The sequence below is a fragment of the Euphorbia lathyris genome, chromosome 1 (genome assembly GCF_963576675.1).
Source record: "Euphorbia lathyris chromosome 1, ddEupLath1.1, whole genome shotgun sequence".
NCBI classification, from domain to species: Eukaryota; Viridiplantae; Streptophyta; class Magnoliopsida; order Malpighiales; family Euphorbiaceae; genus Euphorbia; species Euphorbia lathyris.
Window position 1 is genome coordinate 3,212,180 of NC_088910.1, and position 72,089 is coordinate 3,284,268.

A 72,089-nucleotide genomic window follows, 5' to 3' on the forward strand; every position below is an offset into this window, starting at 1 on the left:
TGTTAGAAATTGTCACTCCATATTGTTTCTGTTGAAAAGGTTATATAGTGTTGATTGTGTTGTAATCGTGTCACTTAATAGTGTAATTGATGTTTTCATATCGTGCCTGTACGCCTGTTGTATGTAATTTTACTGTTTCTTTTGAAAAGGTTACAATAATCCTGTCAACTTAATATGATGGTTGATTTTTTCATATCATCGTGTTCGCCTGTTATACGTAGTTTTACTGTTTCTTTTGAAAAGGTTATATAGTGATGATTGTGTTGTAATTGTATCAACTTACTTAATAGTGTAATTGATGTTTTCGTATTGCCTATTATAAGTAGGTTTACGGTGTCCGTTGAAAAGGTTAAATAATGTTGATTATGCCATAATCCTAACTTAATAGGGTAGTTGATGTTTTGATATCGTCTTCGCGTAGTGTTTTCACTACTTGTGTTGATTCGGTTATATTATATAATGTTGATTGTGCCATAATCGTGTCAACTTAAGAGGATAATTGTTGTTTTCGTATCTTGTTCGCGTGTATGTTGTGTATTCGTGTCATTGTATATCTTGATCGTTTCGTGTATGTCGTGTGAATCCTTCCTTGTTATGTTGTGTTTATTAAAGTGAAAGATGTATTTCGATAGTTGTTGATAGTTAAGGGACTGATTAAGTAATTTGTCAAGAAATAGAGTTACCAAAATTAACACGTGTAAGAAGCGGGAATTTAATCTGGTGGCTAATGATTTTCCATGTCATCTTTGATTACATTGTATAAATAGGATGTAAAGCATTATTGTTTTCAATAATAAGATGAATCTGGTAATATCGTCATATCATCTTAAAGAAACACAATAAACGAAATTAACATGTATAAGAAGGGGGAATGTTATTCCGGGATGTTAATCCGGTTGTTAGAGAGTTATTTAGGATATTATGCATTATTGATTTCGGTAAGTTAAATTCGGTAATATATTCATAGCTTCTTGTAAGAAGGGAGAATGTTATTTCAGTTGTTAAGTAACACGTGTAAGAAGTGGGATGTTAATCCGGTTGTTAGAGAGTTACTTAGCATTTTGTACATTATTGATTTCGGTAAGCTGAATTCGGTAATATATTCATAGCTTCTTGATAGTTAAGGGACTGATTATGTAATTTGTCAAGAAACATAGATTACATAAGTAACACGTGTAAGAAGCGGGAATGTTAATCCGGTTGTTAGAGAGTTAATAAGATGAATTTGATATTATCTTATCTTCAAAGCTTCTTAAGCTTTTTGAAGTATCCTAATTGTGTAATTAGGATTCCTAATTATTGTTGATAGTTACTAATTATGTTATTCGTCAAGAAACATAATTAACGGAACTAATATGTGTAGGAAGCGGGAATGTTAACCCGTTTGTTAGCGAATTAGTTAGAGTTTTGCCATGCCATCTTTACATTGATTAAAATGTATAAATAAGATGTAACACATTATTCATAATTTCGGTAAGATGAATTTGGTAATATCTTTTTAGCTTTTTAAGCTGCTTTAAGAATCGTAGATCATAGCTATTAATTAGTTCGACATTATAGTATAGTAACAACGTAAATAACTTAAATAAAACTCTAGTACATAACGTGAATGTGCTGAGTATATAAAGTACGTCCATATTTGTTAGACGGAATTGACCTTTTTATTCGAATTCTGAACAGGGAATTCGGAAATTGCGTGGAAAATGTGTATGTCCGCTGGCCGGAAATAAGGAATAAAAAATGGAAGATTCGGGCATTGTTCGGGAATGTCCTGTTTACAAAATCCTATATTCCCGCCGTAATTTTAAACGGGGAAAATGAAGTTAAGTTTTGGATTGATCGGAAGCCGCTTTGGTGCAAGAGGTTCATTCCTGAGAGGAAGAGCAGCAATAGTGACTAAATGATAATTTATATTTTCATTTGTTGGGATATTTTATGATTTGAGTTTTAATACTTTAATTAATTATTTTATGTAAACTTTTATATATATGTGATGTTTAAACAGCTATTTTTGCATAATTTATTACCATCTAGATGGTAAAGATATAATGAGGGGCGGGATGGAGATCCTGGCCGTCGCTTCCTCCGGCCATTGAAACTAATCTTGTTATGGATGGTTTTGGTCTCGGGTTTCTGATAAATTAAAATTTATGGTGGTTAAGTAATCCGTTGAGTTTATATTTAATTACAAAATTCGATTTGATGTTAATGAGTTCTAAAAGAGACCTGTTGAAATCGAATCTAGAATAACTGCAAGAGAAAAAATTTCAAGTTTAATGAAGGCTTAATACATCATTTGCTCCCTGAACTTGTCCAAAGAACTTGATTGGCCTCATGAACTTTCAAAGTGTTCCGATAGCTCCCTGAACTTGCATAAAATGTTCAGTTAGCCTCTTAAACTTGAGTAAAAGTTTAGGAGGCTATCGGGATACTTTAAAAGTTCATGGGGTCAATCAAACTTTTTGAACAAATTTAGGAAGCAAATGATGTATTAACAATTTATTATTAAGCAGTTTCTCTCATCTCACTAATGGTAAATATAACAACAATTAATAATTTTAATGATTAAATAATAAATAAAGAGTGAATATAAAAAGTATTGTTGGAGATGATATGTTTTAGTCACTCTTAAATCACTGAGAGTCAATTATTTATATATATATTTTTTAACTTTCAACCTTAAATATATTTTTCATAACACTTCTAATAAGTATAGTAGCAGATCGAAGATTTTTTTTTTAATTAAAAGCGAGGAAGATGGGAAGACAACGGAGGACATCCCAACGAGGTTGGCACCCCCCCTGGCCGCCCACCCTCCCCCCGGATATTATTAAAAGAAGAAACCAAGAAAAAGTAGATACAATAAGTTCAGAAGGTTAGCGAAACCGATATAAAGATCTACCACTAAAGTTATCTTGAATGAAGCTAGCGCAGAAATGTGGCGGGGTATCCCACCAATTTGCAACGGAGCTGTAACGTCCGAAGCTTGCCAGAGCATCGGCTACCTGGTTCCCCTCACGGAAGATGTGGGAGAACACCACCTGCATCTCTCGTACCTCGTTAGACACTCTACCAATGAAAGACGGAGTTCCCACGGGATCTGAACCAACCACGACAGTGAGCATGTTTGATTGCAGTAATCGCTGCTTCGAGCTCTGCCATATGGGCAAATCGAAGCTCGCTCGTGGAGGCAAAACAGCCGAGTACCTGGCCGCGATTGTTTCGGAAGACACCCCCGCAGCCTGCAGTACCAGAATTCAACATTACCGATGCGTCTGTATTAGCCTTGATCCATCCCTCCAGTGGATTTTGCCAACTGACCTGAATAAGGCGAGGAGCACGTGAGAGACGCGGTGTCAGGGAAAGGTTCCGCAGTATTGAATTCTCAACTAGAGAGTTCCAAATGCTGCCTCTGCTAATTTTTTCCGCCCCTCTAATCTGCGACCAAATAAGACGAAGTGCGACGTGGATATTTGGCGTTATGTCCTCGAACCAGTTTGCGTTTCGCGCTCGCCAGAGCACCCAAATCCCGTGCACGATTGAACTGTACCAAAGTGCCTGAATTTGTGAACTGAAGCGCATCTCCAGCGTCTTCATGACCAAATCCCGTAGTGATTGTGCTTGCGGCATGTGTCTACCAAATAGAGAGGAGATGCTGTTCCAGATTTATTTAGCAAAATTATAGTTCACCAGCAAGTGATCGATTGTCTCCATGTGTAAATGGCAAAAACAGCACATGGACACTATAGGTAAACCTCTAGTCTGTAACAGATCATGAGTTGGGATTCTACCCTTGCACGCACGCCATCAAATAAAAGAGTGGGAGGGGGGATGTAGGGTTGCCAGACACGGTGAATTAAGTTAGGAGCTTGAGGAGGAGATAGCCATTTATAAAAGAGTCGTACCGTGAAACAACCATCTGTAGCCAGTCGCCAGAGACAGATATCCGCCTCCTCAGAGGTACCCTTGGTCGCTTCAATTACTGCTGCCACTGTCGTTGGTAGATCAGGCAGTTCTGCCCATGAGTTACCAAGTCGATAGTCCTGTACCCATCCTCTTATCTTTCTGATCTCAGCCAATGGTATGTCTAGCCGATCCGCTACACTAGGTACGACCCATTCGGAAGTCCAGAAGTGTAAGTTCGATTGACTTCCAATTAACCACTTATAATGTTTCCTCAGAATCCAATATGCCTCCTTCAGAGAGCCCCAGATTGATGACGGGCAGATTACAAGTCTGTGCAGGCTTGATAGTCCAATGAATTGGGACCTAAGCACTCTAAAACATAGCGAATTCAAAGAGACTAAACCCCATGCAAGTTTGCCAAATAAAGCCAAATTCCACTTGGATAACTGTTTGATGCCTAGGCCCCCCTCGCTGATCAATTTTGTGCAGTCCACCCATGGTACAGTGATAGCTTTCCTGCCCGTCACCGACTCGGACAAGATAAAATTCTTCATTGAACGTGTTAGCCTTTTGAGCAGGCTCGCTGGCCATTTATAGACAATAAACGAGTGAGTAACCGTGCTAGTGATTACAGACTTGACGAGCGTCAGGTGACCCGCCATGGACAGAGCATTTCCCTTCCAACTGGCAAATCGGGTTGTGATTTTTTCTGTAATTCCTCTAAGATGTGCAGCCCTAGGAGTTCCCACAAACAGAGGCACTACGAGGTAGTTGAAGGGTAACATGCCCAGCTTTATATCGGTTATTTCAGCCAAGGTTGCTCGTCTACGGGGAGTTATATGACTCCCAAAGAAAAGCTCAGATTTGTCCCAGTTGACGATCTGACCCAAAATAGAGTCGTAAAGTGCAAACGTGGATGCCAAGACCCGAACATTGGAGATTGATGCCTTAAAGAATAGCAGGACGTCATCTGCGTAAAAAAGATGTGTGGGCATAAAACAGGTCTTTGAGTACTTAGCAGGTTGCAGGCTCCCATTATCCACTAACCTGGTTAGTAGTCTGCTTAAGAAATCCTCGGCAATGCTGAAAAGGATAGGCGACAATGGGTCCCCTTGACGCACGCCTTTTGTGCATGGGAAATAACCATGCGCCCCTTTCCCTGTCAATACAGAGATTCTGGCGGATGATAGAATGTGAAGAATCCATGTTCTGAATTGGGAAGAGAACTCGAATGCCTGAAGAACTGCAAGCAGGAAATCCCAATTGAGGGTGTCAAATGCCTTTCTGATATCTATCTTCATGCTCATAGTACCCCTAAAACATTTTTTTTGCAAGAGATTAACTCCTTCAGACGCCAAAGCGATGCAATGGTGTATACTACGCCTTGGTATGAAACCAAATTGATTGAGAGAGACAATGTTGCCAGCTACTTGCGATAATCTGTCTGCCAGAATCTTTGAGATAATCTTGAAGCTAAAATTACTCATCACAATTGGTCGGTATTGCTCAATTCTAATTGCACTATCAACTTTAGGGAGCAAGGCCATCAGGCTTGAGTTAATACCCGGGCTAATTGAACTCGTGCTGAAGAACCATTTCACCATGTGGAAGAATTGCCGGGTGAACCCATCTGGACCTGGCGCACTACTAGAATTCAAACCCATTACTGCATCCCTGACTTCCGCAACCGATGGGCATCTGACCAGCTCGGCATTTTCGTCTGATGTGACCAGATTTGGGATTACCTCAGCGACATTGGATAAATCAAGAGTCTCCCTAGGACCACTAGAGAATAGGGCCGAGTAGTAATCAACGATATGTTCTGATATCCTGTCGTTGTCAGTAAGAGTGTCATCCCCTACCTGCAAGGCAGTGATTCCGCTAGAAGCTTTGCGTTGTGCAGCCATGCGGTAAAAAAAATTGCTATTTCGGTCTCCTGAAGATAACCAACTGACATGGCTCTTCTCTTTAAGGTAAGTTTCCTTCTGAGAGAGATGAAAATCAAGGCGTGAGTATGCCTCGAGTTCCTAGGAATGAAGATCACAATTCATACTAGAAGATGAGATGACAGATTGGATGTCTCGTAGGTGCTGCTCACTACTCGCAATATTGACATCCAAATGACCGAAGACCTCTGTATTCCATTTCCGCAAAACTGGACGAAGTCCCCTAAGCTTATGACCAACCAATTGCATCGGGCCCAAAGGTGGATGAATTCCATTCCAGTGATTGCTAACAACCTCCCGCAGACCCGGGTGCGAGGTCCACATGGCCTAAAAGTGGAACCAAGAGACACTTCCCAAGTCTCTATAAAATCTAAATAGGAGAGGGTGGTGATCGGATTGATGCCGTGTAAGAGTCACGCAATTATACTTCCAAAAATCAGCAAAACCCCCAGAAACAAGTACTCTGTCTAGCCGACTATCCACACGGGTGTGTGAAAGTCTCCCATTAGACCAGGTGTAAAATTATGAAAATCTTGACATGGACGACGAGCCGGAGGCCAGCCAGTCTTTTCATGAGTGCCAAGGACTGCATTGAAGTCCCTGACTAACATCCAATTCCCTGGACTAGTGATATACAGATTATTGATTTCATCGTATAAAGTTTGGCGCCTATTGGCCCAAACACTGCCATAGACAAAGCATAGATGCTGAATCTCTCCCTTCATATGACAATTTATTAAGATGAACTGATCATGACATGCAGCAATAGAAATTAACGTCGTCAACCGAATAGAGCAGAATAACCAAAGGGTTTTCCTGTCATGTTGATCCGCAGTAACAAAAACCATATCGAGCGTATCCCAGAACCTATTCCTTATGGAATTGAGATCGACCATCGGCTCTGCCAGACAGATAAAGTCTGGTTTATAAGTAGAACACATATTATAGACATACCTTTGGGTCTCCAAGTTCAGGATTGCCCGACAGTTCCAATAGAGCACAGTCATTTAAAACGTGCAGGTGGTTTGGAGGCTCGTTTAGGACGAGTTGAGTGTTCTGCTTTCTTTTGCTTGGGCGCTCCACCTTTAGGTGGCTTTATTGATGCGATTTCCGCAAGTGCACGGTATACGCTTGTAGTAATAAAATATATCGATCCCACAAGGAACGTTTTTTAACAAAAACTTATTTTGAATCGGTTAAATTTACTTTTAAGGTTTATAATATGGAAAATCGTTTAATTGGATTTGGTTTTGAAATTGCTAGAATAAGAATTAGATTAGAGTATAACAAATGTTAGAAATCACTTCTGATTTAAGGATAAGTTTACAAAACAGAAACGTTTAGTTCTTTTAGAAAAGTAAACAAATGTATTCGTTTGCATTAAGCAAAGAAAACAACTTTAAACTTTGTATAAATTATAACAATGAAATAAACGTCGATTCCTCTAATTTTAGGGCTTTGAACTGCAGTCAATCTTCCTACGGTCGGGTTAGATTGCTATCAATTTGCCTAAGTGTTCAACAAAGTTTCCTTGTAAAGATTTTGAATTCAACTACGTTTTAATGAAAACACCAGAACTCACTTCGGATCATTTACCAAAGTGCTACATAAAAATCTATCGAATAGAATGAACTTTATTAGATGAAATATGAATTTGATACAAGTTTACAGAGAACAAGAAGCATGGAAACTTTCGACGACTTGCAAGTGAACGAGTTGTCAATCCTTTCCTTGGGTTTCATTAGAGTTTGTCAGACTCCAGGGCGGATCCTCTAGTAAATCTTCTCGCTGTAACTTCGTAATAGAGATACGGTCGGCTACTACCAAAATGTAAACTAATATGAACAAATCTAAACGCTACTGTGTTTGTAATTATTTAATAAACAATGTGTGTACATCATATTGCTTTTTACAGAATCGAACTTCTAATCTCTGACTCATTTCTGAGTCAGAGTTTCTGCATAACTCATACACTAATCTTAAAATCTAACTCTCTCATCATTATTTCAACTCTCAATCAACTCTTTATTTATAGATGTTGAAGAATCGTGATTGAAGTGTCGTGTCCGTTGTGAAGGGTCGTATTCTCTGTGAAGAGACGTTTCTTTCCACCCGAACGAACATGTTTCTTGGAATTTAAACATGTGTATGTTGTGCTGCAAAGGCTGCTGACCTTACCGAGAATAATTAATTCTCGGCCGAGAATGGGGAAGTGAAATTTCAGCCTTCGGACGGAAGGAAGGAGGTGACTGGCGACGCGTGTCGCGACCGAGAATTTGGGATTCTCGGTCGCGGCCCACAATTCTCTACCGAGAATTTTGGATTCTCTACCGAGAATTTGGAATATTCTCCCATTTCTGACTTCGTTCTTGTCTTCCTTGTATCGGTGTGCTGATTTCTTTGTCTTTTGGCTCCTAACTTAGGGTTTTTCCTTCGTTTTTGACCTCTTTTTGTTCTATTTGGATTTGACCAAATATTTAGGTACCTTACAAGAAAGAAACATATTCGGAAATAAAAGTATTCTAAACAGATATAAACAGTACGAATTCGTAGCAAAACTGATGTAAATACTAATGATATTTTAGGTATATTTTGGGCTTAACAAATCTCCACACTTAATCTTTTGCTAGTCCCGAGCAAAATTTCACTGAATTTATTCTTTAACTAATCTCTTTATGAAAATAAAACATATATCTCTGTATTTACTTTTTAATTTAGTTAAGCCGAAAAGACTAACTTCGCATGGCAAATTTATACGCAAAATATCAAACTAACTTAGTATAATTGGCGATATATCATTCGTCTTGTATTTTCAATTTTGAATTGAAGCATTCGGGACGATATAAGCACGCATGTTATTTAGTCTCTCGTCTCAAGGCATTTCAAAGCACAAAATTTCCTTTCCCAAACCTAAACTAATATATGAGATATATTAAATTTAAATAAGTACTTAATTTTAATTTATTTGCTTAGTTACGCCCGAGATAAGGGTGGTCTTGATCGTAACTTTATATGCTTTTTATTTGCTTTGTGTTCGCTTAAGAGGTACCGACCATGCCATGGGCGGACGCAATCATTACTTTAAACTTAAACACACTTATTATTATTTTTAAACGTTCCTTCCATACCTCGATTGTGATAAGGTTGGTCTCAATCGTGGCCAAAAGTAAACGGTACTTAATTTTCTTCCCTTTCATACCTCGATTGTGATAAGGTTGGTCGCAATTGTGGCAAAAAGTTAAGAATTCAACTAACTTGATTAATTAATATGAATTTAAAATTGAAATTGTAACTTGGGAAAAAGAAAGATAGCACATTCATCCTATATTGACTTAAAATTCAACATGTATTATGGCTAAAGTTTCCTTAAAAACTTCAATTGGTGTTAATGTAAGACGAAATCAAACCGAGCTAAAATTGTTACTTCAATTTAATGCCTATAAACCTAATTGAAAATTTAAAATAAGATTTATTGTATCATGAATTTCATGATATAAAATAGAGATTAAAATAAATAATTTTTTTACTTAAATACATTCACTCGAGACAATTTTTACTTAAAATAGTATCGCAGATTTATGAAAATTTTGAAAAATAATGCTGCTCGTATAGAAATATTATTTTCTATTGATAATGATAACCTAAAAATAATCATAAGTTAAAATATTTTAAACATATGAAAATGTTAAGTTAATAAAAAATAGTGTTAAATACATTGTGTTGCAATATATGTTGCATTTGCATAAAACAAGTGTTGCATTTATAAATTATTCTTATTCGTTACATAAAAATTATTCGTTGCATTTATTCGTACGAAAAATAAAATGATATATGCAATATCTCCTCCCACACTTAAATTGGACCATGTCCTCATTGGTGCAAAAATTGATAAAACAAGAAAAATTGGACGAAATAAATCATACGAAAAGAAAATAGATAAATATGAAATGGATTTTATCCAACATAAATAGAATTTGAAATTTTACCAAACGTAAGCAAAAATAACATAAGAGAAAAATGAGTTGAGAAAGGATAAGATAAAACCTATTCTTGGGAAGGTGAACCCGGTGGAGAAGGCGTAGGCACGACGCCTCGACGATGGAAAAATTATAACAACCGGCGTCGGGTATAAACAAAAATTTATGTTTTTTATGTTTCCAACTCAGTAATCCTCAAACGCATCTTTAGATTGTTCTCAACAATATCAGCTAACCGCAAATCCGTTGACGGTTGTGTGCATTCATTGGGTTCAAAATTTGTTGCAATTTAACTTGATTATCAAGATTGTGCTCATCACCAACATGTCTTTCTGCTTGTGTGTAGGCATCAATATGCTCCTCCTCCTCACCATTATCAGCATCATGATCATCATGCATATCGTCATCCTCACCAAAATGTGTTTGCTCATTACCATCCTCTTTAATACTAGTATAATGTGAACTTGAAGTACCAACATCGAACTTGCAAAACTAACCAACATTGGCTAACCACTAAAGGAATGTGTAAAAGTTGTGGCAGAATCCAACATCGGAAAATAATTAGGAGTAAGTGATTGAAAACCAGTCCAAAATACTCGTAGCATCCAAAACAAGACCCGTAATCAAAGTACGCATAGCAACGTGCTTATTGGTTGAGATGGAAGCATAATCCTATCTACTACGAAATCCTTGAAGATGTAATCCAAAATTAACAAACAAAACCAAACTTCAAATCCTGATCTTATAAATTTATCTAATCTAGGCAAAATATGTCCAAACCGGATTGGTTTGAAAATTGATGGCTAAACAATAAATTATTTTGTATGATATCCAAACCAAATACTCATCTCGTCATCCCCAACTTCATAAATTGGAACCGAATTCCTAAATGTAATCCGCTCATTCCTTTTTAGCATGGGAAAGAGTAATCGTCTTATGTCTAGGCATTTGGAGGGTTAGGATATGGAGGTTGTGGTTGGGAAAGAAGTATATTGGGTAGGTAAAAATTTGGTAAAAGTAAAGGTGATATAGTGTGGAATTAATTGTACTGGGAAGAGGTTGGATTGTGTAATTGGGGTAAGATAGGAGGTGATGTTAGGTTTGTGTAAGTGATAGGTATATATAGGTATGAATATAGGTGTTAGGAATTAATGTAGAAATAGGAAAAGGTTGCAAAATTGGATAAATTTGTGCCTATACCCGTCCTACAGGGCGCGTATCACAACCGAGATTCCAGATTCTCGGTCGCGACACATCATTTTCAGAGAGAAAATCTCACTGAAAATTACATGTTTCCGCTGAAGTTACCGAGAATTATCAATTCTCAGCCGAGAATCTGCACCTGGCAGCGACAAAATGCTCGTAAAAACTCCGTTTGTGCAATTTTTGTGAGTTAATATGTCTTATAATTAAGTAAACGTATACCTGAAACTTAAAAACACAAATTAAAACATTAAATGCAAGGAAAACCAAAGGTTTATCCTTAGTAAATTGGAGTAATGAAACAAATAAATGCCTTAAACAGAGTTAATGTAGAATCAATGTTCATTAATTCACATAAGTTGAATGAATAAGCATTTGAATCGAAATTAATCTTCTAAGAGGTAAAAATAAATGTACATTAACAGAAGTCCAATTAGTCACCAATTCATGGTAAAACTTAAACATTAAAACTTAAGCAGATTAATTAAATTTCATACAGATTCGTATAAAAAATTGTATGTTTTATTTTAATAAGTTCATACTGATATATGCAATAATCAACACGATATAAGTTCATAATTTCATAATTAAAATTAAACTCAATGATTGCATGAAAAATTAATTATCATGTTCAATAGTTATTAATGATTATAATTTATTAGCATTAAAGATATATATGTACCGATTCATTTGCTAATAGTGTATAAATTTTAACAGACATAAACCAGAACATAAGATTAAAGTATGAAATGAATTTGAATTCTTATTGCAAGAACACATATTTACATAAATCAACAAAGAACATATATACAAGGAAAATAAAAAACAAACCTATATATAGAAACAAACAAATAGATTAAAAGTAATCAAAACAAATTATTAATCACTTATTCATATTAAATCTGAAACATTGAAACTTATGCAGATTAATGAAATGATATACAGAGTCATTTTAACATTTTATACACATTTATGTTTGAAGTTTATACTGGTACATTTTAACATATAAATAGATTCATTCAAATAATTTGCATAGTTAACATATACTAATAAAAAATAACCAGAGAATCAAAGTTGATATGTTATCAAAATTGAAAAACATATGTATAGAACAAAACTTAGAATTATCAAATAAAATGAATGTTCATGAACTTGTTCAATAATTATTAATGATTATACCGTATTAGTATGTAAGATATATGAAAAGTCAGATGTTCAGAAACATTTCTGAAATGAATACAGATTCATTAAAAATAATTACAGATTCATTGTAAAAAAAGTTATACTGTTCCATTTAAACTTAGATTCAGATGTATTTGTATAACTTGTATGGTTATCGTATATTTAAGCAAAAAGAATCAAGAATCAAACTTGATAGTTTTATTAAAAATAGAAGACATATACAAGTTACAGAAAGAACAAACACAAAAACAAACCTATATACAAACTATATACAATAAATAGTTTTATAATATCTTCGTTCTTCATCATGTGTGTGAATGGGAAACGGTGCACCGTAGCATTCTGATAAATCAGGACGCTTGTTGCGTGCAGCAGTAATCTTCTTGGAAGATTTATGCTTGGAAGTCATGGTTTTGAGAAAAGGAAAAAGTCTCTGGAACCTTTTTTTTTTTGGAAAGGTTTGAGAAGAATATCAGATTTTGTCTGAAAGAGATGAAAAGTATGGAAATCTGATATTCTCTAATTATTTATAATGATGTTAGGATGAATTAATGTGTCTGTTGGTGGCGAAAATGTGCAAATTCACACCATTTGAACATGAAGAATCTTAACTTTTGTAAAATATTCAGCAATGGTGCAAGAACTGAAGGAGAAAAGAAAGAATAATGGTCTGATACCGCCCGTGTCGCGACCGTGAATGGCGATTCTCGGTCGCGACAAGTCATTTTCAGAGAGAAAATCTCTCTGAAAATTTCTTGATTTCGCTGAAGTTACCGAGAATTATCAATTCTCGGCCGAGAATTTCAATTCTCGGTAAGTTTAGAAATTTTTTTTTCTTCCTTTCCCTTCAAATTTTCAAAACATCACTGTAGAGATTTTAATAATCTCTATACAAACAGAAACTTAAATTTTGTGTGATTTTAATTCAATTGAGATTTTTTTTTAAATCTAAAGACACTTTCCTCATTAATTACATATATTTAAGATTCATAGCATATTTTCAATATCGTTCAATGAAATTTTTATTTCTAAACTAAAGACTAATGTATAAACTAAACTAAAATGAAATGTAAGAATTTAAAATATGAAAAATTAAAAAACTGAAAAAAATGTGATAATCCTTAAGAATTCTCAGAGAGAATCAAAATCATGGACATAATCAATTACTTAGACCGGTTTTAAATAATGGTCATGTCCATTTAACTTACATGGGAATAATTTCAAGCAGGAATAAAAGAAAGTAGAAATGTACCCCCAACTTGAAATTATTATTATATTTTTTTTCTCTTTTTTTAGCCTTTTTTTAAGCGCTTTCTTTTTTAGCGTTTTCTCAATTTAAGGATCTAATGATTTCGGTTGAATGCCCGAACTTCTGGTTCTGGCCTCGAACAAAAAACTACGCACATGAACCGAAATTTTCAAAACTATATTAAAAGTATACAATTCCTTCCTGGCGGATAAGATAATTTCATCCTACTTGTTCATCTGTCTGAGAAGATTTTCCATGGTGATTTCTTAGAGAGATAGATGTAGGTGTTTTAAGGATGTGATAAATAGGGAAATTATTTGGGTTTAGTGTAGGAATTGAATAAATTTCTTAATAAAGAGATATGATGTTTTGGTGAAGGACTAAATGTATAGAAAAGAGGTAAAAGTGTTTGGGAAGAGGTAAATTTTCTGGAAAAATCATCTGTCACGTCTGACATCCTGTTTCATAAAATTTTCTTTTGCTTCTGATGTATCTGCATGCTTAATTTCTTTTCTGTGGGCTCCTTCTATGAATTTCATTGATAATCAAATCTCCACGTTATCTTTGAAAAAAACTTGAATTTTTTATTTGCAAACATCTAATTGCAAACATTAAATAACAACGAGGATTTAGTCCTAGTGACCATCCTCAATAAATAAAATAAAACTAGAAAATAAATAAATAAATATATTATAAACCAAGGTTCGAAATAAAACATGAAAAACATAAATTTTTGTTAAAAAATTTGGCGTTCCCCGACAACGGCGCCAAAAACTTGTTGATGCGATTTCCGCAAGTGCACGGTATACGCTTGTAGTAATAAAAGATATGGATCCCACAGGGAACACTTTTTAACAAAAACTTATTTTGAATCGGTTAAATTTACTTTTAAGGTTTATAATATGGAAAATCGTTTAATTGGATTTGGTTTTGAAATTGCTAGAATAAGAATTAGATTAGAGTATAACAAATGTTGGAAATCACTTCTGATTTAAGGATAAATTTACAAAACAGAAACGTTTAGTTCTTTTAGAAAAGTAAACAAATGTATTCGTTTGCATTAAGCAAAGAAAACAACTTTAAACTTTGTATAAATTATAACAATGAAATAAACGTCGATTCCTCTAATTTTAGGGCTTTGAACTGCAGTCAATCCTCCTACGGTCGGGTTAGATTGCTACCTTAACCAAATTGATACTCTACTGATGATATCAATTTGCCTAAGTGTTCAACAAAGTTTCCTTGTAAAGATTTTGAATTCAACTACATTTTAATGAAAACACCATAACTCACTTCGGATCATTTACCAAAGTGCTACATAAAAATCTATCGAATAGAATGAACTTTATTAGATGAAATATGAATTTGATACAAGTTTACAGAGAACAAAAAGCATGGAAACTTTCGACGATTTGCAAGTGAACGGATTGTCAATCCTTTCCTTGGGTTTCGTTAGAGTTTGTCAGACTCCGGGGCGGATCCTCTACTAAATCTTCTCGCTATAACTTCGTAATAGAGATACGGTCGGCTACTACCAAAATGTAAACTAATATGAACAAATCTAAATACTACTGTGTTTGTAATTATTTAATAAACAATGTGTGTACATCATATTGCTTTTTACAGAATCGAACTTCTAATCTCTGACTCATTTCTGAGTCAGAGTTTTTGCATAACTCATACACTAATCTTAAAATCTAACTCTCTTATCATTATTTCAACTCTCAATTAACTCTTTTATTATAGATGTTGAAGACTCGTGATTGGAGTGTCGTGTCCGTTGTGAAGGGTCGTATCCTCTGTGAAGAAACGTTTCTATCCACCTGAACGAACGCGTTTCTTGGAATTTAAACATGTGTATGTTGTGCTGCAAAGGCTGCTGACCTTACTGAGAATAATTAATTCTCGGCCGAGAATGGGGAAGTGAAATTTCAGCCTTCGGACGAAAGGAAGGAGGTGACTGGCGACGCGTGTCGTGACCAAGAATTTTGGATTCTCGGTCGCGGCCCACAATTCTCTACCGAGAATTTTGGATTCTCTACCGAGAATTTGGAATATTCTCCCATTTCTGACTTCGTTCTTGTCTTCCTTGTATCGGTGTGCTGATTTCTTCGTCTTTTGGCTCCTAACTTAAGGTTTTTGCTTCGTTTTTGACCTCTTTTTGTTCCTATTTGGATTTTACCAAATATTTAGGTACCTTACAAGAAAGAAACATATTCAGAAATAAAAGTATTCTAAACAGATATAAACAGTACGAATTCGTAGCAAAACTGATGTAAATACTAATGATATTTTAGGTATATTTTGGGCTTAACAAATCTCCAAACTTAATCTTTTGCTAGTCCCGAGCAAAATTTCACTGAATTTATTCTTTAACTAATCTCTTTATGAAAATAAAACATATATCTCTGTATTTACTTTTTAATTTAGTTAAGCCGAAAAGACTAACTTCGCATGGCAAATTTATACGCAAAATATCAAACTAACTTAGTATAATAGGCGATATATCATTCGTCTTGTATTTTCAATTTTGAATTGAAGCATTCGGGACGATATAAGCACGCATGTTATTCAGTCTCTCGTCTCAAGGCATTTCAAAGCACAAAATTCCTTTCCCAAACCTAAACTAATATATGAGATATATTAAATTTAAATAAGTACTTAATTTTAATTTATTTGCTTAGTGACGCCCGAGATAAGGGTGGTATTGATCGTAACTTTATATGCTTTTTATTTGCTTTGTGTTGGCTTAAGAGGTACCGACCATGCCATGGGTGGACGCAATCGTTACTTTAAACTTAAACACGCTTATTATTTTTTTAAACGTTCCTTCCATACCTCGATTGTGATAAGGTTGGTCTCAATCGTGGCCATAAGTAAACGATACTTAATTTTCTTCCCTTTCATACCTCGATTGTGATAAGGTTGGTCGCAATCGTGGCCAAAAGTTAAGAATTCAACTAACTTGATTAATTAATGTGAATTTAAAATTGAAATTGTAACTTGGGAAAAAGAAAGATAGCACATTCATCCTATATTTACTTAAAATTCAACATGTATTATGGCTAAAGTTTCCTTGAGCTAAAATTGTTAGTTCAATTTAATGCCTATAAACCTAATTGAAAATTTAAAATAAGATTTATTGTATCATGAATTTCATGATATAAAATAGAGATTAAAATAAAGAATTTTTTTACTTAAATACATTCACTCGAGACAATTTTTACTTAAAATTGTATCGGAGATTTATGAAAATTTTGAAAAATAATGCTGCTCGTATAGAAATATTATTTTCTATTGATAATGATAACCTAAAAATAATCATAAGTTAAAATATTTTAAACATATGAAAATGTTAAGTTAATAAAAATAGTGTTAAATACATTGTGTTGCAATATATGTTGTATTTGCATAAAACAAGTGTTGCATTTATAAATTATTCTTATTCGTTGCATAAAAATTATTCGTTGCATTTATTCGTACAAAAAATAAAATGATATCTGCAATATCTCCTCCCACACTTAAATTGCACCATGTCCTCATTGGTGCAAAAATTGATATAACACGAAAAATTGGACGAAATAAATCATACGAAAAGAAAATAGATAAATATGAAATGGATTTTATCCAACATAAATAGAATTTGAAATTTTACCAAACGTAAGCAAAAATAACATAAGAGAAAAATGAGTTGAGAAAGGATAAGATAAAACCTATTCTTGGGAAGGTGAACCCGGTGGAGAAGGCGTAGGCACGACGCCTCGACGATGGAAAAATTATAACAACCGGCGTCGGGTATAAACAAAAATTTATGTTTTTTATGTTTCCAACTCAGTAATCCTCAAACGCATCTTTAGATTGTTCTCAACAATATCAGCTAACCGCAAATCCGTTGACGGTTGTGTGCATTTATTGGGTTCAAAATTTGTTGCAATTTAACTTGATTATCAAGATTGTGCTCATCACCAACATGTCTTTCTGCTTGTGTGTAGGCATCAACATGCTCCTCCTCCTCACCATTATCAGCATCATGATCATCATGCATATCGTCATCCTCACCAAAATGTGTTTGCTCATTACCATCCTCTTTAATACTAGTATAATGTGAACTTGAAGTACCAATATCGAACTTGCAAAACTAACCAACATTTGCTAACCACTAAAGGAATGTGTAAAAGTTGTGGCAGAATCCAACATCGGAAAATAATTAGGAGTAAGTGATTGAAAACTAGTCCAAAATACTCGTAGCATCCAAAACAAGACCCGTAATCAAATTACGCATAGCAACGTGCTTATTGGTTGAGATGGAAGCATGGTTAAAAATTATCAAAAAGTAGTCCAATCCTATCTACTACGAAATCCTTGAAGATGTAATCCAAAATTAACAAACAAAGCCAGACTTCGAATCCTGATCTTATAAATTTATTTAATCTAGGCAAAATATGTCCAAACCGGATTGGTTTGAAAATTGATGGCTAAACAATAAATTATTTTGTATGATATCCAAACCAAATACTCATCTCGTCATCCCCAACTTCATAAATTGGAACCGAATTCCTAAATGTAATCCGCTCATTCCTTTTTAGCATGGGAAAGAGTAATCGTCTTATGTCTAGGCATTTGGAGGGTTAGGATATAGAGGTTGTGGTCGGGAAAGAAGTATATTGGGTAGGTAAAAATTTGGTAAAAGTAAAGGTGATATGATGTGGAATTAATTGTACTGGGAAGAGGTTGGATTGTGTAATTGGGGTAAGATAGGAGGTGATGTTAGGTTTGTGTAAGTGATAGGTATATATAGGTATGAATATAGGTGTTAGGAATTAATGTAGAAATAGGAAAAGGTTGCAAAATTGGATAAATTTGTGCCTATACCCGTCCTACAGGGCGCGTATCACGACCGAGATTCCAGATTCTCGGTCGCGACACATCATTTTCAGAGAGAAAATCTCACTGAAAATTACATGTTTCCGCTGAAGTTACCGAGAATTATCAATTCTCGACCAAGAATCTGTACCTGGCAGCGACAAAATGCGCGTAAAAACTCCGTTTGTGCAATTTTTGTGAGTTAATATGTCTTATAATTAAGTAAACGTATACCTGAAACTTAAAAACACAAATTAAAACATTAAATGCAAGGAAAACCAAAGGTTTATCCTTAGTAAATTGGAGTAATGAAACAAATAAATGCCTTAAACAGAGTTAATGTAGAATCAATGTTCATTAATTCACATAAGTTGAATGAATAAGCATTTGAATCGAAATTAATCTTCTAAGAGGTAAAAATAAATGTACATTAACAGAAGTCCAATTAGTCACCAATTCATGGTAAAACTTAAACATTAAAACTTAAGCAGATTAATTAAATTTCATACAGATTCGTATAAAAAATTGTATGTTTTATTTTAATAAGTTCATACTGATATATGCAATAATCAACACGATATAAGTTCATAATTTCATAATTAAAATTAAACTCAATGATTGCATGAAAAATTAATTATCATGTTCAATAGTTATTAATGATTATAATTTATTAGCATTAAAGATATATATGTACCGATTCATTTGCTAATAGTGTATAAATTTTAACAGACATACACCAGAACATAAGATTAAAGTATGAAATGAATTTGAATTCTTATTGCAAGAACACATATTTACATAAATCAACAAAGAACATATATACAAGGAAAATAAAAAACAAACCTATATACAGAAACAAACAAATAGATTAAAAGTAATCAAAACAAATTATTAATCACTTATTCATATTAAATCTGAAACATTGAAACTTATGCAGATTAATGAAATGATATACAGAGTCATTTTAACATTATATACACATTTATGTTTGAAGTTTATACTGGTACATTTTAACATATAAATAGATTCATTCAAATAATTTGCATAGTTAACATATACTAATAAAAAATAACCAGAGAATCAAAGTTGATATGTTATCAAAATTGAAAAACATATGTATAGAACAAAACTTAGAATTATCAAATAAAATGAATGTTCATGAACTTGTTCAATAATTATTAATGATTATACCGTATTAGTATGTAAGATATATGAAAAGTCAGATGTTCAGAAACATTTCTGAAATGAATACAGATTCATTAAAAATAATTACAGATTCATTGTAAAAAAAGTTATACTGTTCCATTTAAACTTAGATTCAGATGTATTTGTATAACTTGTATGGTTATCGTATATTTAAGCAAAAAGAATCAAGAATCAAACTTGATAGTTTTATTAAAAATAGAAGACATATACACAAGTTACAGAAAGAACAAACACAAAAACAAACATATATACAAACTATATACAACAAATAGTTTTATAATATCTTCGTTCTTCATCATGTGTGTGAATGGGAAACGGTGCACCGTAGCATTCTGATAAATCAGGACGCTTGTTGCGTGCAGCAGTAATCTTCTTAGAAGATTTCTGCTTGGAAGTCATGGTTTTGAGAAAAGGAAAAAGTCTCTGGAACCTTTTTTTTTGAAAGGTTTGAGAAGAATATCAGATTTTGTCTGAAAGAGATGAAAAGTATGGAAATCTGATCTTCTCTAATTATTTATAATGATGTTAGGATGAATTAATATGTCTGTTGGTGGTGAAAATGTGCAAATTCACACCATTTGAACATGAAGAATCTTAACTTTTGTGAAATATTCAGCAATGGTGCATGAACTGAAGGAGAAAAGAAAGAATAATGGTCTGATACCGCCCGTGTCGCGACCGTGAATGGCGATTCTCGGTCGCGACAAGTCATTTTCAGAGAGAAAATCTCTCTGAAAATTTCTTGATTTCGCTGAAGTTACCGAGAAATTCAATTCTCGGTAAGTTTAGAAATTTTTTTTTCTTCCTTTCCCTTGAAATTTTGGAATCCTGAATTCTCAACTGAGAATTCATATTCTCAGTAAGTTCAGAAATTTTCAAAACATCACTGTAGAGATTTTAATAATCTCTATACAAACAGAAACTCAAATTTTGTGTGATTTTAATTCAATTGAGATTTTTTTTTAAATCTAAAGACACTTTCCTCATTAATTACAAATATTTAAGATTCATAGCATATTTTCAATATCGTTCAATGAAATTTTTATTTCTAAACTAATTATTACTTCTAAACTAAAGACTAATGTATAAACTAAACTAAAATGAAATGTAAGAATTTAAAATATGAAAAATTAAAAAACTAAAAAAAATGTGATAATCCTTAAGAATTCTCAAGGAGAATCAAAATCATGGACATAATCAATTACTTAGACCGGTTTTAAATAATGGTCATGTCCATTTAACTTACTTGGGAATAATTTCAAGCAGGAATAAAAGAAAGTAGAAATGTACCCCCAACTTGAAATTATTATTATATTTTTTTTCTCTTTTTTAGCCTTTTTTTAAGCGCTTTCTTTTTTAGCGTTTTCTCAATTTAAGGATCTAATGATTTCGGTTGAATGCCCGAACTTCTGGTTCTGGCCTCGAACAAAAAACTACGCACATGAACCGAAATTTTCAAAACTATATTAAAAGTATACAATTCCTTCCTGGCGGATAAGATAATTTCATCCTACTTGTTCATCTGTCTGAGAAGATTTTCCATGGTGATTTCTTAGAGAGATAGATGTAGGTGTTTTAAGGATGTGATAAATAGGGAAATTATTTGGGTTTAGTGTAGGAATTGAATAAATTTCTTAACAAAGAGATATGATGTTTTGGTGAAGGAATAAATGTATAGAAAAGAGGTAAAAGTGTTTGGGAAGAGGTAAATTTTCTGGAAAAATCATCTGTCACGTTTGACATCCTGTTTCATAAAATTTTCTTTTGCTTCTGATGTATCTGCATGCTTAATTTCTTTTCTGTGGGCTCCTTCTATGAATTTCATTGATAATCAAATCTCCACGTTATCTTTGAAAAAAACTTGAATTTTTTATTTGCAAACATCTAATTGCAAACATTAAATAACAACGAGGATTTAGTCCTAGTGACCATCCTCAATAAATAAAATAAAACTAGAAAATAAATAAATAAATATATTATAAACCAAGGTTCGAAATAAAACATGAAAAACATAAATTTTTGTTAAAAATTTTGGCGTTCCCCGACAACGGCGCCAAAAACTTGTTGATGCGATTTCCGCAAGTGCACGGTATACGCTTGTAGTAATAAAAGATATGGATCCCACAGGGAATGCTTTTTAACAAAAACTTATTTTGAATCGGTTAAATTTACTTTTAAGGTTTATAATATGGAAAATCGTTTAATTGGATTTGGTTTTGAAATTGCTAGAATAAGAATTAGATTAGAGTATAACAAATGTTAGAAATCACTTCTGATTTAAGGATAAATTTACAAAACAGAAACGTTTAGTTCTTTTAGAAAAGTAAACAAATGTATTCGTTTGCATTAAGCAAAGAAAACAACTTTAAACTTTGTATAAATTATAACAATGAAATAAACGTCGATTCCTCTAATTTTAGGGCTTTGAACTGCAGTCAATCCTCCTACGGTCGGGTTAGATTGCTACCTTAACCAAATTGATACTCTACTGATGATATCAATTTGCCTAAGTGTTCAACAAAGTTTCCTTGTAAAGATTTTGAATTCAACTACGTTTTAATGAAAACACCAAAACTCACTTCGGATCATTTACCAAAGTGCTACATAAAAATCTATCGAATAGAATGAACTTTATTAGATGAAATATGAATTTGATACAAGTTTACAGAGAGCAACAAGCATGGAAACTTTCGACGACTTGCAAGTGAACGGGTTGTCAATCCTTTCCTTGGGTTTCGTTAGAGTTTGTCAGACTCTGGGGCGGATCCTCTACTCGCTGTAACTTCGTAATAGAGATACGGTCGGCTACTACCAAAATGTAAACTAATATGAACAAATCTAAACGCTACTGTGTTTGTAATTATTTAATAAACAATGTGTGTACATCATATTGCTTTTTACAGAATCGAACTTCTAATCTCTGACTCATTTTTGAGTCAGAGTTTCTGCATAACTCATACACTAATCTTAAAATCTAACTCTCTCATCATTATTTCAACTCTCAATCAACTCTTTATTTATAGATGTTGAATAGTCGTGATTGAAGTGTCGTGTCCATTGTGAAGGGTCGTATCCTCTGTGAAGAGACGTTTCTATCCACCCGAATGAACGCGTTTCTTGGAATTTAAACATGTGTATGTTGTGCTGCAAAGGCTGCTGACCTTACCGAGAATAATTAATTCTCGACCGAGAATGGGGAAGTGAAATTTCAGCCTTCGGACGAAAGGAAGGAGGTGACTGGCGACGCGTGTCGCAATCGAGAATTTCGGATTCTCGGTCGCGGCCCACAATTCTCTACCGAGAATTTTGGATTCTCTACCGAGAATTTGGAATATTCTCCCATTTCTGACTTCGTTCTTGTCTTCCTTGTATCGGTGTGCTGATTTCTTCGTCTTTTGGCTCCTAACTTAGGGTTTTTCCTTCGTTTTTGACCTCTTTTTGTTCCTATTTGGATTTTACCAAATATTTAGGTACCTTACAAGAAAGAAACATATTCGGAAATAAAAGTATTCTAAACCGATATAAACAGTACGAATTCGTAGCAAAACTGATGTAAATACTAATGATATTTTAGGTATATTTTGGGCTTAACAGGCTTCGAGGTTGCTGATTCCCAATTTTCTTCTTCCATTTCCATTTGGTCCGCCCAGCTGACTGTAGGCGATTGCTCCCGTGTGTCTGCCAAATTGATATTAGAGGCTCCAGGGGGGAAACTCTAGCAAAGTCCTCGAATGGGGTTCCCGGTTCAATATCATCCACGATTTGAGCCAAAATCGGCCCTGCAGGCGTTGGTTGAGTCTCCGGGATTGACGTGCGCTGTGGTGGTTCCAAATCATTCAAAATTCTGTTTGTGACTGTGGAAATTTGAACCAGGGCTGTTTCCACTTCTTTCTCATGCCATGCAGGTATAGCAGCTGGCTGTATAACTTTCGACTTCTCCTGATCAGCCTTTTTCTTCATAGGTGGATCCAGTTTTCTGTTTAATCTGCATTCATATGCCATATGGCCAATGTTTGAGCATATCTTACAGAAGCTTGGTAACTTCTCATAAACCACATCAATCCATAACTGCTTCCTTTCCCTTTCAATTCCAAGCTGTGTTGGGAGCTCCTCGGCCAAATCAACGTCAATCAAGAGTCTGGCAAAATGCCCAAAATTACCTTCGAGAGTTGCTCTATCAAGCCTGATTAACCCTCCTAGACCTGTTGCAATATCAGATAAAATCTGTGTGTCCCAGTACTCCCATGGGAGAGCAGAAAGTCGGACCCAGACTTGTGCCATAGTGGATTTCTCTGCAAAGGGATCAAAATCTGGCTTCCAAGGCTGTAAACGGAACATACCTGGTTTTACGTGGAGAATGCCCTTACTGAGCGCTAGGGCTTTTGATTCCTTTGATTGAAGAATGACCTGGAAGAAACCCCTACCAACCGAGATCAATCTCCATGGTTCCTGAATCCCCCAGGCTGCTGTCACAGTATGCTTTAGGTCATCGACTTTCCACGGGGTTTCCCCTTTTGAAAGGATCAGTCGTCCGATTAGGGAGTGTTCACAGAGGGCAATCCTCCTTTCATACGCTTTCTGGGTGATACGCACGGTGCGGATTCCTCCGATTGTGGTTACAGTTGCGGTCGATGGTGGGGCTACGGGGATGTTCCGTTGTACAATCGAGGAGAATGACGGTGGATTTTTCTTTGTTTTTTCAACAACGGTAGATACATCAGGGGCGGCATCCGCGAAGCGGAGATTTGGATTGAAGAGAACTCTAATTCCGACGTGATCATCACAGGGAATCATGGTTGAAGAGGTGTTGGGTGGCGGCTAGGTTATGGGCGGCCTTCGGTGAGTCAATTATTTATATTATTTTTAGAGAGTTCAGTAGAAGCCTCTTAGAGATGCTCTTAAGTCTTTAATTAATAATAGATGATAAAAGGCGACTACATCGTACAAAGAGATAAATTCATACTCTTTTAACCCTAAATTGTAAAATGACATAAATCCTAACTAAAACTAAAAAGACAAAATTATAAAAGATGGTTATCCAAAATGTTGGTTTTTGACCCATAATTTATTATTTGGTAACATTTGTCGATTTATCTAAAATGTTAGGTCTTGTTTGATAAAGAATTTAATTACTTAAATTAAAATATCCAGCATTTATTTAATTTAAATGCGTTTGATAACGGTTGTTTCTCCACCACTTAAATTAGTTAATTAAGTTAAAAATCACTTATTTTGGTAAGTCAAAATATTTAACTTAACATTTTAAGTTAAACATTATCCATTAATATTTTTATAAAAGTTATATCATTCAATACTTTCAGCACTTAACATATTATTTGGTTATATTTTCCTCTTTATTTATCCAAAATTGGTGAAGGAGGAGGAAGAAGGAAGAGAGAAAGAGGAGGAAGAAAGAATATAGATGAATTTATTTTTGATCTAAATGATTCTAATTCTAAAGGCTTAATACATCATTTGCCCTCTGAACTTGTTCAAAAAGTTTGATTGGCCCCGTGAACTTTCAAAGTGTCCGGACAAGAAAATGAACTTTTTGTGGGGAAAAGTTAGTAGGGAAACCACTAGTTGCAATACATTTGTGGAGAATTATTCATTTCCCCATAAAAGTTAAACATTTGTGGTGAATTACTAATTTCGCCACAATTAATAGACTATATTGTGGCGAGTACAAAGTTCCCACAAAAAGATGTATATATTGTGGGGATTTTAGAGTTCCCCACTAAAATATAAACACATTAATGGCGACTCCAAGAAATTCCCCACAAAAAAATGAAAATAAGTGTGCCAAATCTTAGGGCTAATAATAAGTAAAAAATGAAAAAAATATTCTTATAATACTCTATTAGAATATAATGTGGAGATTATATTTCTCCACGAAATATTATATATATTGTGGGGAGTCTAGTGTTTCCCCACTAAAATATCAGACACATTAGTGGCGATTACATGAAATTCTCCAGAGAAACTTGAAAATAAATCCGAAACATTCTTTTTCATTTTTGGCGGTATGGTTCATTATTTTTCCCTCCTGAAATTTTTCCTTGCCTCGAAACCCTACATTTTGGACTAAAATAACATATAACACTGCCCATCGTTTCGATCTGAAAAACCCTATTTCACAAAATCCCCTATTTCCATATGAAATTATCTCTTCCCATTTCACATCTTTCCTTCATCGGTTGCTCACTCCCTTCCATATGAAACGACCAGCTTTGTCCATCTCACAAATCTTTCTGCAGTGAATCTGAAACCCTAATCCCTATAGTTTCTCACTGTTAGTTCATCGATAGAATGAAAACTACCTCTTTCCTTCACTGGATTTAGGGCATCCAAACCACTGCTCATTCCTCTTCTCGTCTGTGTTAAGGTTCACCTCAGTAGCATGAATCTACTAAGCATTCAATTTTGCTTCCAATTCGTTGATCTGTCGCTCGTCTTCCTCTTTCGGTATGCTCAGATCTCTCCTCTTGCTCTTTATTTTCTTTGTTTTGCTAATTTGGTGTTAATTTTGATGTGAGTTTTGTGATTCTCATCCTTCTCATACTGGATGTTGGCTACGGGGGTTGTGTCACCATGTCGTTTGCTTTTTTCCCATTGGGAAGGCTTTTCTAGAATTTTGCTTTGTGTCTGCATAATTGATCACAGTGTAAGTAAATGAAAAAATAAATCCCTAACAAAACACAATTAACTGCATTACCAATTCCTAACAAAAAAATGATTGTTTTCAAGTTGATTTGTTTGGATTAGGATTAAAGTTGCAAGTATTTGTTTAGATTAGGATAGATTCATTCATCTTGAGTGGTTGAAGTTTTTGCCAAAAATGTTCTAATTTGTATCTTTTTTGCCAATTTGTGGAGGAAGCAAATCATGCACACTCCAATGGTGAGTTAAGTTGTTGTTTTTGTTCGTTATTTTTTATGATTCAGCGTGCAGTTTCCTGTTTATGTTTCAGGTACTAGAGGGGGAGAAGTGGAATACAAAATTCTTCCAAGCGGCCTTGAAAAGCAAGAAAACAAAACAGAGGTGAGTTAATTAATTCTATCAGCTAAAATTTTATTAAAAGCAGATGTGTTGTTAAGGGTAATGCTTGTTTTTTGTTTGAATTTATTTTCTCTGTGTTGTAGATTGTGAAGTTTATTTTTTTCAAATTACTTGACATGTTGAGTATTTCATAGCATATATCATGGAATAAAGCTAATTGGTGTTGAATTTGGGTGACTGAATGATATGGCTACTCGCGCAATTGAATATAGGGTAGCAGAAAAGCTTTCCTAAACATTGACTTGTTAAGAGATAATAGTTTCTCTTGGGGTTTCAGTGTTCTAGTATTAAGCTCTCTAATTGTAATTGCAATATCTGTTTCTGATATTAAAAAAGGTTAGCATTGTGTTCTGAGCTTTGCATACCATTTTCTATTATATTACTCTGTGTGGAGGTTTTTGCAAGTTCGTATGGATGGTTACCAGAGTCGATGCGTGAAACATTGCATACCAGTTGTTGTAGCCTGAACTAAACAATAAATTTGTATAATGTGAGATCAATGTTGAAGGTTGAACGTCCCTGGATGAAGGTTGAACGTCCCTGGATGAAGGTTGAACGTCTCTAGATGAAGGTTGATCTTCCTTGAGGAATAACCTGTTACAGTGTGGGAAGCGGTCTTCCCACAAACACTCCGATGCTTAAGTCAGATACCGTCAAATATAGTATTCTTTTATCTCTCCAAAAGCCAACCCGTTCCTCTTCAGCTTTCAACCTATTTCTAGGAATAAAGGAGGAAGTTACCTGTGAGCTATCGGTAAAAGATCGTGCTGAATGTGGGTACAATTATCTAGGACGATAATGGAGTACGTGGGTAGTGGTTATATCAATTGCTCCCCACTGTTATTTTCGGATTATTTTCCAAAATAAGAGTGAGAAAAATAAATATTCTTAACCGCTCGAGAAATGATTCTCAAAAATAGTAGCACGAATCTCCCTGACAGGATTATCGATTTCGTACAAGAAGTAAGAACGGAATAAGGTTTTTGGAAAAATGAATGAAAAGTCGGGTTCTTTCCCGATGAAATAAAAAATAAAAGCATCGAACTTCAACGCTCTTTTGATGATAGCCTCTACCGCTTTTTCGTTTTGAAGAAAAATGATTCTCAACCGCTTTTTGCGATTTTAAACAGAACTCGAGCCTCCACCACTTTTTCGTTTCGAATAAAAACGATCCTCAATATTTTCAAACGAAACTCGAGCCTCTACTCCTTTTTCATTTTGAATAAAAACGATCCTCAACCGCTTTTTGCGATTTTAAACAGAACTCGACTCTCCACCGCTTTTTCATTTCGAATAAAAATCATCCTCAACGTTTCGCGATTTTGAACGAATCTTGAACCTTGGCCCTTTTTTGCGTTTTTTCTATTTTGAGTGTGGATCGATCCTATGACGTTTTTGCGATTTTTGACAGAACTCGAGTCTCCACCGCTTTTTCGTTTCGAATAAAAATGATCCTCAATATTTACAAACGAAACTCGAGCCTCTACCGCTTTTTTGTTTTGAATAAAAGCGATCCTCAACCGCTTTTTGCGATTTTAAACAGAACTTGAACCTTGGCCCTTTTTTGCGTTTTTTCTGTTTTGAGTGTGGATCGATCCTACGACGTTTTTGCGATTTTTGTCTTTACAAAAAATCGAACCCGCAAACGTCTTTTGTGATCGAACCTCAACGCTTTTTGACAATTTCCATGGTTCGAACCTTTCCATTTTTTCGTCTTAATCATTTTTTAGCTTTTTCTTCTGCAGCTGGCTTACTGTGTCTGAGCTAAATTCCTCTTTGAGGTAGATTCCTCTCTCATGTAGATTCTTTTTTTGCAGGAAGCTCAGCGTAAAAGATGCTTTTGATTTGATTTTGATCCTGAACCCTTCTGAATTCAATCATTCCTGCTCCCCAATCACTTGAAATTCAATCTGAATTGAATGTAGATTCCTCTCTGAGGTAAATTCCTCTTTGATGTAGATTCCTCGTTGAGGCAGATTCCTCTTTGAGGTAAAATCTTCTTTGAGGTAGATTCCTTTTTGATGTAAATTCCTCTTTGAGGTAGATTCCTCTTTGATGTAAATTCCTCTTTGAGGTAGATTCCTCTTTGAGGTAAATTCTTCTTTTGTAGGGAGCTCAGCGTAAATAATGCTTTTGATTTGATTTTGAACCTGAACTCTTCTGGATTCAATCATTCCTGCTCCCCAATCACTTGAAATTCAATCTGAATTGAATGTGATTTTGATGAACTTTATTGATATTGCTTTAATAGAAATAACTGCGTGCACTTTGGTGAAAGCATTTAGCTTTTTTCTACACCATGTGTCTTAACAGCCTTGATAAGTGCGTGCACCATGGTGAAAGCGTTTTGCTTTTTTCTACACCAGGTGTCTTAACAGCCTTGATAACTGCGTGCACCATGGTGAAAGCGTTTTGCTTTTTTCTACACCAAGTGTCTTAACAGCCTTGATAACTGCATGCACCATGGTGAAAACATTTTGCTTTTTTCTACACCAAGTGTCTTAACAGCCTTGATCCGCGTGCATTTATGATCTGTTACACCCATATGTCTTAATGGTTTTGATAACTGTGTGCACTTTGGTGAAAGCGTTTCACTTTTTTCTACACCGGGTGTCTTAACAGCCTTGATAACTGCGTGCACAGTGGTGAAAGCGTTTATGATTTTTTCTACACCACGCGTCTTAATAGCCTTGATCCACGTGCATTCATGGTCTGTTACACCCAAATGTCTTAACGGTTTTGATAGAGACAACTGCATACACAATGGTGAAATCGTTAGCTTTTCCTCCATATTATATATATATATATATATATATATATATATATATATATAAATTCAAGAGTATGTATCATAAATAAGGTAAGATGAGAGGACAATCGGTGAAGTCCTGAAGGAAGGCAGGCCTTCCAATCAAAATGAGGACGAAGGTCGAGTTCCTTGAGGATTGAACCTCCTTGAGGATTGAACCTCCTTGATGATTGAACCTCCTGAAGGAAGCCGGACCTTCCAACCAGAATGATGACGGTCCATATTCTTCGATGATTGAACTCCTGAAGGAAGGCGGTCCTTCCAACCAGAATGATGACGAAGGTCGACGTTCTTCGAGGACTGAACCTCCTTGATGAAGGTCGAATTCTTTGAGGGTCGAACCTCCTTGATGAAGGTCGAAGGTCCCTTGATGAAGACGAAGGTTCCTCGATGACGGTTGACATTCCTTTATTCATAATGAGTGTTGTACAATGCAATTTCTTTGAGCTTCAAGTAATTTGCATTCCATGTCTTGTGGATCTTAGGCGTTGAACTTCTTTAATGGACGTAAGAGGCTTCATCTCTGAAATGGCTTGGATTTTCTCTGGACTTGCCTCAATTTTCCTTTCAGTTCTCATGTAACCTAACAAATTTTCTGATTGTATTTCGAAAGTATATTCGTTAGGATTTAGCTTTATAGCGTGGGTCTTCAATACATCGAGCACTTTTTCGAGCTTTTCCGCATGTGATTCACCCTTCTTACTTTTGATAATCTTGTCATCTACGCAAGTTTCTATGGTATTATCCAACAAAGATTTGAAGACTTTGTTAACCATCATAGGGTATATGGCTCTTGCATTTTTAAGCCCACAAGGCACAACTTTGTAGCGGTAGGTTCCTCTTTCAGTGATAAGTACAGTTTTCTCTTCATCGGGAGGGTTCATCTTTACTTGATGATGCCCCATGTATGCATCGATAAAACTCAACAGCTTATAGCTAGATGTTTCATCCACCATCTTGTCAGTTTGGGGCAACAGATATGAATCTTTCGGATAAGCTTTGTTCAGATCAGTGAAATCTATGCATACTCTCCACTTTCCGTTGGGTTTCTTCACCATCACAATGTTTGCAAGCCAATCTGGGTAATAAACTTCTCGAATAAAGTTTGCCTTAAGCAACTTGTCAACTTCTTCTTCTAAAGCCTTTTGCCTCTCTAGAGCTATTCTTCTTTTCTTTTGCTTGATTGGCTTGATGCTTGGATCAACATTCAAGTGGTGGGAAGCTACCCTCAAGCTTATGCCAGGCATAACTGTAGGAACCCAACCACACACGTCCATGTTCCTCTTAAGGCATGCGATTACTTCACCATTCACTTCTTCTGCCATTTTACTTCCAATATATGTTATTTTTGCTGGATCATTTTCTGTCAGCGGTATCGCTTCAACTTGTTCAACTGGGTTTGGTTTTGGCTTATTGTCAGATTCTTCAGAAATCGCCATTGTCTCTACACTTGCACCATGTTTTCCTTTAACAGAAGAAACGTAGCAGTTGCGAGCCTTCTTTTGATCTCCTCTCACTTGCCCTATACCGTTTGGTGTAGGAAACTTCATTAATAAGTCTCCCGACGATATCATGGCTCCCCTGCCAATAATTAATGGTCTTCCTAGTATCACATTGTAGGCTAGAGATATAGATTTTACTACCATAAAATTCACCATCCTTGTAACCTTACAAGGCTCATCGCCCAACGTGATTGGTATTTGGATAGACCCTGCCACTTGGATGGCTTCCTCCGAGAAGCCAAAGAGTGGGGCCGACACCTTCTTCAATCTATCTAGAGATAAATTCATTTTCTTGAAACAATTCCAATAGAGGAGGTTGACTGAACTCCCACTGTCAATGAGAATTCTTTCCACTGGGAACTTCATTATGGTAGCAGAAACCACCATTGCATCATCATGGGGTATCACTACATTTCCTTGATCTGCAGGGGTAAAAGTTATGGACTCTTCTTCTTGGGCTTTCATCACATTGTTGACCTCATAAGCTTGTCTAGCATAAGCCTTCTTTGATGAAGAGGATCCATCTGCCGGTTTGTTGTTAAGAGCTGGAGCTTTATCTTTTTTTCCTTTTTATCATCTTTTGCTTTCGGGTACCTTCGACCATCACTTTCCTGGTTCTCCATGTACCTTTCTCCTTTTTGGGTTTCGTGGTTTTCCTCCTCTCCAACTTTCTGCATAAATGAAATTTTTAAGCTTACCTTGTCGTACCTAGTGATTTGATTTCATTCATCAATTGCTTGCATCAATCAATTGAGTGATCTTGATTCTTGTGGAATAGGCGTCTGTAAACTTTTTCCTCACTCTGTCGGCTTTGGGAGGGAATGTAAGAGGCCTTGATCTCTCAATAGCTGCTAGGATGTTAGAATGAGGTTGGAGTAAAGGCATGAAACCCTCGTATCTTGATTTAGGGATATGTCTTGATTCATTTCTTCTTCAAACTTCATCTCTTTCTTTTCCTATCTTGATTTTTGCTCGCCCCTATGTTCTTCATCACATCCTCGGAAAGGATGAACTTATTAGCCCGGCTGAACATATCTCCCAAGGTTGAGGGTTGATCATAAGAAAGAGATTTTTGGAGATCTCGCGATCTCGTTCCCTGGAGTATTCCTGCAACTGCCATTCCAGCTTGGAGATCCTGAATCTCCAGAGTTGCAACGCGAAACCTTTCTATGTAGTCCTTCAAACTTTCTTTTTCATCTTGCTTTATTGTGAGGAGATACGTCGCATCCTTCTTCCTTCTGGTGTTGATGATGAATGCTTTCATGAATTCTCTTCTCAATTGATCAAAGTTAGAGATGGAGCTTTCCTTTAAGCTATTGAACCACGCGCGAGCATGATCTGATAGAATGAGGGAGAAAGCTCGACATATTATGGCGTCTTCCCATCCGTGTAATAGCATTACCGCTTCATAACTCTGCATATGATCGTAGGGATCACCCTTTCCGGAATAAGTGCCGAGTTGGGGCATCTCTCCTGAAAAAGGAATTTTCCTTGCTGCTTGTTCGTCATTGGTCGGAACTAACTTCTTTTGTTCTAGCACCTTTTCAATCATCTTCTTAAGGTCTACTATCTCTTTCGCGTTGAACATGGATTCTTCTCCGGCTTTCTTATGTGCTCTCGAATTTTCTTTGCAAGAACTTTCCACAACTTCATGGATCTTTAAGTTGTTTCCCTTGCGCTTTTCTCCTTCACGTGGTTCTGGGATTTCATCGTGTAGTAACTCGACCTCATGATGTTTTTCGTTGTTTCGAAACTCTTTGTCCCGCACCTCTTCTTGGGCAAAAAGCATTAATTCTTGGAGTCGATTATTGTTTTCTTCAAATTTTTTCTTCAACTCTTCATAGTCTGCTAAGGGAACGGTGGGTGGATTAACTCTTGATGGGTCATGTTGGTCTTCAACGTGTTCAACATGTTCTTCTTTGTTGGTTGGATGTGCATCGTGTTCGTCCAAAATATGGGATTCTTGAGAAGGTGGAGCTTGAAATTTCTTGGGAGGCATCTCTTTTGATTATGAAAAGTAGATGATGTAGAATGTATGACTTTTTGATATTTTCCCACAGACGGCGCCAATTGTTGTAGCCTGAACTAAACAATAAATTTGTATAATGTGAGATCAATGTTGAACTTCTGAAGGAAGGCGGTCCTTCAAATCAGGATGATGACGGTCGACGTTCCTTAAGGATCGAACCTCCTGTATGAAGGTTGAACGTCCCTGGATGAAGGTTGAACATCTCTAGATGAAGGTTGATCTTCCTTGAGGAATAACCTGTTACAGTGTGGGAAGCGGTCTTCCCACAAACGCTCCGATGCTTAAGTCAGATACCGTCAAATATAGTATTATCTCTCCAAAAGCCAACCCGTTCCTCTTCAGGTTTCAACCTATTTATAGGAATAAAGAAGGAAGTTACCTGTGAGCTATGGGTAAAAGATCGTGCTGAACGTGGGTACAATTATCTAAGACGATAATGGAGTACGTGGGTAGTGGTTATATCACCAGTCAAAGATACAAATAATTACCATTTCAATTGATATGGATAGTTACCATGTGAATAAAATAGTTCGTTTCTGCCCATCATTCAGTACTTCTCATCTACCATCACTTTTGTGGGATTAATTTGTTGTATTTGAATGTTTGCCACGTTGTGCCTTCCTTTAATAGTTGAATTGTTATTCATAGTGTTTATGAATTTTATCATATCATATATATCTTTATCTGGAAGTTTTTTTCTGTTATATCTATTAACAATGAAGAATGCACCATTTCACTTAGTTCCAGAAAAGAGGAGTCTCATAGAGGATTCAGTAATCACATATAGTTCTTTAACTGTGGAGAGATGGAAATGTCATGTTGATGATGTAACAAAGTTCACTCTTCAAGAATTGAAGAGGCAATCGGCAGTTCCAGGAATATTGAAAATTGGGACATGTTTGGATATCCTCTCTACTGCCTTCAGACAGAGCAATCGAACAGAGTTTCAAAGCAGCTTATTTGAAGAAGTTTTGAATCCCTTCTCCACAGGTTACAATAGTTTCATTTATTTTTGTGTTTACCTATAAATCCTGGAAAAATTATAGGAATTATCTCTATTTTATCTAATCTACTTTCAATTGTATAGCAACAATAGTTTCATGTTTTAAATTGGTTGAATTTTTAGAAACTGTAGAAGGAAGTAGAAATTGAATGTACATTAGATAGTTAATAACATGCGGACTCTAATAGTTTTCATGTAAAGTATGTTATCATCTGTATAGGCATTCATAGGTAGAATGATCATTTCGATGTCATCCTTTTATTGATGGAATAAAACACATTGTAAAAGAATCACATGGATCTTGTGAAAGATTATTCTGTAGTTAGTACTTGCTTTCCTGAGAAAGGTGAATCCTTTTTTCTTTTGGATTTTTCATTCTTTTTCATGAATGTATAATTATAAAGTTCACTATTTTGTTTTCTTACAAATGCAAGTTTCTCTATATTTATCACATGATATTAGCACCTATTATTTGCTTCCGCTCTTCATGTAATTGAACTTGGCGAGCAACTCGGTAGAGACACATGTAAATTGCTTTTGCTTCCCCTCTTGTTTGTCCGCATTTTCTTACTTAACTGATTTTATTTGATTTATGCAGATGGAAGCAAATTGAGGAAGGTAGAAGCTCGACTAGTTTCACCTTATCAAGCACTAACGACTTTCCAGGTAAGATTGTGGCTAACTATTGAGGTTTAATCTTCTTATTAGTCTTGTAATGTTATGTTGCCTAGTTTAAAAGTCCCATTCATCTAGATGTTTCATCATTTGAATCCTGTGGGTGGAGGTGAAATGGTTGAAACATTTAAATGAGTTCCTTTTGTCTACAGATATCTTTGCAATATTAGAAGTAAGTGTTCAAGAATCTGACCTTTTTAGTTACAAACTCATGCAAAAAAAATTCAGTATGGATAGTAGTGTTATAGTACCAAATAATCCAACCAATTTTGAAAGAATCCATTCCAGCCAAGCTGTTGAATTCATTCCAAACACAAGTTAAATTAGGCTCCGCATATAAAATAGCACTAATATAGGTTTAACGTTTAAAAAATTGTATCAATTTAGGCCTCGATAACGGAACGAGACACGTCATCGATATCACTCCGTTAAGTTCTTTCAATTGTACGTGGATGGAGAAATCAGAACTTAACGGAGTAATAGGAATAACGTGTCCAATCTGTTCTCGAGGCCTAAATTGATACCATTTTTAAACGTTAAGCCTATACTGGTGTTATTTTGTACGTTGAGACTAAATTGATACTTCCCCAACCATTGAACTATTTTGGTACTTTATCCCTTAAATTAATAATTAATAATTAAACATTCATGATGTTTAACCAATTGATTAAACTGTTATATTATAATAAATAGGTAACAAGTTGATTTTTCCATTATTAATTCATTATAGTATGAATTGTATAATTTAGTAATCAGGTTTAAAGCGATTTTCATTCCTTATTGTAATGTTTGGTGAAATAAGTAATTATATTGTTAGATTTGAAAAAAATCATGTTGCTTCTATGCTTCTTATATATCTATAGCTCTTAGAGTTCTGTTTAGATTTGGAAAATGCCATGGTTTTTAGAGTTTCGTTTGAGTATGTAAATATTGTTAGATTTGAAAAAAGTCATGATTTTCATATGAATATTTTTGTTGAAGAATCTGCAGATTTTTTGAATGTCAAAAGCAGATATTTTCAAAACTTGTAATAGAAACTGAAATGTTTTTCTGTATTTAATTTGAGTGTGAAACTGAGATTTTTGTCCAATAAAATTTGGACCCTTTGGAATTGAAGCTGATTATGCTGTAGATATGCTTTTGTTATAAAATGTTGATAATTTGGTTATTGGAATTCCGATTATGTCTGAATTTGTTTTTAGGTTAAGCACAAAACTAATATGTGTTTGTTTCTTGCTAGTAACATCATAATTGGTCCTTATTACAAGTTTTTGGTAGAATCTGCAGATTTTTTTTAAATATGTTAAAAGCAGAGATTTTTCAAAAATTGCCATATTAACTGATTTTACCTAATAAAAGTCGGACCTTTTGGAATTGAAATTGATTGTGTTGTACATCTCCTTTGGTTATGAAATTTTGAGAATTTGGATGTTTGGATTTAGATTATGTTTGAATTATGCCTTGTGGTTGCTAGTTTCTTGCAAGTAACATTGTAATTGGTCATTGATGATGGTGATATGAGTTGTTTATGTTTATGTTTAGGGATTAGTTATTTGTTGATGGTTTGTACTTTAAGTTGTGGTTATTATGTCTTTTGGATACATACAAGTAATCTTGGCAGACATTGAATGAACTACTAGAAATTTTGGTGGCAGGCAATTGGATAAATCACTAATATTATATTATATGGCCTTGTGTATGTTGTAAGAGCGGTATCGTACAGTTTCATACTTATTTTTATTTTTCTTTAATTTTTAATAGGCAGATGAAGATAGAAAAAAAATGAAACCTCATGTTGAAGGGTTTTTTTGTGCGAATACAGGTAAAATTCTTTTTTGATGATGTTGTGATATTTAAATAATAGTTTGAATATAATTCTAATCAAAATGCAATTTGTTGATAATTTTGAACAGGTTTTTTTTTTGTTAACAGTTGCGGACATTATATTTTGTAATTGACTTGTTCATATTTTGTAGGTGTCCGAATGTAAACTTGCACATTTTTTTGTCCATTTTGTAAAGCTGTATTCGGGTTTTTTTTGTAATTAATATAATTCTAAACTTCTATTATCCATGATATATAATTATTAGTTTATTCTTACTGTTATTTCATTATTAGTATGTTAATTTCATCTTGCAATCTATTTAAAATATTCACATTAATTCTTAATATAAATAGAATTTCCATAGAAATAAATTCAGGAAACAATGGGGAAAGTTTCCTACAAAAATTATTAATCATTGTGGGGATAGTCTAATCCCCACAAAAACAAAAACGGAATAGTGGAGAAGATTCTCCCCACAAATAATATTCAGATTTGTGGCAAAAGCTAACTCCCCACAAATAATATTCATATTTAATGGGGAAATTTCCGTCACAAATATGTGCAGATTCATCCACAAAAGATTTAAATTTGTGGCGGCCTCAGTTATACTAGTGGTGAATAAATTCGCCGTAGAATAAGTAACTATTTGTGGGGACAGGACTTCGCCACAAAGCAAAATCGTTTTTGTGGCGACATAACCTTCGCCACAAATATAAACTTTTTGTGGCGAAATGAAAAATCGCCAAACTGACCTTTAATGACGCTCTAACACTGGCGACTGATAGGGGTATTTTACCTCTATCTTTTAGCGTGATTTACGGTTTAATTTTAGAAGAAATAAATAAGTTTAATTGCAAAAATAGAGTGTTTTAATAAAATAACGAAATAAAAATAAATTCCGCACTTTCGGTTAATTTTCCTTGTTTTTTATTAATATTAGAAAATAAAACGTCAAACTAACTCGGTGCTCGAGAATTGTATTTCATGTACGAGCAAGGAGTGAAAATCCACCACAACACGCGGGGCGTCTCATTCCTTACGCGGGGCGTGAAACACCAAGTCAGAAATAATTTCCCTATCCACAGACACCACGTGGGATCTACTCAGCATACGCGAGGCGTATACCACCATACGCGAGGCGTGGAACATGTGTCAGAAATGATTTACGCGGGGCGTGCTTCAGCTACGCGCGGCGTAAAAGACCTAATTCAAGCAATAAAATCTCAGAAACTCAAACACGCGAGGCGCATCCCAGTCTACGCGGGGCATGTTTGAGACAACAAGATCTGGAATTGGTCCACATGCAGAAGATTTTTGACGGAATGGGCAAACACGTGGGGCGTTCCACACCATACGCGAGGCGTATCATGGGCATTCTGCACAAAATCATGTTCCTCCATGCTTGCACCTTATGGAATTACAATTTTACCCCTAGCTTGATGTGTATAAATACGAGTGACTAGCACCCACACCTTTAGACACCTTGTAACATATACCTTCTTGAGATTAAACCCTTGCCATTGTAGTGTTAGAGTTTGTTTTTAGGCTTTATATAGCTAAACTTTTCTCACCTTGAGAGCTTGTTCGTTGATTCCGGCATTCCATCAAAGTTCCGCTCCATCTCCGTGCACCAAGCTCGAAAGCTCCACCATCCAAGTCCTAAGAGACGGCTTTGAGTCCGGTTAGCTAGTTCCGAGGGTGGATTCTTCCCTTTACCCTTGCTAATTAGCTTGCACTCATCCTATGTACTAGGCTTGGTTGTAATTCATATTTACATTCTCCATATTTATAATTTATAATTCATAATCTCTTTTTCTATATATGTGTTGATGTTTGTTACTTGTTTTGATACTCGTAATTGATTATTGTGTAGGAGAACACAATTTCCGACGCCATTCGGGCTATCTTTAGGGATTCATATAGGTGTTGCCTTACCGGAAGTGACGCTCCGAAAACCGTAGGAATTGACAAGCCACGGAACTTACGGGCCCTAATTTCTGGTCCCAAGCATTAGACACGTCTTGACTAGGAACCACGTAGTCTAAGTACTTCATGGTCGGTCACACTACACATAGTCGTCATTGCAAGAGCAAAACATTAACCGTATATGCATTAGGAGTCATTATTTATCATACTTATAACTTATCGCCATCCGCATCATTTCCTAGAGTTTCGTTATATAAATTTGCCTCACCCGTAGTTAGGAGTAGTTTGTAGTTGGTCCCCATATCAACCTCAAAGTATTCACTGTTGAAACACCTTTCCACATAATTTTGATTTGACAAAATTGTTTAAGTGTAATTAAAAAAATATTCTAAACACACTAAGTTTAAATGCTTTGATTTATTCTACTAATGTGTTTGTTCAATGTTGAGTTAAATTGTTTATAAGACACAAATATTAAAAGGCCCAAAGCCCAATACAGAAGTCAAAAGCCCAAGTCAAACAGTTTAAGGCAACTCGGCCTGCGTATGTCAAAACGCTGTCGTTATGTACAAAACGCAACTCAGCGGAAGAAGGATCTAGAAGACCTTCGTGGAACAACTTCGGGACGAAGCTGCTGAGTTGATTCGACAAAGAGTACAAGACAGCAGCTGAGCAAGAACAACTTCCAGACAAAGTGTTTCCACTTTGGGTAAAGTTCAGAAGACACAGAATGCTGTCTAGTTGACCTTACCATAAATGGAGAGACGTTCTGCCGAGCTAACCAAAAGCTGACCGAGGACAGAAGATACTCAAATCTGATTGGCTGAGAGCTCTGAGCAAGACAGGATGACAACGACAGGAAGCCGTTTCCTTCCAACGGTTATTTCGAAATTCGAAATGACCGATGCCTCAGACGTCTCTATAAATTGAGCCCTTCAGTTGCTTCATTTAAAAACAGAACTTGATCAAGCCATCACGCTGACCAAATTTCTACGAAACGTTCTGCAAGAAAAAGCAAAGCAATCTTACACTAAATTTCATATCTTTTGTGTAAAAGTCTAGAGTGATTATTCAATCATCTAAGGTGTCTTAGCAATCATTGTTTAGGACAAACACTTATTATTTCTAGAGATTAGAAAGGAGAGGCTGAGTACTCGGTTATAGTACTCAGCAAGAGATTAGGATTGAGTAGAGGTATAGAGGAAGGTACTCTTGTTATACTCAGTTGCTAAGATTGTAAAAGGTTTGATGCTCTACCGTTGAAGAGCTCAGTAGAGAATTCGAAATCTCGGAACGTGTTCCGGGGACAGGACGTAGGCTTGGAGGCCGAACCTGGATAAATCTGCTGAGTAACATATTTCTAACCTTAAACTCCTTTATATATTTATTGCTTGCTTAAACAAAAACTGACCAAGTAAAGAGATCAAGCTGAGTTGTGCGCATTGAATATCTGAGCTCAGGAATAGACTCTAAGTGCTATCTCCTTACTCAAGTAAAAGAAACTGACCTAGTCACCAGTTGACTAAGCCAGTATCTTGCTATTCACTCAGCGCCGCTGTTAAAACCTTTTTCTCAAAGAAAAGAAGTCTGCCCTAACTTAAATTTTTTAAATAGTTCCTAACCCCCCCCTTGGAACTATACTTGTAACGTTATAAGGGACCAACAAGTGGTATCAGAGCTCAAAAGCTCACTGTAAAAGTTTTAACCACCTTGAGCTGATCCCCACTATGGGCAAAAACAGCACTCGGTTTCTCCCAGGAAACCAAACAACTCAGATCTTACCTGAGGGGCTGTCCATTACTCGGCCTCCCCTATTCTTTGGGTCTAACTATACCTTCTGGAAGAATAGGATGAAAAATTTCATTCAGGCTACAAATATGAGTGTCTGGCTATCCATAGTCCAAGGCCCATTTGTACCTGTCGAAGTTGTGGCTGGCCAAATAGTTGTTAAAGCTGAGGCCAAATGGACAGAGGATGATCTCAAGAAGCTACAAAATCATGCTTCGGCTATAAACATGCTTCACTGTGCGCTCGATGATGCAGAATATAATAAAATATTAGGTTGTGAGTCGGCACAAGAGATCTGGAAGAAGCTGGAGGTCACCTACGAAGGAACCAATAAAGTGAAGGAGTCCAAGGTGAACCAGCAGATGAGACTGTACGAGCTGTTCGAAATGAACAATGATGAGGGAATATCTGACATGAATGCAAGGTTTACAAACATCATCAATGAGCTCAAGAGACTTGGGAAGATCTTCACTGAGGAAGAACAAGTCAAAAAGATACTCAGGAGTCTTCCTAAAGACTGGCAAGCAAAGAAGACCGCTATTGAGGAAGCTCAGGACTTAACCACCTACAAATATGACGAACTCATCGGCTCGCTGCTGACCTATGAGATATCAATGAAAAACTTCGAGGTGAAGGAAAAGTCTGAAGATAAGAAGCAGAAATCTCTTGTCATGAAAGCTGACTCCACTGATGGGAGCTCAACAGATGATGAAGAGATGGCTATGTTCACAAGGAAGATGAAAAGGTTGTTCAGAAAGAATGACAAATATTCTAAGAAGCCTTACAGAAAGTTTGATAAGTATAAAGCTGAGTCCAGCGACAGCAAATACAAGAAGGACAACTCAAAGCCCATTACATGCTTTGAATGTCATCAAACTGGCCATATCAAGTCAAGTTGCCCCACGCTGAGGAAAGAAAAGAAGAACGGCAAAAAGGCAATGGTGGCAACATGGAGCGACAGTGATGAGTCTTCATCAACAGAAGATGAGGCCACCGAGTCAGCGAAGATATGCTTCACGGCTGACGAACTTGCTGAGCCGTGCGTTTCTGAGCATGCTGACCCCTCTATTGCATCTGATGATGAGGAGCAGTCAAATGAATGCTTTACCTGTTGAACCTAACAAGCAAGGACCCAAAAAGAATTGGGTACCTAAAAGTAACTAGTTACAATGCAGGTAAGCCTGAGGTGTGCTGAGAAGTCAAAGATGTGGTATATTGACAGCGCATGCTCGAGGCACATGACTGGTGATGAAACTCAGTTCATCACGTTTGAGCATAAACGAGGAGGAAGCGTAAGTTTTGGAGACAACAAAAAGGGTAAGATAGTAGGGTCAGGAACCATCGGAGGTAATCCTACTATTGAGTCAGTCTCCCTAGTCAGCGGACTCAAATATAACTTACTCAGCGTAGCTCAGCTATGTGACAATGGGAGAAAAGTTATATTTGATGCTACTGGATGTAAAATATACGAGGGAAAAACAAATGAGTTAATTTTAACTGCCCCTCGGATTGATAACGTCTTTATGCTAGACTTAGAGAAAAAGTTTTCAAAAACTGTATGCTTAGTTTCAAAGGAAGAAAATTCCTGGCTATGGCACATGAGACTTGGTCATGTAAGCATGGACCTCCTGGCCAAATTAGCAAGAAAGCAATTGGTTGAGGGACTGCCTGAACTTAGATTTGAAAAAGATCAATTATGCCACGCTTGCCAAGCTGGAAAACAAACCAAACAATCTTTTCATAGCAAAAACATTGTCTCAACTAAGCGTCCGTTAAAATTACTACACTTGGATCTCTTCGGTCCAGTCCAGCCGCTGAGTCTCGGTGGAAGAAGATTTTCCTTGGTCATTGTAGATGACTTCTCTCGGTACACTTGGGTCATCTTGCTCAGTGGCAAGGATGAGACCTTTGAGACATTTTCAAATTTGGTTAGAAAACTTGAAAATGATAAAGACCTAAAACTGGCTCACATCCGAAGTGATAATGGTGGAGAATTCAAAAATCAACAGTTTGTTGAATTCTGTGAAGCCAGTGGCATTGACCATAACTTTTCTGCTTCTAGAACGCCTCAACAAAATGGGGTTGTTGAAAGGAAAAACAGAACACTAGTTGAAATAGCCAGGACAATGCTGAGTGAGCATAGGCTTCCAAAGTATTTTTGGGGAGAGGCTGTTAACACAGCGTGCTATATTCTTAATAGGGCTCTTGGTAGACCTATACTAAAGAAAACACCCTACGAACTTTGGAAAGGACGAAAGCCCAACATTGGATACTTTCGTGCCTTTGGCTGTAAATGTTTTATTTTAAACACCAAAGATAGCCTAGCTAAGTTTGACTCAAAAGCTGATGAAGCTATCTTTTTAGGCTACTCAACAAACAGCAAAGTATACATAGTTTTCAATAAACGAACTCAAGTTTTAGAAGAGTCAGTACATGTTGAGTTCGACGAAACTAACCCTGCAGGAAGATATCTGCCGCTGACCGAGGATGATCCACACTCAGCACCCGCTGATCAAGATACAGCCGCTGAGTCATTCCCTCAAGGGCTGACCAAAGGTAAAAGTGAACCAAATATTGTTTTCACTGACTAGTCTTCACCTGCAAAAATTGTTGAAACACAGACAGCACAAGACATCAATCTACCCAAGGAGATAAGGATTCCAAGAGCGCACTCAGAGAGTGCAATCTTTGATGCCGCTGAGAATACCCTGATGACAAGAAACCAACTCAGGAGGTACCTCAGCAATGTAGCCTTCGTCTCAGTTCAGGAACCTAAGAACTTCGCTGATGCTGAGGAAGATGAATTCTGGATGAGCGCAATGCAAGAGGAACTTGACCAATTCAGAAGAAACAATGTATGGGAGCTAGTGCCACATCCAAGGAGTCAGAAGACCATTGGAACAAGATGGGTCTTCCGCAACAAGCTGGATGAGCAAGGAAACGTAGTCAGGAACAAAGCAAGGTTTGTAGCTCAGGGCTACAGTCAGCAAGAAGGTATTGACTACGGTGAGACCTTTGCCCCAGTGGCAAGGCTAGAGGCTATTAGGATTTTATGCGCTTATGCAAGCTATATGAACTTTAAATTGTTTCAAATGGATGTTAAGAGTGCATTCCTTAATGGAGTTATAAACGAGGAAGTTTATGTTAATCAACCTCCAGGGTTTGAGGATCCTAAATTCCCAAACCACGTTTATAAACTCAAAAAGGCTCTGTACGGCCTCAAGCAAGCACCACGTGCTTGGTATGAGAGGCTGACCAGTTTCCTGCTGACTAAAAACTATGTCAGGGGCAAAGCTGATACAACCTTATTCATTAAGAGAAAGGGTAAAGATACCATGCTGGCTCAAATATATGTTGATGATATTATTTTCGGTGCTACTAATGAATCAATGTGCAAGGAATTTAGCAAGCAAATGTAGACTGAGTTTGAAATGTCGATGATGGGAGAACTCAACTTCTTCCTTGGACTTCAAATCAAACAAGGGAAAAATGGCATCTTCATCAGTCAAGCTAAATATGCCAAGGAGATATTGAAGAAATATGATCTTGAAAATTGCAAGCCAATATCCACTCCTATGGGCACTGACACTGTCCTCTGCGCTGACAAGAATGGTAAGTCGGTAGACAGCAAATTGTATCGAGGTATGATAGGCTCTTTACTTTACTTAACATCAAGTAGACCGGACATTCAGTTCTCAGTATGCTATTGTGCTAGATATCAATCTAACCCTAAGGAATCACATTACATAGCTGTAAAAAGAATCCTTAGATATTTGCAAAGCTCAGTGAACGCAGGTTTATGGTATCCCAACACTCATGGTTTTACACTCGTTGGATACACTGACGCTGACTATGGTCGAGAAAAGCTAGAACGGAAAAGCACCTCTGGAGGATGTCATTTCTTAGGAAGCTGTCTTGTATCCTGGTTCAGCAAGAAGTAGGCGTCAGTAGCCTTGTCTACCACTGAAGCTGAGTACATTGCTGCTGGTCACTGTGTTGCTCAAGTCCTATGGATTAAGCAACAGCTTGAAGACTATGGTGTTCAAACAAAGACAATTGAGGTCAAATGCGACAACAAAAGTGCAATTGATCTATCAAAGAACCCAATTCAACACAGCAGAATGAAGCATGTCAGCATAAGACATCACTTCATTAGAGACCATGTACTCAAGGGTGAGATAAAGCTGACCTACATCCCAACGGATGAGCAGCTTGCGGATATCTTCACAAAGCCACTGGCTCGTGAACAGTTCAGCATACTGAGAGAAGCCATTGGTATGTTTAATCCTCTTCAGTAAATTCATGTTCTAAATGTAAATTTATGCTGACTAAATTACTACGCTGAATGACTTATGCAAATGCATGCTGAGTGATTGCTATGCTGAGTACCTAACGCAAAATATCAATACTGAGTAAATGTGCACACCGAGTAGTTATCTCAAACTGAGAAATCATCCGTATGTATAAAACTGACCACTCAGAATTTAAAACTCTTAGTATTCTAAACGCTGAGTATAAGATCCGTTGTAATTAATGCTAGAGCACGCGAATAGCCACCTAGGATAACGTATGCGCCGAATGTGTCATAAAAGCTAGGATCTTTGTCGGTTGACAATCCCAAGGCAAAACTGACACATGGATTCGATAAGATCAACTCTTCATCGCTATAAATAATGGGTAAATCCCCATTTTTTATTTTCTTTACACTTACCGAATTCTCTAGCAAAGCATTCTCTCTCTCTAAGACTCTAAAAGCCTCCCAACCTTTTTCGGAAACAATGACTAGAGTTTCTGTCAACATCTCCGGTGCCGGTCACCCTAAGACCAGTTCCGATGAACCCTCCAGGCAAACTACTTTGCCTGAAACCACCAAGGTCACTACGCCGAGCAAAGGCAAAGCTGGCCAAGCTACCTCCTCTAAGGGTAAGCCGACCAAGGCCAGAACCTATACCAAGGTATTCGAAGACGTGAGGGAATGGAAAATAGACTTCTCACGATGGGTTTCTGAGGCCTTCGTGACATCCGAGCAACCCTTCTGCGAATGGATATCGAAAAATGGCTGGACCGAGCTGTTCTCCATTAGGGATCACACCGATCCTGACCTAGTAAGGGAGTTCTACCACAATCTCCGAGTTGCTGATGATAACCAGGACTATCTGGTAACTGTGGTAAAGGAAAAGACCATTTTCATAAACCCTACTTATCTTGCTAACTTGTTGAAGTTAAAGAATGAGGGAACAAAACTGAGGAGGTCTGGGGATCACGAAGGAACTGGGTACGATACCACCTTCTGCAAGCCCACTGGCCACTCTGGAGAAATTTCCAGCACCTCAATGGGTCAGCTCCAAAAGATGGCCCACTATCTGCTAACCTACTTCATTTATCCCAAGATCAACTGCACTACCTCAGCAAGGAATTTTGAGCAATGCTTCATATGGCATATGCTGACATACAAGCCGATCAACATGCCAGTATTCTTGATTGCTGGCTTCCAAAGGAGCACTAGAACTCTCAGGCTAGGATCGCTCATCACCAGAATCCTCTTAGATCATCAAATTGATCTATCTGAGGAAACTAAGGCTAGAGGATCTGAGATAACCGCTGCTTCGCTGAGGGCTTTAAAGTTCAATCAGCCAATAAAGAAAGGAAAAGTTGCTGCTGAACAACAAGCTGAGGAAACAGCTCCAAAGCAAAGCAAAAGGACAAAAGCTCCAGCTGCCCGCAAGAGGAAAGCTGTTGGGACTCCTTCAAAGAAGGCTGAGCCTCAGGCCAAGAAGTATAAGTCAGCTGCTGAAAAAGGTCAGGAGAGACCTAACTCAGCTGAGAAGAGGAGCAGGCAAGATGAGCCTGAAATAGAGGAAAGAACAGATGCTGAAGAGCAACCTCAAAAGAAGCAGAAGTCTTCTACGCTGACCCCTATTGATGCTATCCCTACTGACGTCGTTGTTCCTGGTGATTCTCACTACTCACAGTGTCTAGGAACCAAAGCTATGCATCAAGAAGATGATGTACATATGGACGATCAGTTCATTGCACAAGTTGAGGAAGAGTTAGATGGCGATAGTGAAGAAGATGATGAACAAGAAGAAGCAAGCGGTCAGGATGATACTGACTCCGAGGAGACAGCTAGCGAGGTTGATGTTGGGCCAACCAACACTGAGTTGGCTGCTGGAGATGAACAAGAACCTGACCAACACAATGTTGATCAAGAACAAGAACAAGCTGACCAACTTAATGCTGATCAAGAAGAGACTTCCTCATCTCACTCAAGAGAGTCTATCCAAGCTGACACTCCTCCTCGCAGAAGAAGATTAGTTAAGGCAAGTCAGAAGTCTGTCATTGACCCTCCTGTTCAAAAACCAACTGTCCCTGACTTTGTTATCCAGAAGCCGACCAAGGATCCTTCTGCACTCAAGCTGAAATTTTTCAGAAAACAAACATCTTCTACTCCATCGGCTTCTCTTGAAAAGCAAGCCTCTGTTTCTTCACCAAAGGAACACGCCGACTTGAATGCTTCCGCTAACTCTACAAGCCAAATGGAGCCAATTCCCGTCAATGCTGTTACTACAAGCATTGTGCTGACTCAGGACATTCCTGCTCCAGTCAACACAGACAGCATTCGGATTACTTCTTCTCCAATCAACACTTCTGCCGATCAATCAGCTCTACCCGAGACTCAAGTGCAGATTGAAAACACACTTCCAGTCACTGACCATGTTATTCCTCTGACTCCTCTTCCAACCGGTCATACTGAGGAAACTAGGCAAGTTCATGAAGGCTCTCTCAGCTACTTGCATGCCACCGAGTCTGGTAAACGAATCATCGACTCGGTGCAAACATTAATCAAAGACCTTCATCAAACCACTCCACCTGCTGCTGGATCCTCTACTGTTGAGACAACTCAGCTCTCCCACGTAACTCAGCTTCTCAATGAAGTTAAGGGATTCAAGGATTTGCTGAGTGTTATAGTCTCAATTCAAGCACAACAACCTAAGCAAGATTCCATCACAAAGCTGGCTGAGCTCCAGCTGACAATTGTTCAACACCTCAACACTCTTCAAGGTCAAGTTCAGACCTTGTCAGCTGCGAACACACGATATGCCACTTCTGATGAAGTCAAAATGCTCTTTGCTCAGCTTCACACCGAGCAAATCAAGACCAACGAGCAAATGGTCTCCTATTCTCAATGCTCAGTGGAGCAAATTGGAGAGGCTGTTCGATTATTGAACTTGAACAAACAAGAGATGGATACTGACGCCATGAAGCAAAATGAGATATTGTCTGTCACCAGACAAACCTTCAATCATGTACGTCACAGCAACATTCAGCGTCAATACTACGACACATCCTTACTGAAGACATTTCATCAAGTCGTTGCTGGTCTATCCGATGCACTTACCTGGATAGGTAAATCTCAAGCCTTCATAGTAAGCATGATCAGCGCTGTTGAACTCAATATACCCACCGAGGTCTCAGATGATGGCGTTGCTATCTTTGACGGCGTCAATGAAAGCGCCGATAGACTTAAAGCGCTGTCCACAAAACTGACCAGAGCCGTATTAACCGACGCCTTTAGGATTCCTCCTCCCGATGCTGACAAAACGGGGGAGAAAGAACAAGCTAGAACACAGCATGAGCACAGTCAGTCTAAACAAAAGAAAAAGAAATAGATGTAGGCTAGCTCAGTATTTGACTTGTGTGTAGTCTCTATGTTTTTCTTTTGTCTTTTATTGTATACGCTGACTACCTCTATCAATATCAATACTTGCATCTTTTTATCCTAAACCTGAGTTATGAGTTAGTATATACGATGCTGAGTATTAAGTTATTATGTATCTTCAATTACATCAATGCTGATAACATGTTTGACATTGACTTATATGTATAAAACTCATTGAACAACAATTTACTCAGCGCCCTCTGAATGTTAAAACTTCCGCTTAAACACTAAGTAAAATAGAATACGTTCCATGAGCTGACCTATATCTGAAAACTGACCTTAGACTTACTCGATTAAACCTTTAAATGTTTAGAGTAAAACTAAGTCAGTAGTTCAACCCTTACGGGGGAGTTTGCTAAGTTTTATTAGGTCAACTATCATGGGGGAGCTCAATACTGAGTTCTTCGCTGAATAGTTTTGCAAACATCAAAATGGGGGAGTTTGTTGAAACACCTTTCCACATAATTTTGATTTGACAAAATTGTTTAAGTGTAATTAAAAAAATATTCTAAACACACTAAGTTTAAATGCTTTGATTTATTCTACTAATGTGTTTGTTCAATGTTGAGTTAAATTGTTTATAAGACACGAAGATTAAAAGGCCCAAAGCCCAATACGGAAGTCAAAAGCCCAAGTCAAACAGTTTAAGGCAACTCGGCCCGCGTATGTCAAAACGCTGTCGTTATGTACAAAACGAAGCTCAGCGGAAGAAGGATCTAGAAGACCTTCGTGGAACAACTTCGGGACGAAGCTGCTGAGTTGATTCGACAAAGAGTACAAGACAGCAGCTGAGCAAGAACAACTTCCAGACAAAGTGTTTCCACTTTGGGTAAAGTTCAGAAGACACAGAATGCTGTCTAGTTGACCTTACCATAAATGGTGAGACATTCTGCCGAGCTGACCAAAAGCTGACCGAGGACAGAAGATACTCAAATCTGATTGGCCGATAGCTCTGAGCAAGACAGGATGACAATGACAGGAAGTTGTTTCCTTCCAATGGTTATTTCGAAATTCGAAATGACCGATGCCTCAGACGTCTCTATAAATTGAGCCCTTCAGTTGCTTCATTTAAAAACAGAACTTGATCAAGCCATCACGCTGACCAAATTTCTACGAAAAGTTCTGCAAGAAAAAGCAAAGCAATCTTACACTAAATTTCATATCTTTTGTGTAAAAGTCTAGAGTGATTATTCAATCATCTAAGGTGTCTTAGCAATCATTGTTTAGGACAAACACTTATCATTTCTAGAGATTAGAAAGGAGAGGCTGAGTACTCGGTTATAATACTCAGCGAGAGATTAGGATTGAGTAGAGGTATAGAGGAAGGTACTCTTGTTATACTCAGTTGATAAGATTGTATAAGGTTTGATGCTCTACCGTTAAAGAGCTCAGTAGAGAATTCGAAATCTCAGAACGTGTTCCGGGGACAGGACGTAGGCTTGGAGGCCGAACCTGGATAAATCTGCTGAGTAACATATTTCTAACCTTAAACTCCTTTATATATTTATTGCTTGCTTAAACAAAAACTGACCAAGTAAAGAGGTCAAACTGAGTTGTGCGCATTGAATATCTGAGCTCAGGAATAGACTCTAAGTGCTATCTCCTGACTCAAGTAAAAGAAACTGACCTAGTCACCAGTTGACTAAGCCAGTATCTTGCTATTCACTCAGCGCCGCTGTAAAACCTTTTTCTCAAAGAAAAGAAGTCTGCCCTAACTTAAAAATTTTAAATAGTTCCTAACCCCCCCTTGGAACTATACTTGTAACGTTATAAGGGACCAACATTCACCGCTTAAATAACGTATAAAACCGAGTCGTTTAATACTTGTAGTTATAAATCCCGTGGATTCGATACCCGGTCTTAACTGGATTATTACTTGATACGACGGGGTACACCTGCCCTTAAGTAGTGGCGTCTAGTAGACATAAAGTAATTAGGAAGATCACATCCATAGCCATAATGCACTTATCGTAATATATATTTCGTCGTTTAAAGAACTCTCTAACTAGCCGTACGTCCCATCAAGTTTTTGGCGTCGTTGCCGGGGAGCTATAATTTCTTACAATATTAGACAAAAACGTTTTATTGTTAGTTTAAGCATTCTTTTTGTATAAATTGTTTATATATACGTTTTGTGTATACTTTTACTAACAACATTTTTTTTGTTTATATTTGATTTTATTCTTTTTATGCACACCCGATCTCGGAGTGATTCTCTCGTTCCTATTGATCTCGAAATTGAACGTACTCTTTGTAGGATTCGAATAGAGAAAATGGCAAACCCCAACGCCGAGGTCAACCAGCCCGAAGGAAACCAAAGGCCACACGTGAACAACGTCCGCGGGGGCAACGACACACGTTCGATCATGGAGATCCTTGCTCCGCATCGTCCCCAAAACCGTAACGGAATTGTTGCCCCCACGATACCGGCCAACACGTACGAGATAAAAACTGGCATGATCCAGCTGATACAACAATGCGGTCAATTCGGAGGGGAACTCCATGAGAACCTAACGAACATCTCGATAAATTCCTTATGTGTGCCGACACCTCTCGGCAAAATGGTGTTCCCGTTGAGGCTGTGAGACTAAAGTTGTTTCCCTTTTCTTTGACAGGGCAAGCGTTGGACTGGCTACACTCGTTGGAGGCGGGATCAATCACTTCATGGGAGGAGCTCGAGAAGGAGTTCCTTTCCTACTACTTACCGCCGTCCAAAACGGTCAAGTTACGGACGGATATCACGTCTTTTAGGCAGCTGGAATGCGAGGCCCTTCATGCAGCTTGGGCTAGGTTCCGAAAGTTGCTCTGAAATTGCCCCCATCATGACATCCCAAAGCACGAATTGGTAAGTACTTTTTACCACGGTTTAACCCCCACTAATCGTGCGACCGTTGATTCTGCTGCAGGTGGGGATCTATTTCAGAAGTCAGCAAGTGAGGCCTACGAGCTCATTCACGAGCTCGCAAGAAAAAGCGTGCAGTGGCAAGAGGATCGGCTTGCCGGACCGTCGCGACATCAAACGTTCGCTGTGGAGAAAGAGGCTCCGAAAAGTTCCATGGCGGAAATGAATAAGAAACTTGACGCGTTGATGGCCCAGTTGAGCATCAACAAAAGTGCACCGGTCCTGATGTGCAATCACTATGGTGGAGACCATGACGGACTCAGTTGCCAAGCCGGTAGCCCTTTCGCCGGCGACACCGAAAATGTAAGTTATATAGGAGGCAATCAAAGGTACAATCCTAACCCGAACTCATATTCACACCACCACAATAATAATAACAATGGATGGAGGCCTCGGTACCAACACCCGAACTTGTCATATGGCAATAATAATAATGTGTTGAGGCCCCCATCCGACTTTGATCAAGAATATCGGAAAAACGGGTTAGGGCAATCACAAGCGATGCCCGGTAATCGGAACATACCACCCCCCGATAATGTGCATGGCCAGTCCGTAACATCCTTGTTAAAGGATATCTTAACTCGTTTGGCCGATAGTGAGGTGTTTTGTAGGGACCTTAGCCGCCAGGTGGCCCACTTGAACCGTCAGCAACAAGAAAGGCCGCCTCCCGGCAAACACCGAACAAAACCCGCAGGGCAAAAATAGGGAGTCCGGACAGGCGATAACACTCCTAAATAGTAGAAGTTCGGACCCGTCGAGTTCCAACTCGGACAACTTGCCGTAAGCCGCCGCATGATAAAGTCGAGCTACTTTGACTCTAAACGTAGCATTGGTTTGGATTTCTCGAACCCCTTGTTTATATGTATCATAGACTTGTTTTTATTTATTTACCCTTTTATGTAGTTTTAGTTTCCCCTTTGAGTTATTGTTATTTTTAATTTTAATTTTATTTTCATTTTTATTTTTACTTTTATTTCTATTTTTATTTTCACTTTTATTTTTATTTCATTTGTATTTTTATTTTTATTTTTATCTTGATTTTTATCATTTTTCATAAATTAAAAGAAAAACAAATCTCATTTTTAAAAATCCAAAAAAAAAATTTCACGCGGGGCGTCCACACCTGTACGTCCCGCGCATCTGTGTCTGCCCATTTTTCTCAATAAAAGACACACTACGCGGGGCGTCCCTCCTACCACGCCCCGCGTACCCTTCGCCAATTACCCCTCTTTCAAATAAATGCCACGTGAGAGGACACGCGGGACGTGCCCTAGGGCACGCCTCGCGTATCCTCGGAGAGTTGTGAATTACAACTCCCCATGGCAGCTTTTTCTTTCTCCACTCTTCCCATCACTCTTCTCTCTTCCCCATATATCTTTCCCACTTCCACACTCCACCTCTTCTTCTCTCTAATCACACCCCACCTTTTCAAATTCAAATCTCTTCAACCTCCCTCCAAAATTAATTTTGTCTTAACTACCCCCTTAATTACAATTTAAAAAAACATAAAAACATTAAAAAGAATTAACAAATCATAAAAACATTAATTGAAACCCATAAAAATTCAAAAAAATGCCAAAACCCGAAAAAAAATTCTTCAACTTCCCTCTTTTACGCGAGGCGTATTCGCATATACGCCCCGCGTCCTCGCCCTTTTTTCCATCAAAAAGGGGCAGGAAGTGTAATACGCGAGGCGTGCTCCGTTCACGCCCCGCGTACCGTGCCATTTTCGTGTCAAATAAGGATCAGGAGGTGGGATACGCGTGGCGTGGCCACTTCACGCCCCGCGTACCCCTCTGGGAATCTGAATGCCACTTGGATTCCCCACTCCTCCTTCTATATATATATCTTCTTTTTCTCCTTCTTCTTCCTCACAACTCACTTACACTTCCCCTACTCTTCCTACACACTCTCTCAATCCCTCACTCACACCATGGTTAGGCGAAAGCAAACCGCCGACATGAATCCCCCACGGTCCACTCGGGCCCGTACCTCCTGCACCCAAAATCAACAACCACCACCACCCGAACGGGAGGAAACACCACCACTCACCCGACAATACCGGGCTCCTTTCCATCTCTTCACCGAAGAGGAAGCCCAAAATTACCAAACACTTTCCTCCGCCCACATTATGGAACTTCCATACATTGATCGGAGCACTCTTGATCGCTTCGATCTTGGTGATGCTTTCGTGGAGCGCCTCCGTGCCCTCTCTTGGCTCGATCACTTCCATGCACGGCCGCATGTCTACCCCTCCTTGGTTTTGGAGTTCTACACTACCCTTACCTCTAACAACGCCCCCGGTGCCGCCCTCTTTAACTTTCAGCTTCACAACCACCCCTTTTCCATCGACACCCAATGGCTCCGCAACCATTTCACCCATCAAGCGGAGGGTGGCATCTCCCATTGGCCCGAGGGTGCTTCCGCTCGTGATTATTGGACCTCCATCACCGGTTCCGAGGATTACGATGTCTCCAACCTCCGCCCATCTCTTATCCGTGATCCAATCCTCCAACTTCTCCACCGCTTCATCTCCTTCTACTTTTTGGGGAAGTCCGAATCCACCAAGGTCAACAAAGACGAACTGTTGGCGCTCTATTATTGTGCCAACAACCGTGCCTACGACCTTTCCTACCTCGTGGCCATCCAACTCCACCACATTTCCACCCGAAAACGTGGCAAAATCGGGTTGGGCCATCTCATCACTCTCTTTGCCACCTCCGCTCTTGGCGAGGCTGCCATTGATCGCCTTCCAAGTCTTGAGCCTCGGCCCTTGGAGAAAAATGCATTCAAATCCCTTAAGCGCTCCACCTCGGGCCCGGGTGAAACTTCGGGGGCGGCTCACTCACACGAGGAGGAGGGTTCGGATTCGGATATGGGCCTAAATTTTAGTCCTCCGCCCAACCACGACTTCAACTCCATTTATGCCCGGTTGGACGCTTTGGAGGGCCACCAACGTGCCGATCGAGCCCATTACGACTCCCAATTCGCCACCCTCAACACCCGTTTCGACACCCTTGAGGCCAATCGCCTCATGGACCACTCCACCTTCATCACCCGCTTCAACTCCATCGAGGCGCAACAACGTGAGGATCGGGCCCATCTCGATGCTCGCTTCGACGCCCTCACCAACTCCTTCGCCTCCTACTTCAACATCCACGGCAATCCTCCTCCGCCTCAACCATAGTTTCCGTTTTATGTTTTCCTTTGTTTTGTATTTTCTTTTTTCATGTTTATTTTAGTTCGTTTTGTTTTAGGTATGACATTTGTTATTTTTGTTGCCTTTTTATCTTTTTATTGTACTTCCCTTTCTGTTTTAATATATATCTAATTTACCTTTATGTTTCGTTCTTTTTCGTGTTCATTTTTCTATATTTTGTGCACCATTAATAACATTCACGTAGGGCGTACCCCCTAGTACGCCCCGCGCGCCAGTCATTTTTCTTCCCTTAAAAACTCAGAAACTCAAACACGCGGGGCGCCCCTCTTACTACGCCCCGCGTATTTGAGTCTCTGGCCCAAAAAGAACAAAAACCATACCTCCCACGCAGGGCGCCCCCTGGGCACGCCTCGCGTAGGACCTGACCTACAAGGGTCTAATTTTAATTCTCCTTTATTTTTGGTTTTTGTTTTTCCTCTCTTTTGCGACGTCCTTGGAATAGACGTCATTTTAATAACGCGGAGGGCCGTGCAACCCCGCACTTTCAGTTTGTTTTGCACTAACAAAAACAAAAATCAAAATCAAATAAACAACAAAATAATTGAACTAATTTATCGATTCTTAAAATTTTTCCCACACACTACCCCCCTCGGAAATAAATTAACAGTTCCGTTATTTGTCCTTAAAATAAAAAGACGTCGACACAAAGGATCGGTTTTAGTGAGAAATTTTAGTCTTAATTTTGAAGTTCTAGAATTTATGCAAAGCCTAGGTTCGTACTAAACAAAAGCATTGAGTCCTAACCCACATGTCATCTCTATAATGAAATTTAAAAAGGCAATAAAAACGGGATGTTTGAGAGTTTAGCGAAGACTCGATAGTACACAATTTAAACCCGAATTTTTGTGAGGTATTTTTTAGCCTAAAAGAGTTCGTACGAGAACTCTATTTCTTTCACAATTTTTAGAGAGCTTTGACTTCACTCGACTCATAGAGTTTGCACCTAATACCGGGTTTAGTACACTTATTTTGGTTAAATTGGCAATAGATGATAAAACGAACTCAATTAGTCTAATTATTTTCTTAACTTATTTTTCTCGTTTTCATTAACCTCTAGGAATCCCCCCTTGAGCCTATTAACCAACTTCTTTGTTAATACCCTTCTTAGCATTTAACCCCTTTTTCCTCTTGATTAAATACCAACAAAATCAAATCGCACCCGAAATAAGCCAAGGCCTTGATAAGTAAGCACCATAAACCTTCAAAATCGTTTTTGTGCCGCTCTCAAAACAAAAAGAAAGGAAAGACAATAAAGAGCAAAAAGGCATTTTTAAGCTCCACCCGAGCAATTTCGAGTATATTTTATGAACTCGCCAAGGCCAAAATAAAATACGGTGCGATCATCGAAATGGTATTTAACCTCGAGTTTCTAAAGACTAACCACTAAAAAGCCACCCACATTACAACCCCCCTCCGGGTTCATTTTTAATATTTCCAAGACCATAACATAGGAGGAAAAACCCGGATAAGAGTGCAAACTCAAAGTGACTTCGAGTAAGTGCAAAGAAGAGTGCCAAAACACCGACCCACCAAAGTTTGAGCGTAAGAGTGAAATCCCTTGGTGAGGTACTATCGGGTTCTCGAAAGATAATCGACCCCCGTTAATATTGCCTATTAAATTTGATTATGAAGGTTTCACACAAGGTTTGGTTACTCATTTGTTGGCGTATGTACTTACCGAAAACTTTGCATAAAACTATAGCTTTGAAATCACGCACTTGGTAAAACCAACCGATGGTTTGTTTCTTAATAATCTCAATCCCTTGTCTTTCAATTTCTTTTACTTGAGGACAAGTAAAACTTTAAAGTCAGAGGAGGTTTGATAGGGGTATTTTACCCCTATCTTTTAGCGTGATTTACGGTTTAATTTTAGAAGAAATAAATAAGTTTAATTGCAAAAATAGAGTGTTTTAATAAAATAACGAAATAAAAATAAATTCCGCACTTTCGGTTAATTTTCCTTGTTTTTGATTAATATTAGAAAATAAAACGTCAAGCTAACTCGGCGCTCGAGAATTGTATTTCAGGTACGAGCAAGGAGTGAAAATCCACCACAACACGCGGGGTGTCTCATTCCTTACGCGGGGCGTGAAACACCAAGTCTGAAATAATTGCCCTATCCACAGACACCACGTGGGATCTACTCAGCATACGTGAGGCGTATACCACCATACGCGAGGCGTGGAACATGTGTCAGAAATGATTAGCCTAATCCTGAAAGTCAGACTTCATGGTCTCCCCGAGTCAACTATCAATACGCAGGACGTACCACCTTACACGCGGGGCGTGTAAGGAAGTTCCTCAATGCAAAAAGCTCAGAGACTCATTTACGTGGGGCGTGCTTCAGCTACGCGCGGCGTAAAAGACCCAATTCAAGCAATAAAATCATAGAAACTCAAACACGCGAGGCGCATCCCAGTCTACGCGGGGCGTGTTTGAGACAACAAGATCTGGAATTGGTCCACATGCAGAAGATTTCTGACGGAATGGGCAAACACGCGGGGCGTTCCACACCATACGCGAGGCGTATCATGGGAATTCTGCACAAAATCATGTTCCTCCATGCTTGCACCTTATGGAATTACAATTTTACCCCTAGCTTGATGTGTATAAATAAGAGTGACTAGCACCCACACCTTTAGACACCTTGTAACATATACCTTCTTGAGATTAAACCCTTGTCATTGTAGTGTTAGATTTTGTTTTTAGGCTTTATATAGCTAAACTCTTCTCACCTTGAGAGCTTGTTCGTTGATTCCGGCATTCCATCAAAGTTCCGCTCCATCTCCGTGCACCAAGCTCGAAAGCTCCACCATCCAAGTCCTAAGAGACGGCTTTGAGTCCAGTTAGCTAGTTCCGAGGGTGGATTCTTTCCTTTACACTTGCTAATTAGCTTGCACTTATCCTATGTACTAGGCTTGGTTGTAATTCATATTTACATTCTCCATATTTATAATTTATGATTCATAATCTCTTTTTCTATATATGTGTTGATGTTTGTTACTTGTTTTGATACTCATAATTGATTATTGTGTTGGAGAACGCGATTTCCGACGCCATTCAGGCTATCTTTAGGGATTCATATAGGTGTTGCCTTACCGGAAGTGACGCTCCGGAAACCGTAGGAATTGACAAGCCACGGAACTTACGGGCCCTAATTTATGGTCCTAAGCATTAGACACGCCTTGACTAGGAACCACGTAGGCTAAGTACTTCACGGGTCGGTCACACTACACATAGTCGTCATTGCAAGAGCAAAACATTAACCGTATATGCATTAGGAGTCATTATTTATCATACTTATAACTTATCGCCATCCGCATCATTTCCTAGAGTTTCGTTATATAAATTTGCCTCACCCGTAGTTAGGAGTAGTTTGTAGTTGGTCCCCATATCAATCTCAAAGTATTCACCGCTTAAATAACGTATAAAACCGAGTCGTTTAATACTTATAGTTATAAATCCCGTGGATTCGATACCCGGTCTTAACCGGATTATTACTTGATACGACGGGGTACACTTGCCCCTAAGTAGTGGCGTCTAGTAGAGATAAAGTAATTAGGAAGATCACATCCATAGCCATAACGCACTTATCGTAATATATATTTCGTCGTTTAAAGAACTCTCTACCTAGCCGTACGCCCCATCAGCGACGATGTGGCGAAATTATTTTCGCCACAAAATTCTTTTAGTGGCGAAAAAATGACCTTTTGTGGGCAAAAGTTTCCCCATAAAAAATATGTTTTCTTGTAGCGTGTTTAGTTAGCACCTGAACTTACGTAAAATGTTTAGTTAGCACCTAAACTTGCGTAAAATGTAATCAATTGATCACTCGGTCACAAAAAAAATAAGTTAAATGCGGAAGATGTATTCCACACATATTAAAACGTTATTACATAATTCAAAAATAGATTAAAAAGGAAGTTATTGATTGCTCAACTATACAACTTGTCTTCTCTAATATTAGAACCGTATACCCTGATTTTGATTGTTTTACTTTTTTTAAGACTCGTGCAATACATCTTCCGCATTTAACTTAGTTTTTTGCAACCAAGTGACCAATTGATTATATTTTGCGCAAGTTCATGGGGCTAATTGAACATTTTATACAAGTTGAGAGGGCTATCGGGACACTTTAAAAGTTCAGGGGGGCCAATCAACCTTTTTGGACATGTTCAGGAGGCAAATGATGTATTAAGTCAATTCTAAAATTGAAACTTTATATAGACCATTAATAATTTGAATAATATCTATTTTGATCTTCCAAATTTTAAATTCTTTTAAAACTTACCCTTAACTTATAATTACGTTTTTAATCACCTTATAAATTACACCGGTAACAACCAATTAATCCAACGATCTTAAAATAACTATAATATAACATAAGATTTGGGGTATAATAATTAAGAATTAAGGACACATGCATGACAACGACAATGCAATGTAATCCATAAACAGAAAAATTATCTGTACAAGCCTTAGATTTATTTTATTTTGGATTAAATTCTTTTAAATCCGTAATAAACATAAGATCTACAAATGATTAACGTATATAAAAAAACGACCATTAACGTATCAAATAAGCACCTACAATATAATTGAAAAATCACTCATTAAAAATCAGGCTCTGATACCACATGTTAGAAATCTTTAGATTTCATTATAACATTAGAATAGAAAACATTAATTGCCTGGATGTTCAAATAAGATGATTTTCACAAACATGTAATGACAATCAAGAGAGCGTACTTTGATCCATGATGATTATAATTGAGTTCTTCGAGAATCACTGAGAATTGAGTTTCTCTCGCTTAACCCTTTAAACTTGATAGATTTTCTATATGGAGATAAAAATGACTTTAAATAGGTTAAAGAGATGACGAGTTCTGATTTTTGTTCTTTAAATATACCTTCCATCATAGTATCTCTTCATCCATAAGGTACCTTTTCTTAATGTACCGATAGGATTCAATGTACATTTTCATTAATCAAACACGATGATTGATAATACCCTTTTGTGAATTGACTAATAAGATTTATTCTTTTATTTTATTAAATCATATTAGTATATAATATATTAAAACCATATATTAATTTGATGTAAATTTATGGAAAGTCCAACATCATTTTCTCCTTAGAACAAGGACCCACATGTTACGAAATAAAACATGCATAGGCACAGTAGAAATGAAAAATTTTATTTCCATACCCTTAGGATCCATTAATCATTATTTTATATCATAAATATGTTAAACATAAATATCTTATTGAATAACTATCTATCGTTGCAAACAAAGTGCTCACATAGATCTACTAATCTTCTCAATGAACTAGATCAACCCTAGTCTTCTTTATGCACTAATCAACATTGTGTAGTGATCATAAGTAGAACGCCTCTAATAGTATCCATACGAACGATGAAACGAATGAACGAACGAAGTAATTATTTTGTGTTGGAAAATTAGAAAGAGATTGCCTTGTTTTTAGATGTGTTGGCCAAACCCTTATATAGGGATCCCTATATAGGGATTATATAGGTTTTATTTTCTTTTATTATACCCCTAATCCAATTAGAATTAATTAATTAATTAATTAGTATTCTAATCACATTAAATCTATATAATTCAATAAGAAATATAATTACCGACTATATATATATATATATATATATAATAATTAGAATTCTAATTACATTAGAATTTACATTACCTATGACTTTAGAGGTCATGGGTCTGAATCGCATGGGTGGGGTGCGTTGGAGTTTTCCTTTATCTTTAATGTAATTTTTCTTTATTTAATGTAAGTGCATTGCGCACAACTTTAAAAAAAATATTATAATCTAATCATTTTATAAATCAATTAAATAATTTATCCTAAACCAAATATATATTTCGCCCGTCTAAGTTTCTTTCTCAAAATTGGAATAATTCCAAATTACCATTTCATTATTCGGTCTTAATTCTTAGGTTGTGACCCATTAGGTTCTTACATAAATAGTCGTATACGTTTATTGCAATTAACTTAAACAAATCAATTCAATCAAAACATGTAACAAAATGAGTGTGCAGACTGTTTTACCAGAATTGTCTCATTTGCCTAGAGTCATAAGAAGTTAGGTTGATTCTGACCTTTTACCTTTAAGCATTAGATGCAGTATAATACGATCATTCATCAACTATATCCTTAAATGAATCGTAACTATGAAAACTGCCAAGTTACATATTGTTTTACTTGTGCAAGTAGAATTAACTCTAAATAGATGGGTTAATTGAAATCTGCATCTCATCTCTTAACCGTATCACCTTACAATGATTTCAAATTAATTATCCACAATGGTGATTGATATATCTCTTATTTGACGAGAGTGATGAATGCTCAATCTATTATTAGCTACTCTGCAATTACTTCATGTGATACCGAATATCTGCCCAAGGCACACCCGGTGTGCTGGATCGTGCTAGATAATATAGTCAAACCATCACAACACATAATCCTGAATCACATTAATCATTGTTTGATTTCAAATTAATTCTCCACAAGGGTCATAGATATATCTCTCATCTGACGAGAGTGATGAATGCTCAATCTATCATTAACTACTCTGCAATTACTTTATGTGATACCCAATATCTGCCCGAGGCACACCCAGTGTGCTGGATCATGTTAGATAATATAGTCAAAGCATCACACCATATAATCCCGAATCACATTAATTATTGTTTGAGTATGATGATTAGTTATATCTGTTAATACCATTGAGATAAGACATGTGACACTAGATAGATCCATCCATTATGTTATCTCGTGTTGGATCTCATTCCTAATGAACTCATTCATTGGATCTATGTAACTCTCTAGATAGCCTTATATCTAAAGCTTATGCGACCAGCTTTTTGTTCAGGAATAGACATTGTTACATGCAAGTCTCTACGGTATTATGTTAATCCATGTTGGGCTTGGCCCAATGTTAAATTTATGAAAAAGCCTCTTTGAGTTTTCAAGGTGGAAAGTATCCCACATTGCTTTCAAAGCACTTGGTGGAGATACTTATTAAGGTGGTCCTCACATGCTTGGGGTGTGCCCCAAGGGGTACCCACTTTTGTGAAAGGGTGAGGACCTACCTCTTGGTTGACCACCACACGCGCGTGCGCCGCCGCCGTCGTCCGTTCGACCGGACCGGGTTGGGTTGGGTTGCGTTGGTGTGGTGTAAATACTATAATTTTTTATTAAAAAAATTAATAATATTTTTATTATTATTTTATTAAATTCGTTTTATTTTTTTATTTAATTTAATTGTCTCTAATTTAGTCTTTGTGAACGTTATCAAACGTCTCTTTTCCTGAACGTGTCTCTCTCACTACCCAGTCTTTCTCCACCTTCCTGATTTTCCTCCTACCTTCTTCTCCTGTAAATCAGAGCTCAATAGCTCTATTTTTCTGTATAAATAGGTGGTGTGAGACTGTCATTCAACACACAATTAATTTCATTCGTTCTGTATTTTGAAACTGAGCAAACAAATTGAGAGTGTAGACAGAAACAATTTTTGTACGGTGCAATACAAAATCGTATTTACAGAGGGCTATTTTATCCTGGAGGCGACCGGAGTTCATACTATTTGCAATTTTCCGGCAGTTCCGCGAACGTCTTAAAGGAAGCGACATTGTCCGCGACTCTGCCCATTTATTTTTGTTCGGTCTGTTCCTGTTTTCTGAGTTTCAGTTCCAACAATTTTAAGACGAATTCGATTACGGCTGAGATGGCTACCGAACAATCAAATGTGATTGCTGAAATCAACAAACCATTTCGGTTTGAAGGAGCTCACTTCCGAAGATGGAGACAGAAGATGATGTTCTACCTCACAACAAAGAAGGTAGCTTCTGTTATGACTTCTGAAAAGCCGATTGTTCCTAAAAATGGTGATTAGGCAAATGTTCGTGCTGGTGTTCGTGCTGCTGAAAAATGGACAGAAACTGATTTTCTGTGCAAAAACTATATTCTCAATGGGTTGACAGATGACCTATATGATTATTACACTGCTGAAGAAAAAACTGCCAAAGAAATTTGGGAAGCTCTGCAGAGGAAGTATGACACTGAGGAGGCTGGATCGAAAAAATATGTTGTCAGCCGCTACCTCAAATTCCAGATGACTGATGACAAATCAGTTGAGTTTCAATCCCATGAATTGCAAAAAATAGCACAGGAAATTATTTCAGAAGGTATGCCTCTAAATGACCAATTTCAAGTTGCTGTAATTATTGACAAATTGCCTCCTTCGTGGGAAGATTTTAAAAATGTTTTGAGGCACAAAACAAAAGAATTTTCGATGGAAAGTCTGATTACACGCCTCCGAATTGAGTAGGAGCTCGAAAACAAGATTTAAAAGAAGAAGTGCTTATTGTTTCTAATAACACTAAAAGGTCCACTGTGGTTCTGAAACCCACTCAAAAGAATTTTAAGAATCAAAATAACAAACCAATCCAAAACCTCAACACCCGAGTTAATTTGAATTGGAACCTTCAAAGGAACCAAAATAGGCCACATCAACAACCACCTAGAAATGATGTTGCTTTGCTATGCTTTAATTGTGGGAAACCAGGTCATATGGCACATAAGTGCAGGAACAAGCCAAACACTACTCCTAGTGTTAACCTGACTGAAGAGCAACATAATTTTGTTGCTATGATTTCTAAGATCAACCTCATAAGTGGATCAGATGGGTGGTGGGTAGACATTGGTGCTTCCCGCCATGTTTGCTATGATAGAAGTATGTTCAAAACATACACTGCTGTGACCGAAGATAAGAAAGTGTTGTTAGGTGATTCCTATACCACTATTGTTGCTGGAATTGGTAATGTGGAATTGAACTTCACATCCGGAAAGACCTTAACTTTGAAGGATGTGATGCACACTCCAGAAATGAGGAAAAATTTGGTTTCGGGCTATCTTCTCAACATGGCTGGTTTCACTTAGACTATAGGAGCAGATTTATTTACTTTGACTAAGAACAATGTGTTTGTAGGAAAAGGTTATGCTACTGAAGGCATGTTTAAATTGAATGTTGAGATTAATAAAGTGAATGCTTCTGTTTACTCATTGTGTACTTTTAATGTTTGGCATGCTCATTTTTGTCATGTTAATAAGCGTACCATTAAGAACATGAGTAACTTAGGATTAATTCCAAAATTGAATTTAAATGAGTTTCTTAAATGTGATTATTGTAGTCAGGCAAAAATCACAAAAACACCTCATAAATCTGTTGTTAGGGATTCTGAACCTCTAGATTTAATTCATTCAGATATATGTGAATTAGATGGAAAGTTGACTAGAAATGACAAACGATATTTTATAACCTTTATTGATGATTGTTCTTACTTTACTTTTGTTTATCTAATGAAAAATAAAAGTGAAGCGTTGGACATGTTTAAGTTGTTCATAGTTGAAATAGAAAATCAATACAATAGGAAAGTCAAGAGACTTCATAGTGATAGAGGCACATAATATGGTTCTAGTGTGTTTATTGATTTTTAGAAATCACATGGTATTATTCATGAAACCACATCACCTTATTCACCAGAAATGAACGGGAAGGCTGAAAGGAAAAATAGGACACTTACTGAATCTGTAGTAGCTATTATGCTTAGTTCAGGTGCTGCCTCACATTGGTGGGGAGAAATCCTGTTGACTGTTTGCTATGTGCTAAATAGGGTCCCTAAGTCAAAAAGCAAAATCTCTCCTTATGAGATCTTGAAAAATAAAACACCTAGCCTATCATATTTTAGAACTTGGGGCTGTTTGGCTTATGTTAGGATTCCTGACCCAAAGAGAGTCAAACTTGCCAGTAGGGCTTATGAATGTGTGTTTATTGGATATGCTGTGAATAGTAAAGCATATAGGTTCTATGATTTGAATGCAAAAGTCATCTTGGAGTCAAATGATGCTGACTTTTATGAAGATAGATTTCCTTTTATATTGAGAAATAGTGGGGGTGCATCATCTAGTAGCATACCTGCTGTTAGACCTATAGTGCAGAATGAGAGTGAGGAATCTGAACCTAGGAGAGAAGTAAGAGACCTAGAGTATCCAAAGACTTTGGTTCTGACTTTTATGCTTTCACAGTAGAAGAGGATCCGCTGACTATACATGAAGCTTTAACCTCCTTAGATGCTGATCTATGGCAAGAAGCCATTAATGATGAAATGGACTCACTTGAGTCAAACCAAACTTGGCATTTAGTAGACTTACCACCAGGTTGCAAACCAATAGGCTGTAAATGGATCCTTAAAAAGAAACTGAAACCTGATGGTTCAGTAGATAAGTATAAGGCCCGTCTTGTAGCTAAAGGCTTTAGACAAATAGAAAATGTTGATTTCTTTGATACTTATTCACCTGTCACTAGGATTACGTCAATACGTGTTTTGATTGCTATTGCTTCTGTGCACAATCTAGTGGTGCACCAAATGGATGTTAAAACTGCTTTTTTGAATGGTGAATTAGAAGAAGAGGTTTATATGGATCAACCTGAGGGCTTTGTAGTTTTTGATCAAGCCCATAAGGTATGTAAGTTAGATAAGTCTTTATATGGGCTAAAACAAGCACCTAAGCAATGGCATGCAAAATTTGATAACCTGATTATTTCAAATGACTTTAAGGTGAATGAAAGTGATAAATGCATCTACTACAAATTTGAAAATGGTCTTTGCACCATTATATGCTTATATGTTGATGACTTGCTTATTTTTGGATCTAATATTCATGTTGTGAATGTTGTTAAGTCAATGCTGTGTGAACACTTTGACATGAAAGATCTAGGAGAAGCGAACGTCATTCTTGGCATAAAGATAACTAGGTCTGAAACTGGAATTGCTTTAGATCAATCTCACTACATTGAGAAGATTCTAAAGAAATATAACTACTTTGATTGTAAACCTGCATGTACACCTTACGACCCGAGTATAAAACTTTTTAAGAACGCTGGAGACAGTGTAAGACAATCAGAGTATGCTAGCATAATTGGCAGTCTTTGTTATGCCACTGATTGTACTATACCCGACATCGCGTATGTTGTAGGACTGTTATGCAGATTTACTAGTAGACCTAGTGTGGAGCATTAGAATGCTATAGAAAGGGTCATGAGATACCTTAAAAGAATCATGAAACTTGGATTACATTATCAAAGGTTTCCAACAGTCCTTGAAGGATATAGTGATGCTGACTGGAATACCTTATCAGATGATTCCAAGGCTTCTAGTGGCTATATTTTCAATATAGCTGGTGGTGCCGTTTCATGGAAGTCTAAGAAACAGACTATCCTAGCTCAATCAACCACGGAATCAGAACTGATTGCACTAGCTGTGGCTAGTGAAGAAGCAGGTTGGTTGAGAAGTCTGTTAGCTGAGATTCCCCTGCAATAGTACCGCGGCTATTGCTAAGATTCAGAATCGTTATTACAACGATAAGAAACGACAGATACATCGTAAGCACGACACTGTGAGAGAGCTACTCACCAAAGGAGCTGTTAGAGTGGATCACATACGCTCAGAAGAGAATTTAGCCGATCCTTTGACGAAAGGATTAGCTAGAGAGAAAGTCCAGAATACGGCAAAGAGTATGGGACTTATTCCCCTACAGTGATGAGTTACACACAATGGTAACCCAACCTATAGACTGGAGATCCCAAGAAATAGGTTCAATGGGTAATAACAAGTTGGGTTGTAATATGTGTCAGATCATGCAATTTGAAGCATGAATATCCTGAAGCGATTTGAGGTTGAGATAATAGAAACTCTTAATGAAGTCTATACTCCATTTGGAGTGAAGTACATAGCTACAGGAGTACTTTTGATAGACTCGCCTATATGAATGTGGAAGTGAGGCCGCTTCCTATGAGTTTAGGGAAAAACTCTAGAGCATTCATTAAACCAGGATAGACGTGCATGGCCATAAACGCACGGGCTACTAGAACTACACTCGGAAAAGGTTATGGCGTGATATAATGTCAAAGATAGAGTTCAAGACTACGAGTCACTCTAGTAAAATCTGAACTATACTCACTACGCAAAGGTTCAAATCTAAAGATACCTCTGTTTATGTCTGACCTTATGTAAATGCTCAGTAAAACGTTTTCAAAAATTCTAGTGGGGGTTTGTTGGGCTTGGCCCAATGTTAAATTTATGAAAAAGCCTCTTTGAGTTTTCAAGGTGGAAAGTATCCCACATTGCTTTCAAAGCACTTGGTGGAGATACTTATTAAGGTGGTCCTCACATGCTTGGGGTGTGCCCTAAGGGGTACCCACTTTTGTGAAAGGGTGAGGACCTACCTCTTGGTTGACCACCACACGCGCGCGCGCCGCCACCGCCGTCCGACCGACCGAACCGGGCCGGGTTGGGTTGGTGTGGTGTAAATACTATAATTTTTTATTGAAAAAAATTAATAATATTTTTATTATTATTTTATTAAATTCGTTTTATTTTTTTATTTAATTTAATTGTCACTAATTTAGGCCCTGTTTGGGAATTAGCTGTTAGCTGTTAGCTGATTACATTAGCTGATTTGACTAGCTGATTTGACTAGCTGTTTGTGTAGACCTGTTTGGTAAAAATTAGCTGATTGATAATAGCGATTTGTGCAAAAAGACGAATAAGGGCATTAATTTTGGCGTAGGAGAAGAGGGAGTCTATCTATTAGGGTTAAAGAAGTCCATTAATTTTAATATTGCAAAACACTAATTGAAAAAGCTCCTTTTAAGAGCTTTTTCTAAATTAGCGTTTTCATCCCAAAACTCTTTTCCAAACCTCTCTCCACCAAACACTCCAATCAGTGGTTTCAGTGGTCAAACCTCTAAAGTTGGTCAAAACTGCTCTTTTTATTCCAAAACGCTCTTTACCAAACATGGCCTTAGTCTTTGTGAATGTTATCAAACGTCTCTTTTCCTGAACGTGTCTCTCTAACTACCTAGTCTTTCTCCACCTTCCTGATTTTCCTCCCACCTTCTTCTCCTGTAAATCAGAGCTCAACAGCTCTATTTTTCTGTATAAATAGGTGGTGTGAGACTGTCATTCAACACACAATTAATTTCATTCATTCTGTATTTCGAAACTGAGCAAACAAATTGAGAGTGTAGACAGAAACGATTTTTGTACGGTGCAATACAAAATCGTATTTACAGAGGGCTGTTTTATCCTGGAGGCGACCGGAGTTCATAACGTCTTAAAGAAAGCGACATTGTCCGCGACTCTGCCCATTTATTTTTGTTCGGTCTATTCCTGTTTTCTGAGTTTCAGTTCCAACAATCCATAACATAATACTTGACTCAGGTGTATTTTAGTTTATCGATTAATTAGAATCATAAAGTATGGTCTCACTTTATCTTATATGAACACTTTATGATTACTGTTAAACTATGGATTACTTCTAACTGTTTTATTATGATAAAAGATAATATGAATTTTATATAGTTGAATTACCATATCAAACAAATCAAATAACTTATTAATGAACAATTCATTTATTAATAAGTTTTGTCCTAAAACAATTATCTATAGGACACTAAAGTAACACCATAAAGGGTCAAAATGTATAAGTGACCTATAAGTCGAGTTCAGAGAACTAGCCATAAATAAAAAGTGAAAAGAGGTCACCAAAAAGGGAGTAACTCAAACTAAATAAACCAACGACACCCTAAAGGATTAAATAAAACGAAATAAGCAAAAACCCAATAGAAATCGTAAAAGAAACAAAACACCATAAACACCATGTCATGTCATAAATCTACTGTCTAGGCACCTCATGGTGATCGGAGACGTCTGGACCGAAGTCTAATCGTCCTTTTCCATTTAAGAAAAGAGGTGAAGCTCAACGAAACCCTCGTGAAATCAACTGAAATTAGGCGAAGTCATATGAAATCGCCTGAAAGTAAGTGAAATCACCCAAAACTATATAAAACCAAGGGAAGAGATGAACGACCCAGTGGTAGAAGCCATTTTTATGGTGATTGAAGGGTGTCAGAAGGTTCAAAACTCATCTTAGAACGTGTTTATGGGCTTTGGTGACCGGAAGAATGAAGGGAAACCCCATAATCAGATGGAAGGAGATGAAGAGTGAGAGGGAGTTTCGAATACCAAGGAGAGGAAAGATCTGCTTCTTAGGGTTAAAAAGGGTTGGGGTTAGATTTAGGTATAGTTAGTTATAACGAGGCGTTTGGTATTCTATTGGGATAGGGATAGGGATAAAGGTTGGGATATGGGTAAGGATAACTAGTTGGGATGAGGATAAAAATATGATAGTCGATAATTATTATTCAATATTTGGTATGTGGGATAGCGATGAGGATAAAATAATACATTTTACTATTTTAACCTTATTTAAATTACATAACATTAAATTGAGTGATAAGATGGACTTTTCCATCCTATTAAAATAGCAAGAGCTTATCTCACCTCCTTATACCACCCCCTCCTGAGTATAGGATTTGAGGGATAAGAAGTTTATCCCTCATCCGTCTCACTCTTCTATCTTCCAAACAAACACGAGATAACTTATCTCGTATTTTTTATCCCTATCCCATCTCCTATATCCTTTCTAACAAACACCCCGTAAGGGTATGGTTTTATGAATTATAATTAGGCCCCGAATTTCCTAAACCTTGTACATTAGCCCCGCCAATTTTTAATCTTTCGAAGAGAACCCCGCCCATTGAAATCTTTATAAATTAGACCCCAATATAACTCTATTTTAGTCCCTACTCTTACGAGTATTCCCAATTTCCGCCCCCTCAATTACGGGTACATTCGTCCATTTTTACTAATCCCTCAAATTAACCTTGCATGCTATATTTCCTTCAAATATATCTTCTTTTGTTTACAATTAACCCTTTTAATTTATTTTGACATTTTAATTTAATCCCCAATTTTCTAATTTGCATAATTAAGTCCCTCAGTTTTACAATTGCCCCCTTTAATTTATTCTAATACTATAATTTAACCCTAAATTTTCTAAATCGTGTAATTAGGTGTCGCTTATCACAATTTTACCCATATTTGTTGTTTATCATTCTACCTCTAGTTCACCTCCCTTTTCGTACTTATTCTCATTTTATGAGCAAATAGAAAATCAAGTGATTAGTTCTTCCAATTTCGGTCAAAAAACTGAAAATTTTACCAACTATCCGAGTGATTAATCGACTTCCAATTTGAACATTTATTTATTCAGATCACAAAAAATTACATGTAAAAATATAAAATGAAGTTATCTCAGATTTAATAAAAATATCATAATAATTAATCTGAGATGTTATTTCGAATCAACAAAAATTAATTCAAATTGATATAAAAAAACTGTCATTTGAATTTAAAATACCTTTGATTAAATTTCATATTTTATTAAGTATATGTGTGATATATGTAAAATAAAATTGAATTTTAATTCGATAAATATAATTACTCGTATGTTATACACGTAATTCTAAATCAAAATAAATCAATTCCATATGTTATCTCGAACTAATAAAATTAATCATATTAATCAAAATTGATATGAAAATGTCATTTGAATTTAATAATATAGTTAAAATATTCCTTATTAAAAATTCATATTTTATTTAGCATAAATGTAAAATAAAATTGGATTATAATTCGATAAATATAATTACGTGTATGTTATATACATAGTTTCAAATCAAAATAAATTAATTTGAGATGTTATTTCGAATGAGTGAAGTTAATCAAATTAGTTCAAGTTGATTGTGATTTGAATTTAATAAATATAAAATATCTTATATAAAATTTATATTTTACTTAGCTTATATGTGATATACGTAGAATAAAAATTGAAATTGAATTTGATAAATATGATTACGTTTATGTTATACATATATCCAAACGAAAAAGTCAATTCGAGATGTTATCTCTAACATAAAATCAAAAAAAATAATTCAAATTGATATGAAAATAGCATTTTGCTATGGCTTCGGCGGGCACTAATATACTTCGGAAAAAGTGTTTTGGTGGTAATATGGCTTTAAAGGTTGATATTAAGTAGGCGTTTGACACTTTGGATTGGAATTTTCTTTTGGAGGTTTTGGATGCTTTTGGTTTCTCCTTGCAACTTCCGGATAGGATTTTGAATATTTTTTCGGCTTCTAGAATTTCTATTCCGAATAATGGGATAATTAGTGGCTATTTTAAATGTTCAAGAGGGGTTAGACAGGGGGATCATCTTTCTCCTATTTTGTTTGGGATTGCTGAAGACTTTCTTAGTCGTTGGTTGCTTTATCTTAGAGATTCGGGGAGGTTAGGTCTGATTCAGTACACAGGTTTGGAGGTATTTCCTACTCATTTACTTTATGCAGATGATATCTTGCTTTTTTGTAAAGCTTTGTCTGCTAATTTGGAGGTTATTACGGATGTTTTTGATATGTATGGTTCTTTGCCGGGCTAGAGGGTTAATTGGAATAAGTCGGAATTATTTTTGGGTAGCTCGATTGCTTTTCGTCGTGGTACTCGTTTGGCGGCAATCATTGGTATTAGGCTTGTGGAGGTCCCGTTTTGCTATCTGAGTGTTCCTCTTTTCTTTGGGGCCCCTCGCAAACAGGTTTTGAGAAGTTTGAAGGATAAGGTTTTGGCTAAATTTACCAAATGGAAGGGTCATTGTCTGTCTATGGTTGGTCAGGTTGCTTTGATTAACTTTGTTATTACTAGTATTTTCATTCATTCATTTATTGTTTACAAATGTCATGTGGCTCTACTTAGGAGCATGATGGGTTGTATGAGAAATTTTGTTTGGTCTGGGTCAGTTAACAATCGAAAATTAGTTTCAGTTCCTTGGAGATTGTGTTGTAGTTCGATTGACTCCGGTGGGCTTGGGGTGAAGAATTTGATTTTACTTAATCAGGCTTTGCTTGGTAAGATAGCTTGGGGCTTAATTCAGGAGAAATCATTGTGTTTTAATTTATTAAGATCCCGTTTTATTACTAAATTTGGTCAGCATAGGCCTTGGCTTCATAATTCGTCCATTTGGGGTTCGATTAGAGGGGTATATTCTTTAGTTTTAGATAATTGTTGTTGGTGGATTTGGCGGAGATCTGGTCTTAATTTTTGGAATGGTAGATGGATCTGCCCTACTGTGGCTTCCCAATTGGGTTTATCGGCCTTGCAGCAAAGGCGTGGCTTGGATATCGTGGATGATTTTTTGATCAACAATGCTTGGGTTGGTTTGCCGAATTTGCCGGCAGAGGTGGAAGAAGGTATCAAGCGGGTTTGTAGAAGTTCTAAAATGGAGGATTTTTTTATTTGGGAGCCTGCGACTGGTGAGATTTTGACGGTTAAATTGTTTTATGATTGGTTACGGCCTCCTAGGTTGAAATTGGATTGGTGTTGTTTTCTTTGGCGCCGATTTATCCCCCCTGCGCATTCATTTATTTGTTGGAGGGCTTTTTTGGGTTATCTTCCTACCCATGAGAATTTGAGGCGACGGGGTTGCTTGATTTTTTCTAGATGTCCGTTGTGTCTCTCTCATAAGGAGACGACTGATCATATTTTTCTAACATGTGTTTTTTTGCAGGAGGTTTGGCGAGGTGACGGTTGTCGAATCCACCAAAAATAAATATAACTTCACAGCCCTTAGGCTTGCACAAGGGTAAGCAAAGGTCGTACCTAAAGGACTAATACTGATCTAATTGTAAATATAACCAAGCAAATAAATAAAAAGTAAAAAGGGGGGATTGGAATAGTTGATTGCTAAATTAGCAAAAGTAATAGAGTTGAGTTGAAATTGAATAAAATGATTAATTAGAATTTCAGCTAAGGGATTCTCAGGCAAGGAATTCAGTTAGTCTTGATCATTGACAGAATTGATGTTTCTTCTAAATTGCATATCAGACTAGTTTGGTATATTCTTCCGAAATAATGAATTAACCAAGTAAGACTGTAGCTAACTCCTAATTAACGAATAACCTTACCTCAGCGGCTAAGATTCAACCCATTAACATCGTTAAGAATTGGAAGAACCTAATCTAAGCCAACCGATTCTCAGCGATATCGATTCAGAAACTTAATTACTCATTCACTTGATGTGATAAAGTCAAAATAGATGTATTAATGTCAT

General features: G+C 37.0%; 1 protein-coding gene across 5 annotated transcripts; it reads left to right on the forward strand.

Moving 5' to 3' along the window:
- Nucleotides 1-25,534: 25,534 nt before the first annotated feature.
- Nucleotides 25,535-36,675, forward strand: LOC136222794 (uncharacterized). Of its 5 annotated transcripts, none has more exons than XR_010686349.1 (7): nucleotides 25,535-25,997; nucleotides 26,503-26,573; nucleotides 28,409-28,529; nucleotides 33,673-33,921; nucleotides 34,533-34,600; nucleotides 36,371-36,431; nucleotides 36,523-36,675. XR_010686349.1 is itself a non-coding variant. In XM_066010813.1 (4 exons), the coding sequence occupies exons 1-4, from the start codon at nucleotides 33,531-33,533 to the stop codon at nucleotides 36,561-36,563; spliced, it is 561 nt and encodes a 186-aa protein (XP_065866885.1). In that variant the 5' UTR covers nucleotides 33,522-33,530; the 3' UTR covers nucleotides 36,564-36,675. The 5 variants fall into 5 exon arrangements, 2 of the variants coding, with proteins under 2 accessions (XP_065866885.1, XP_065867601.1); XR_010686469.1 differs by having other exon boundaries at nucleotides 33,679-33,921; XR_010686241.1 differs by lacking the exon at nucleotides 28,409-28,529.
- The last annotated feature ends 35,414 nt before the right edge of the window (nucleotides 36,676-72,089 follow it).

Coding starts and splice junctions, on each gene's coding strand:
- LOC136222794 (XM_066010813.1), top strand. CDS start 33,531: ATGTTTGCCACGTTGTGCCTTCCTTTAATAGTTGAATTGTTATTCATA. Junction 33,922..34,532: donor TTTGAATCCCTTCTCCACAG/GTTACAATAGTT, acceptor TGATTTATGCAG/ATGGAAGCAAATTGAGGAAG. Junction 34,601..36,370: donor AAGCACTAACGACTTTCCAG/GTAAGATTGTGG, acceptor AATTTTTAATAG/GCAGATGAAGATAGAAAAAA.